This window comes from Myotis brandtii, unplaced genomic scaffold (genome assembly GCF_000412655.1).
Source record: "Myotis brandtii unplaced genomic scaffold, ASM41265v1 scaffold44, whole genome shotgun sequence".
NCBI lineage: Eukaryota > Metazoa > Chordata > Mammalia > Chiroptera > Vespertilionidae > Myotis > Myotis brandtii.
In genome coordinates, this window is record NW_005366833.1 from 2,846,862 (window position 1) to 2,918,950 (window position 72,089).

Sequence of the window (72,089 nt, forward strand, 5' to 3'; positions counted from 1 at the left end):
CACTCTATGAATACCATTCCCACCTTGCCCTGTTGCTAGTGCCAGGTGCCTCAATATCTTTTGTTGGTTCCCTTAACTGTACCCATACCTCTATAAATTACTCTTTCATTAGGAAAGTATTTATAATTCCCACACAAAGATGCCATCCATTTTCTGTTGGACCCCGAGTTACAAAAGTGTGAGAGAAAGAAGAGCTTCCACTAACGTGTACTTCTCACAAACTGCATGAGCTGAGTGGAAGCATATTTGATGTTTAGCAGGTGGCGTAACCTTAGGCAGAGCCACCTTGCACTTCCGAATCCCTGTGAAAGATGGATATTGTAATGGCTGCTCTGTCTGTGCTTAGGGCCTGGATATACCAAATAGTATTACTTTGTCTTTTCCATGATTAAAGTAATGCACATTTAATTATGCATTTTATAAATGTGACATTAATTCCTAATACACTGAGAATCAGAATGTTTTATACTGATCACCACTGTAAAAAATTAAACCAAACATAATAGAATATAATCATACCGTAAGAGCAAAACAAATCAACAAAAACACATGAGAAAAAAATGAGAGCACCCAAATCAGAAAACGTACAGGACAAAGTAGGCAATATAAGGTAAATATCATTTACTTAAATTATCTTACCAAAACACAAAGATAGGAAACATGAAATGGTTATATTTATTTATGAAAATATAAATATCCCCAAACCAAAAGTGTATCATATGTGGAAGACATAAAACAAAATGAGACTAAAAAGTTCTGAATAAAAAGTAGGAGCAAAGATCCATCAGGAAAATGCAAAGTAAAAAGAAAGGAAAATTGATGTTGTTAATATTACAGAAGGTAGAATTTGAGGAAACATTACATGGGATAAATGAGGCCATTTTAAGTTGTCAAAATACACAATGAAATTATGATAGAAACTAACATTGTATGATGAATCAAGCACTTTAGGAAAAGCAGAAACTGGGCGATACCCAGGCAGAAGGTGACAGAAACACGGACCGGAGACTAAACACGGTGGCGCCTGTCTGTGTGAAAAGGGGAGATGTCAGTGCTCGACCGCCACACCTCCCAGGTCCTTCCGCTCCGCCCCAGGAGGCCTGACGTCACCCCAGAGCGCTCCCTGTGACGTAGTACAAACGTGATTTCCGAGGCCCAGGCAGATGGCACACAGGAGAGGCAGGCCCAGCAGAGCCAGCACCCCACCCACCGCACCGGAAGGGCGTGGCCACTGCCAGCTCCAGCCGGTCTTCAACGGGGAAGTTGCACTGCAGTTGGGTTTGGGTTTTTCAAGAGAAACCGGAACCCTGGATTTGTATGTGGTTTCTCAATTTTTTAATGTTAGCTTGATTATAAATAAAATGAAATAAGCCTCCTTTTTATGCTGAATCTAGCCTCAGCGTCCACAGTGCAATTCCTGACGTGCTCTGGGCTGCATCTCATTCTGCAACTACTCCGTGTCTGCCTTTCAGAATAGATGCATTAGTCCCCGAGCTGTGGGGAGGTGTCCCAAGAGCCCCAATGGATGCCGGAAGCAAGATAATACCGAGCCCTGTATATTTTATGTTTTTTTTCCTAGAGTCCATACGTAGCTATGATGAATTTAATTTGTAAGTTAGGCACAGTAAGAGGCTAACAGTAACTAATAATAAAGTAGAAGAATGGTAACACTGTAAGGTAATCCAAGTTATGTAAATGCGGTCTCTCTCAGAGCTTACTGCACTGTACTCACTTCTTGTGCTGATGTGAGATGACAAAACGCCGTAAGTCGAGAAGTTGCAGCTCGTTACCGAAAGGAAGACCTTTGCGGCTTCCCTGTGGCCTGTCCGCATGGCAGGCCTCACCGGGCGTGCGTTGGGGCCATTACGTAACACGAGGGGACGGACACACGGACGCAGGCACTGCCCGAGGACGGCCCCTCGGAGAGCCAAGATGGCGGCTGGCACGTGACTAAGGGGCGGGGCACGTGCAGAGCGGGACGCCCGGCACAGGCTGGGCCACGTCCGGTGGGCCATCAGGAGGTTTTATCGTGCTACTCAGGATGGCGCACGATTTAAAATTGTTTATTTCCGGCACTTTCCATTTAATATTTTCGGATTATGGCTGACAGGGGTTTGGGAGGCGGGGGTCCAGGGGAGCCCGGGGTAGGGGAACTGAACCCCAGGAAGCAACACCACGGGTCGGGGGGTCGGGGGGTGGGGGGGCACTGCCCAGCAAACTCCCTGGAAGGTGAATCTACCTTGAAATACTTGCGGAATGAACGACTGCACGAGTGAATTGAAAGTGTCTCTGCTTTCAAGGATTTTCAGTCTAATCCGGAGGAAAGATAATGATGAAAAGATAGTATGATAAATGCTACAAAAGGACCATACTTAAGGTATCACAAAAGCACAGAGAACGTATTCTTAAATCTACCGTGATATTGTAAATCTTCCCAACATATCCTTTTATAGGGGATTAAATAAATAAAATACAGTAGGATGCTATACAAAAATTATGTTGTGTGAATTAGGTGTATTAACATGGACAGGTATCAAAAAATAGTATCAGCTGAAAAAACAGTAAGTCGTAATGGATTCATAGAGAATAATACCAGTTATGTAAAATTTTAAAGCACACTATATAATGCTATCCATATGTATTTTAAAGAATACATACATGAGTTGCAGAACAAATGCCACTTGTTCTGGGTTGCCCAAACGGTAGCATGGAGTTAAGGGACTGTTATGCAAATACTATGCCAAAGGTAGAAAGAACATCCTAATAACTAAACCAATCTAATGGCGGGAGATGCTCCCTTCTGTAGGAATGAGGACCCTTCTCCTTGGACATATTCAACAAAGAGGTCAGATGACCAGCTCTGTGGGATGCATTTGTGTGGATTTTCATCCCATTAGAAGGCAGTGTTGTATTTAGGGTATCCACATATCCTGGTTTTCCCAGGAAAGTTCTAGTTTGCATCTGTTGTTATAGCATAATTATTAGTTCTGCCTCACTCCACTTTCAAAAATGTTATAGTTTGGAAGATAAGTCATAGCTTCACCCTCCCTACATTAGGTGACTCTAAAATCCCTTTCAACTTGAATAATCTTGCTCAATGTGTTGCCTATGGAGAGGGGCCTTAGAGAAGAAGGGCATATTGCCTCGGTTAGAGAAGGGGATTTTCAACTGAAGGAGACATTCCCTAAGATCCCACTGGATTATCTCTTCTATTCCATGACTGCAACTCTCACTATCTATGAAAAAGCTCTCAAACCCATGTATTTATCTCTGTCCTCCCCGCTAAGTCATGAATTTTCACTGACCTTATGAAGAGCAGCACTTTGTTCAACAGGCACCTCTCAAGCAATAGTTTGCATTGTTGGATGACAAAATATCATAAGAGTTTGTCATAGGAGATTTTCTGATAATATGTATATTTTATAATAAAAATTCATATGGTAATATAGTAATAAAATTAAAAATTAAATACATGTGCCCTGGTCAGCATAATTCAGTGGTTACAGCATCGGCCTGTGCACCAGAGGGTCTCGGGTTCAATTCTTGGTCAAGGGCACCTGTACCTGGGTTGCAGGTTCAATCCTTGACCCTGGTCAGGGCATGTTCGGGAGGCAACCAATTAATGTGTTTCCCTCACATCAATGTTTCTCTCTCCCTGGCCCCCTCCCTCCACTCTTTCTAAAAATCAAAGGCAAAAATATCCTCAGGTAGAGATTAACAAAAAAAATTAAATACATGTATTAATATTACATATTTACAATAATTTATGCAAAGCTTCTTGATCTTATCACAGAACCCTAGGAAATGAATATGGTGAAAATATTCCATGCTATATCTCATATTGTAATGAAAGATTACAGTTCTTATTCTTACACTTTTTGCCTTCTCAATAAATATTTAAATGAGAATGGAGTCTTCAAGTAGGAAAGTGTGAATGTTTGAAATTTATATTTTCCTGTCTCTAAGTAATATTTTTGAATATCAGAGCTGAAGAAGGGCTGCAGACTTTAACACATGCCCAAAGTCTTGTCATAGCCCATGAGTAAACTTGAACATTTCTACAATGAAAATTAAAACAATGCTCATGACTGCAGCCGTACACATTGTTTGGAGAAATCCTAGTGAATTATAAGGTAAAGGAGACAGAAACTAGGCTAACTTGCCTTTGCATGACACATTTAGCATCAAAGGGTGCCATCTGATGTAACTCATCTCTTCTCCCACAGAGTTCAGAGCATGTAAAGTCCTAAATCTGTTGAAACGCCTCAGGTCTGTAATGCAGCACTGAGAGTGCAATCTGAGGAGCTATGGCATTGAGCATCACCTGGGCTCTCAAGAATGCAGAATCTTGGGCCTCACCCAAACCTGCTAAATTAGCATCTGTATTTGCAAGACCTAGGTAAATCCATATGCACTTTGAAAAGTGTGAGAACTTAAGAGTTCTCATCACAGGAAAAAACATTGTAACTATATGATAAATATTAATTCACTGTGATAATCACTTTACAACATATGCATATATCAAATCATTTGGCTGCATACCTTAAACTTATACAATGTTCTATGTCAGTAATCTATATATATAAAAGCCTAGAGACCTGAATGGCAGAATGACTGGAACAACCAGTTGCTATGACTCGCCCTGACCCGGGCTCCCATTGGCCCACCAACCTCCTGCGGTCCCTCCCCACCTGGCTGTGACTCCTCCCCCTGACTGACCCTACCCCTGATCAGACCCCCACCCCATTTGGGAGTGGGGCCGGCTGGCCAGGGAAAGGGGCCCCTCCTCCCCTCCCTCTGGCCGGAACCCACCTGTGCACGTATTCATGCACCAGGCTTCTAGTATCTCAATAAAACTGGTGGGAAAATAGAGTGAGAAACACAAGTGTAGGACACTTATTCACCCAAAGCCTGTACACCCATATTCCGATCAGACTGTTCCATTCACGTAAGTTGCAAGATTCAACCAAACATCACGACTGACACAGAGAAGGGGACCCCCGTGTGTTAATTCCTTGCTCACAATGCACAAACGTGTCCTAGACCTACTCAGCCAGGAATAGGCTCCAATACACATCTCTGCCTCTCCCTTTAACTTGGATGGGTGTCCTCCCTTGTTAGAAAATATCCACAGACCTTGGCCCAGAAAGACCCACTTGGTCCATGACTCATGATCATCTTCCCACCCTCCACCTTCCTTCTGAAGATGTGTAAAAGCTTTCTCCTAGGTGAAAAAAAAATCAGAAAACAGAACCTGGTTCTGTGTTTTCACACAGCCTGTTTGAGGCTTTCGAAGAGCATGAAATGCAATTAACACCAATGTGAAATCCACAGTTGTTCGTTATGAGGTTATTCAATGCGATTGTTACCTGACCTATAAGCAGCTGTTGCCAACTAATGTAAATTGTCACCGGGATCTGGAATTATTATATACGAGTGAAATAAATCTGCCTTTCAGATTGGTACGGTACAAAACCTGTCCCTCCCCCACTCTCGATCCTTACCACAGTCCGGGCATGTAGAGCTATGGTCTCTTTTTTTAAAAAAAAAAATGCAATCTCTCTCTCTCTCTCTCTCTCTCTCTCTCTCTTTAAGTTTTTCCCCTGAGGCTCTGCTCTATTAAACATTTTTTATTCCTGCAACCCAGGATTTTTGGCTGTGGAAGACAGTAAAGAGGTTAATCTGAGCTGAAATAGATCAGATCTGTTACACTCATTCCGATTTATCTGACTCCTTTGCTGGTTCACCAGCTTGAAATCTTTGGCACTAGTTCAGGCCATGTCTCTGGTGGAAAGGGTTCTTTTCTTAAAAAAAAAATTATTTTAAAGGTCGATTTGTTTTCATTACAGATGATATGGTTGAATCTCAAACTGCCACAAAGTAAAAGGCATATACTAAATTTGATAGATATTTTCCCCCTGGGGCCATAAAAATGGAAACAAAGACAATTTCAAACTTCTAGGACACGCACTGGAAAATGTATTAGGTTGGTTGGACTTATTTTTGTTCTTGGGTGCTGGAGACCCGGAGGCAGCAGCTGTTTTCTGCATATGCTGATATTATTCCTACCGTGATAAATACAGATGTACTGCCTGCTGAACAGAGAGCTGTGTGGGTATTCTGCCTGGGCTCTCTGGCTCCTCATCAATGCCAGGATGTCGGAGCTGGCAGGTAGAGGAAGAGCTCAGTGACCCAAAATACCAAGAGATGGTAGAAATCCTGCCTTGAAGGCAAAGAAGGGAGAAGGCAAAAAAAGGGACCCATGCTGGAAAATCCCTTGCTCTTGGCAGGAGTCTGTCATGCTTCCCAGGTGGCCATGCTTGACCAGAATTTTGGAGGTCACTCGGGACTTCTTGATTATCATAAACAACTGATTTGAAGATGATTCAAACTGGGCATTGGTGGGAAGTAAGTGCACAAGTGTTATGAGTCTAACAAATTATAAGAGGTTTTTCCTGATAAGATAAAGCAATCTTTGCCACTGATGAGTTTGGCTTTTGAATTTCAAGCAGGCATAATGTTGGATAATTTAAATTTGAATTGTATTGATTGCAACATGATTGGCATCCTCTGTGCTCAGTGCAGCATCTGCCTCTAGGAAGCCAGGTGTTAGAAGCCTGTGAGAGAGCACTCTACCCAGGGCAATGGGAGGCAACTCAACACCAGATTCTTCTGTCTCAGTCAATCACACAGAGTCTCATCTCTCCCAACCAGAGACAAACAACCCAACATCTTTGGAGCCCCTTATCCTAAGCCTCAGAGGGGAAATAGTTAGAAGGTAACAGAGTACTGACTTCCATGATTCCTTCAAGGTCTCCTGCCTTTGGAGTAAAGTGTGTCTGCAATACCTTCATGCTCTGAATATTTATTTTTTCATGAACCAATACCTTATCATGCTTTGGGCTGTAGAAGCTGAATCTCCGGGTTGAATGCAGAGCAGAATCATGACACCATCTTTCCACAAGAAGAAACCTTAAAACAGACACAAGAAGCATGGACCCCTCAGTTTGCCAACTGGTTTTCCTTATTCCCCTGAGGTCCAGAGATCTAAGACTACTGGTCACAAAGGTCCTACTAAATAAATGTTCCATGCCTGTGGCTCTGCTGTGTCAAAAGTCCTGGCTGTTTCCAAAAAAAGAAGCATGCCCAATTTTACTTACACATACAATTGTTTTGAATCCACTTGTCTGCCTAACTTCAAAGAAAGCATTAGCTTACAAATTAGGCCCCAGTATTTGTTCACTTGGCCTATAAAGTCACTCTGGCTGTGGAGACATGGACAAAGGTGGGGTCAGGGCGCCTTCCATGCTTCTTTCATCTCCACTCAGGGCTCCACTGCAGGGATACACACACTTCTCCTCTGAGTGTCTGGAAGACACAACTGCTGGGGGAAATGACTGATGGATCTCCACTCTGGCTCTGAGAGACCTGCACATGCATCACTGTCTCCTGATTTTTTTTTTTTTAAAGATGAAATCAACTGGGAGGAAGAGCTATTTGTTTGGTTTTATTTTCAAAATGCTCCTGAGATAAAATAAAAAGTTAAAGTCTTTAAAAATACCACTACGACTACTCTCAAGTTTATGGGGTAATCTGGATTCACAACCCATTTGGTTGTTACTTAAATATTAAGCACCACAGATCTGCTTCTCTACCACTTGCATTTTTTTAAATTACAAAGAGAGTTTTCTTTATGAATTCTATAGGTGCGCACAACTGAATTATCAAAGCTTTGTATGAGCATTGTTGGCCCTAAACTGATAAATGGATAATTTGCAAAGATTCATTTATACGTTGATATTTTTTAGAAGTCATTCCACAGAGAAATAAGATTAGAAGTTATGTTCAGCGCTCCTCAAAATTTCCTTAACCCATAATGTATTTATACTATTCTGTGCTTTCAACAAAATATTCTTAATAACAAAAATATAAAATAACTTTTTCCACTCTGAATTTTTTTTTAATGGAAGCATATTTTTAATTAAAAGATGTATAAGCCAGTGGAAACTTTAATAAATAACTGAACACTTTCTAAGGCTTCTATGACAATTGGCAAATTTCTAAACTTGTGGTGTTATTAATCAGATGTGTTAGCTAGTCATGCTTATCAGACCATGTTGGGCTGTTCATTTTCCTATTTCAATTTAATTACAACTGAAAAAAAGAAAAAAAAAGGAGATGAAAAGAAAAAGAAAATTTTTTTTCTGTGATGTCTTAGGTAAAAGTTGGGCAAGACATGTTACAAAAATGCAGTTACATAGGAAAGTGTGTGTTTGTATGCAAAAGAGACTGACGTGGAGTGGAGTGTGACGTTAACTGATCTGTGGTCAGTGAGACTGTTGAAAAGCATAGAGTATAGCCTGTGCCTATGCTCCTTAAAAGAAAGAACATTATGGTAAGGCAGTGGTTTTCAAAGTGAGGTTCCCATGTCAGCAGCTCTGCTTTATTACATTACCGGAGAGCTTGCTGGAAATGAAAATTTTGGAGCCAAACTCTAGGCCTACTGAATCAGCAGCTCTAGGGTTGGGGTGCAGTGATCTGTGTTTTAACAAGTTGTCCAGGAAATCCTGCAGGCTGCAGTTGAGCACTATGACAAAGAACTCTAGATTGGAGAGTTTCCTATAATGATCAGTAGGTGGCTCTGTTGGTGAAGACAGACTGACTAATGAAGGAAGTTTGAAGAACAGAGCACAGAATTAATGCTACTCATAAGTAGCTATGTCAAGGAGGATGACTTACCTGTTGCCTTTAAAAAAATAGTTTTCAAGTCAGTAAAAAGAAATTATAAATAAATCCACTATCCTAACCGACCAACTAAAATTATGGGACATGTCTAGGTTTGGTTTTCATGTCTAGGGTTTGTTTGCAAAAATGGAAAATTCTATTAATATCTACAAAACATAAAATATCTGTTTTCTGTACCAGAATGTCAAATATTGTTACTATTACCTAAAAATATTAATTTCCCTGTGACTTAGACACAAATTATATCAGAGCCATTTCATGATAGAGCTAGCAAAATTAGAAATTAACCCTTAATATGATCTTGGATTCCACATCACTTTTCGCCCATCCTTGCTCCACATTCATACTTCACTCCATAGGTCTACTTTTGGCTTAGTCTCTCTCTTCCAGCCCCTCCAGCCTTTCTAGTTTAGATCCAATCATACTCAATCTCTGACATTTCTCATTTCCTGTTTTTACAACAGCAACTCTACCTTCATTCCCTGGGACCCTACTCAAGGGACAAGTAGTCAAGATTTAGGATGACCTTGGTCTGTTCCACGGGACAGAACAGCAGAGAGGGAAAGCAAGAGGCCCCCCACTGTAGCAGCTCTTGGACTGGGTAGATTTCTGTGTCTATACTGATGAGATACTTTATGTTAAAATATCCTATATAATAAAAGAGAAACATGTAAATTGACCATGCCTCCACTACACTCACCAGCCAATCAGGAGTGAGTATGCAAATCAACCCAACAAAGATGGTGGGTTAATTTGCATACACAGTCGCTGGGCTGAGAGCAGAGTGGGAGAGCCGGAGGCTTGCGGGGACGTGGGACAGAGACAGAGCAGGAAGGGAAAAACAAGAGTGTGGGGAGCACCAGGAATTCTGGGAATAGTTCTGGTGGCAGCCCCAGGACCTGAAGTGAAAGCCCAGAGCGCGGGGAGCACCAGGAATGCTGGGAATCATAGTTCTGGTGGCAGACGGATCTCCTAGATACTAGAGAAGTGATGGCAAACCTATGACACACGTGTCAGAGGTGACATGTGAGCTCATTTTTTTGGTTGATTTTTCTTTGTTAAATGGCATTTAATTATATAAAATAAATATCAAAAATATAAATCTTTGTTTTACTATGGTTGCAAATATCAAAAAATTTCTATATGTGACATGGCACCAGAGTTAAGTTAGGGTTTTTCAAAATGCTGACACGCCGAGCTCAAAAGGTTCGCCATCACTGCACTAGAGCAAAGTGAGCCTGGAGCAAGTTACTGTTGCAGTGGGGGATGGAGGGAAAGCAAAGGTGAGAGACATAAGTAAAATCAGAGTGTCTAGGACAGGGGTGGGCAACCCCTGGCATGCGTGCCAAACATGACACGCCAGTAACTTTTGCTGGCATGCGAAACCCTCTCTTACAATCTTCCATTTACAATTTTTTTCTTAATATTGACTTTTTTATTTTTCAGATAAATTCAGTGTAGGTGCATCTTAGATAAATAAATAATTTTACATAACAAGTTATTTTAAAGACCATAGACATGGATTGACGAAAGAGGGGAAGAGCAATTTCTATGCCTCTGCTTTAACTCTCCCTGCCTTTCTAGATCCGACCAGTGTTTTGGTTTCATCCACATACGCTTGTGAATCTTTGTTCTCAGTAATGAATTTTGTTAAGTCTCCTAATAGGAGTAGCCTGACGGATGAAAGTAGTAGCTCGTGCATATCTCTGAAGGTCACGAAATATAAACCTGATGTAAAATCTCTGTCATCAGTGATGCAGCAGCAAAAGTCCCACTGATAATATCAAACAGAGTCATAAAGTTTTCTGTCGGACTATCAGTGTACATGTATACATTAAAAAATAAATGTATTTTTCATCATTATATACTGTGTTTTTGTCGCTCGAATGAATTTTATTATTTCTTCAAGGTTCTTCACATACGTATACCTTAAGAGATATCAAGTAGGCATAACATGTTCTCAAAAAATTAGGGTTGGCACACAGAAGAATTTCGAGTCAGAGATTTTGCTGGTTTTGACACACACTCACTAAAAGGTTGCCCACCCCTGGTCTAGGAAAAATTAAAGGGAAGATATCCTAAAACTTCCAGAAAATCTCCACCAATGAAGCAAAGAAAAAATAAATGCCTCTATTATTCTGTGAGCAACAAACCAAACTGGGTTGGAGGTCTCAAACAATTCGCTCATATGATTGCAAAGACAGACAGAAACTCTTGGATTGGAGAGGGCTCCCCTGAGGGCTCCCAGATTGGAGAGGGTGCAAGTCGGGCTGAGGGACCCACCCCCAGTGCACAAATCTTCATGCACCGGGCCCCTAGTTTCTAATAAAACTCTGTACATTCTTCAAAAGAAAAGTCTAACAAAGCTCAATATAAACATTTTGAATTTATTTTTTATTATTGTTGTATCATGTCCTTTATCAAAAAGGGGCTCTTAACCTAAAGTCACTGACATAAAAGTCTATTTTTTTAAATATATATATTTTTATTGATTTCAGAGAGGAAGGGAGAGGGAGAAAGAGATCAATGATGAGAGAGAATCATTGATCAGCTGCCTCCTGCATGCCCCACACTGAGGATTGAGCCCACAACCCAGGCATGCGCCCTGACCAGGAATCAAACCATGACCTCCTGGTTCATAAGTCAATGCTCAACCACTGTACCACGCCCAGCCAGACAAAAGTCTATTTCTACATAATTGTTTTCCTTTGTAACTCTATGAATTTAAAAATATTATTCTGAGAAGGGTGTTTTGGTTTCATCAGACTGCCAAAGGAGTCCATGAATGATAAAAATGAAGAAACCCTGAAAAGTACTGGGGGACACTGCCTCTGTGTTAGAGGAGGTCATGCTCATCTCTCTGGGCCTCAACACAGGACAAGAGAAACAATTGCCCAGGGGCAGAAAATAATCTGAATCTCTGGCTAAGGGGACCAAGACTTGTCATGCTCCCAAATTCAGCGTATGTCTCAATCCAGCCAGAGAGAAGTATCCTGCCTATTCATCAAGAACACATCTGGTCTCCCCAGAATCCTAAAGAGTGTGTAAGGCTCATAGTAAGCACTTAATGTAGTTAATACATATTGTTTGATCAAAGTAGAGTGGCCTTAACTATGACAAGTGAGCAATGCATACTAGAGTATAGTCTAAGACTAGAGTTCTTATTAGGCTATGTAAGTTAACAAAATGCACACCCAGTTTCGCAAGGGTCAAGTAAGTACCTGAGTCTTATAGCAATGGTTAGAGGTAATTGTGGCATCACCAATGTATAAAACACATCTTTTAATGTGGAAACAGGAATTGCCCTACCATGGTTGGTTTTGTAGCTAGAAACTAGTTTTAAGCATTTGGCTACTGAGGAGCAAAGTCCACATCTTACTCCTGCCAAAGCTAGGTCCTAACACTCCACTCATCTTAGCTGAGAACAACAGTGAGAATTTCAGGGCAGAGTTAGTAGCTAAAAGGAATCAGATCTTCCATGCCCAACATAAATTAAAATTCTATACCTTTGCAGGACTCAGGAAGAATGTACTGAAACAAGTGCTGCTGTGGAGGAAATAAGCAACAATCTTAAAACCCACTCCTCTCCTTACAAGTCAGTACCAATCATTGTTACTCTCTGTGTTTACAAGATAGCATTTTCCCCTATATTATCTTAATTTGTTTTCTCTAAACCCTTTTTAGGTGAAGAGGGCAGTATTAGTCCCTTTCTGCAGAGGAAGAAGCAAACAACCTCTTTGTTCACATTTGCATGACTAATTAGTCCTAGAATTAGAGGAATCTCTTCACATATAATTGGTGGTCTTTCAATAAGAGCTGAGGACCTACAAGGGCACCTCAAACAGTCCCTTTGACTTCCAGAACTTTTTTTAAATATGTATTTTTTAATTGATTTCAGAGAGGAAGGGAGAGGGAGGGAGAGAGAAACATCAATGAATTGGCTGCCTCCTGCACACCCTCTACCAGGTGAGGATCGAGCCCTGACCCAGAATCAAACCATGGTCAACACTCAACTACTGAGCCACCCCAGCCGGGCACAGACTCTTTTCTTTCTGATTCATTATTAATAGGACCTCTCACCTTTGGCAGGGAAAACACTCAGCCTTTACTTGGGATGGCTATGACAACAGAAGAGGCTACCTCCTACCCTTAAATAAATGAATTGTTTGTGTTTTGTTTGTTTGTTTGCTTTTGGTGCCATTGATTTAGCTACCAGTCAACCAGCCAACAAGTTGGTAAAATTCATCAACTGTAGATTTGAAATTGAGGCCTCTCACTGAAGTTTTCCACGTTTTTTTTTGCCATAGTTTGAAGGCTGACTATAAAGTATGTACTAGAGTGGGAAAAAATCATAGTATATAACTTTTAAATCAATAGGGAATTTAGAAATATACAGTAGAATTTTATACTACCTTTTTCTAGTTTATCAAATGAGGCAAAAATAAGAAATTATGTTCTTTCTCTTTAAAAGGAAAGACTACTTCATTTCTTAGTTCTTGAGGAGACAGACATTTTCTCACCAGTACTGGGCATACCCTGTAAATGTAAGCTATAGTCTGTAGTCCAGTCAATGTTGAGGCTGGAGGGGAAATGCTGGCTGAAAGCTGGTCCCCTGAAGATGGGAGAAGGGTCCCAGAATGGAAGATGGAACTGGATACAGATCACCCTTAGAGTCAAGGCAGAACTGAATGCTTAGGAGTAGGAGGGCATGACTGGTGGGACTTTATTACGATTTAGAAGGCAGAACACTTGCTGCAATTAAACAAGTAAGAACCACAAGTGAGAAGCTGGAGTTGGAAGAAGACTGTGTGATGAGACAGTTGCTTCTCACTGTGGCCAAGGCAGGACACCTTGTGGAACCATAGCAGCCCTAATTCATGAACTTAGGAGTTAGATCAGATTCTGTAAAATATTGGGAGACAAGGGGAGACTAGAACCCCATTTTGCAGGTGGAATTTGGAAGAAAGTTGGGCATTGAGAAAGAAGAGAGGAGCTATAGAAAAAAGCTTACTGAGTACCTGCTATGTGCAGGGCATACTCTTAGCCATTAAAGGATGGGAGAAAACAGGAAAGCTAAAGAAAGGCAAGAAGATCCACAGAGGAAAATGCTTTTGGCTGCATTTAACGCAATGTTTAACTCCTACAAGCACTGTGTAAATGATTGTGCAACAAAATTAAGAGGGGGAGGCGTCCTGCCTATCTTGTGGGAGTATTCCTCTGACTTCACCACTCGCAGCTACTCTCATTCACATTTCAACTTCCTGTGCCCCAAGCGCTTAGACGGCACGTGCTGCCAGTGCTCTTGGGACCTACGAGTGGCATCTTGTGAGCACCTGCAGCTCTGCTTGAGAGGACCTGCTAGACAGACACAGGACAAGCTGCAAGTGCGTGGTTAATGCTCTGGTAAAGGGAGGGCCTCCACGAATGGCAGATAGAAATAGGTGAGTAGCCACCTGCCTTCTCCATGCCTTTGGTGGCACAACTTGGACGACCTAACACGAGTTCTACCTGGCAGCACTGAGCTCCAACCCTACTCTGTTCATGAACACATTCTGTACAACTTCCTACCAGTGCTTCCTGGGCTCAGCACCTAAATAAAATATTCACCCCCACTCTGTGTCCTGGGATGTTTCTGGGGAAATGTAAGACCGTGTGTGTGTGTGTGTGTGTGTGTGTGTGTGTGTGTGTGTGTGTGTGTGTAAAGATTTGATATGTATTTATCAAGTTTGTCCTGGCACTTTGCAGTGTTCCTAAGTTGCCAAGCCAGTGTGTGGGGTGTGAGGTGGGCATGAGTGTCTGGCATGAGTGTCAGGGGCAGCTGGGAAAGGAGAGCTTTCCCCTGCCACTCTCCTGGCTTCAGACTCTGCCCTGGAAAGAGAAAGCAGATCCTTCTCGTCAACAGAGAAAACTGGATTTCTGTGGGGTCTACTTACTAAGTGTTTTATAAGTTCATGAAATAAAGCAAATATGAAATTTCTCTTTTATGTGCAACGTTTTTAATCTTCAATCAATGATATGTTTATTATTTTGGAGATACAGAGAGCAAGAGAGAGGGGGAGAGGGAGGGAGGAAAGGAGGGAGGGAGTGAGGGAGGGAGGGAGGGAGAGAGAGAGAGAGAGAGAGAGAGAGAGACATGGATTGCTTGCCTCCCATTCATGCCCTGACCGGGAATCAAACCTGCAGCCTTTTGGTATACAGGACAATTCTCCAACTGACTGAACCACCCGACCAATGTTATGTACAATATTTAATAAGGACAAATAATAGGATATTTTAAATAAGTGTATCAAAAATGTAAAAACATTCCATGGTCATATAAGCCAATAAATTGACTTTTGGAGGGATTAAAACACCATGTTATTTACTAGTATGTCTGAATATGACTAAACAGAGAGACAAATGCATTTAGTATATTGTAAAGACTTATTTCCCTATTTTCAGAAATCTGCAGTAACATGAGGTGGGGGATGAGGAAAAAGAGAGTAATTCTTACACTCATGTTAAATTTAAGTTTAAACATTTCTCCCAGAAAACATTTTGGCAAGCAATGTACACTTCCCAGCTGCCCTCAGGATAGGAAGTTCCAATCTATTTTATATTATCCTTCTCTCAATTAAATATTTCCTTGGGAAATTAACTGGAAAGCTTACAACATCCAAGAATAAAGTAACTTTTTGGTGAAATAGCCACATCCATGTGCCAAAATGAAACTTCCAGGTGCAGGGTGAGCAGATGTATTACCCAGGCTCTCAGATTTACCAGGTAAATGAATAATTTGTGTGACAGATTATCTCCTGCCAGAGAAGCGGTTGCATGGATTTGAGGATGCAGACTCTCTCCTGTCCCTCTCTCCTCCCCAGATGCCTGTGGTTCTGTGAACCAGGTTGGGTTATTTAAATGCAAGGTGATACTGAAGCTTCTTAGTGAGCCAGTTACTGAGCAAATTATCTCCAAGTAGCACAGGAAGGAATGCTATGCCAGGATTATCAGGAGACTAAGAAATCCTGTGGCTAAAACAATAAATTGCATTGTGCTTGGTTAGAATGAAACAGCTTCAAAAAGTTTCCCAGGTGATGTCGCTCAGTGGTTGAACATTGACCTATGAACCAGGAGGTCACAGTTCGATTCCCCATCAGGGCACATGCCTGGTTAGCGGGTTTGATTCCCAGTGTGGGGCGTGCAGGAGGCAGCTGATCAGTGACTCTCTCTCATCATTGATTTTTCCATCTCTCTCTCCCTCTCCCTTCCTCTCTGAAATCTATATATTGGGCAGGATGAAGAATGCATGAAAAATGACTGGGGGTTAGGGGGAGAGAGTGGGCAGGAAAAAAAGGCAGAATATCCAATTCTCATTTAAACACCTAAATGCCTAAAATATACTGCAGTGAGAAGGTTCCATAGTTTCTCCCCTGTATCCACATTTGGGAATTAAATGTTCTGAATTGACCTGGCATTTCTAGCTAATTTTTACCCTGAATATTCTATGCACCAGCCACTCAGTTTATCTGTTAGTAGTGTCCAACTTGAAATAATCACTAAGTAATGTCACAAGTGAGCTTCCTTTGATTACAAAACAGGATTGCCCAGGAAACTATCTAAGGTCTGATTTCAGGTCAGCTGTCTGCAAGCAAGGGAGGCTAACTCAATGTATGGGTCCCAGGGAGCCAAGGACAAAGGACTAGAATGTGATGGACACTGGCAGCAGCCACATGCTCACCCACCTGGATGCCTATCAAGAAGCAGAAACAGCAAGAGAACGGAGGTGAACAGTTAGTATTTAGTAAGCACCTACTATGTACCAGACATTGGCCAAGGTGCAGTAAATATATTTAATATATACTTAAATTTAATAAATATAATTCATTATGCTAAGAACATTATATATTTACTATATAATTAAGTTATAGCCACATAGAATGTTTTTGGCAATACTAAGAATTAAGTATCAATATTTCTTTCTTCTATGTCATGAAATCTTCTGTAATAGAACAAATGCCAATCTTGTATTTTCCTTACTCCCCCTTGTGCATCAAACAGATCTACCTCACAAAAGTCGCCACAGGAGCATGTAAATATCACAAAGGTATGAGGGGTACTTCCTGAGGGCTTAAATGCATGATGGGGTGTATTTAGGTATCTAAAATGTTAGCACTTGAAGGGATCTTAGAAACCATAGATTTCCATTACTCAGATAAGAGAACTGATAATCAGAAAGGTTCATCTACTTGCCTGAGGCCACAGAGTCTGCTAGTTGGAAAGTGGGAACTAAAATCCAAGAGACTTCATTAACAAATTAGGGTTCTCTGTATTATATAAGGCTCCCTCTATTAAAAGTGTCAGAAGTGTTCATTCAATATTAAACAACACACCAATAAAAAGCCCTCGTTAAAAAAAAATTAGGAGGTTAAAATGTGAAGGAAATTAGTTATTCCACAAGCTCTCCGTATTCTTATCTTTAAGTCATGAACTCTGTCTCAGTCTCAGATTCTGATGAGTTTGGCCAAATTCCAGAGGTCTCAGTACATATGTGTGAAATGCATATGTTCACGTTCTATTGGCAATAACTCAGTTGAATGACTGTCAAGGATACAAAAAGCCACACATTGGTCCAGTCTGGCATACCCTCTGCAGCGATTTATGGGACCGCAGAGGGGAGGTGGTCTGGGGTGCAATTTGGCGCTTGGTAGGGGCTTCCTGGTGGTTCCCTGCAGCCCCTGCAGCATCGCCCTTTAGAAATCCTGCCCCAGGCGGAGTTTACCGTCACCCATACTTGCCCAGGGGAAGAGCAACTCTTTCTTGCTGTCACTTAATCATTGCAATAGGCTTCACAGAGCTTTGCCTGGGGAAGAAAAAAACGAGTCTCTGAATTTGTGAGCTCCCAAGCAGCATGAGAAAGAGCAGAAGTAATTTTTCTGGTGTCAGACTCTTGGCCCTGACCTCAGTTGGTTGTGGGCCACAGGCAAGTTCCTTCTCTTTGGACCTCAGTGAACCCACCTGTGAAATGAGAGTTAGAGGCTGATCTGGAAGCATCCTTCCAGGTAGATGGGTCAGTCACTGTTCACTGAATGTATAGCTGGGTGCTATGTCTTAGGGATACAAAGATGAATAAGGCAAGTCCCTGCCTCAAGGAGCCCACTGCCTTGTGGGAGATATACCAAAGAGCAATATTAATCACAGTGCTCTCAGTACTCCACCTCCTTTAACCTGCTTGATCCTCACAACAACCTGATGAGATAGACAACCATACTGCTATTTTTATCCCCATATTACAGAGAGGAGAGTGAGGGTTAAACAGAATAAGTAATTTGCCCCGGTCACACGTTTAATTGATAAGTACATAAAGTATCTTAAGGATCCTGAAGGGAGAGTCAGAGAAGACTCTAGAGCAGGGGTGGGCAAACTTTTTGACTCGAGGGCCACAATGGGTTCTTAAACTGGACTGGAGGGCCGGAACAAAAGCATGGATGGAGTGTTTGTGTGAACTAATATAAATTCAAAATAAACATCATTACATAAAAGGGTACGGTCTTTTTTTTTTTTTAGTTTTATTCATTTCAAACGGGCCGGATCCGGCCAGCGGGCCGTAGTTTGCCCACGGCTGCTCTAAGGAAGTGAGAGTCACATTTGCTCTGAACTATGAATAGGAGTTTAGCAGGCAGAGAAGGGATGGCCAAGAGAACAAGGCCACTCCAATCAAAAGGAACAGTATAGGCAAAAGTACCAAGGCATCAAGTACACAATGAACAATGAAGAGATTCTTCATTGCTAGTATAGAGAAATACAAATGATTTATTTATATATCTTATATATTTATCTTGTATGCTCTAACTTTGCCAAACTTATTATCTCCAATAATATTTTGTGGATTCTTTAGGGTTTTCAGTATATAAAATCATGTCATCTGTCTAGTATATAAAAATACAAATGATTTGCATATTTATCTTGTATGCCATAACTTTGCTGAAATTGTTTATTACCTCTAATAATATTTAGTGGATACTTTACATGATTTTAATATATATAAAATCACGTCATCTGTGACTAGAGATAGTTTACTCCTTTCTTTCCAATAAGAGTGCCTTTTCTTTTTTCCTTGCCTGATTGTCCTGGTGAGAACTTGCAGTATAATGCTGAGCAGAAGAGGTGAGAGTGGACATCAATATTTTGTTCCCATTTAATGGGGAGTATTAATGTCCCCATTAAATATGTTAGCCAGGTGTTTTCATAAATGCCCTTTATCAGGTTGAGAAAGTTCCCTTTTATTCCTAGTTTGCTTAATTTTTATCATAGAAGGATACTGGATTTTTGGCAAATATTTTTTTCTACATTGATCAAGAGGATCATGTGGGTTTTTTCTTCTTTCTAATTAATATGGTGTATTAAACTGGTTGATTTTCATATATTGAAACATCCTTGAATTCCTTCTTGGTCATGGAGTATAATCTTTTTAATATGTTATTGGATTCCATTTTCCAGCATTTTGCTGAGAATTTTTACATTTATGCTCATTATGGATATCAGTCTGTAATTTTCTCTTCTTATGATAACTTTTTATGGGTTTGGTATTAGGGTAACTCTGGTCTCATAGAATTAGTTAGTAAGTGTTCTATTCTCTTCTATTTTGGAAGCGTTTGGAAAGGATGGGTGTCAACTGTTCTTAAAAACATTTGGTTGAATGCACCAGTGAAGTTTGTAGAAGTTTTTTGATCACTGATTCCATCTTTTTACTTATTATATGTGTTAATATTTTCTATTTCTTTTTGAGTCAGTTTTGATAAATTTTGTGCATAAGTTATCTAATTTGTTGACATATATGATTGTTAATAATATTTTCCTAAAATTCTTTTTATTTCTGAAAGGTGAGTATTAATGTCCCCATTTTCAATTGTTATTATAGCAATTTTAGTCTTCTCTAAAGATTTGTTAAGAGAAGTTGAAAACCAAAAATCCATTAATACTCATCATTACCAGTATATTTATCCATGTAGTTAACCTTACCAGTTTTTTTATTGCTGTGTTTGATTAGAGTTACTATCTACTATCATTTCATATAGACCTAAGTGACTCCCTTTAGTATTTCTTGTAGGACAGGTCTACTAGCCGTGATGAACTCTGAGTTTCCGTTTACCTGGAAAGTTTCAATTTCTCCTTCACTTTTGAATCATATTTTGTCAGATACAGAATTCTTGGTTGATAGTAACTTTTTTCAGCATTTCGAGTATGTCACGCCCATGTCTTCTGTCCTCCATGGTTTTTGAGGAGCCCTTGTCCATGAACCACTTCTCTCTTGATGCTTTCAAGATTCCCTCTTTGTCTTTGGATTTTGTCAATTTGATTACAGTGTGACTTGGAGTGGAATTCTTTGTGTTAGCATTCATGTACTTTGTTGAATTCATTGGATGCACAGATTATGTTTCATCAAATATGGGAAGTTTTGGGCCATTGTTTTTCAAATATATTTTTGCTCCTTTCTATCTCACTGCTCCTTCAAAGATTTCCATTATGAATATATAAGTAGTTGATGGTATCCTACAGGTCTCTTATGCATTATTTATATTTATTTCATTTGGTTTCCTTTAATTATCCTATCTTAAAGTTCATTGATTCTTTCTTCTCTCTACTCAACCTGCTGTTGAATCCATCTAGTGAAATTGTAATTTCAGCTATTGCACTTTTCAACTCCAGAATTTCTGTCTAGTTCTTTTTTTTATAATTTCTATATTTATCTATATATTTATAGATATTCTCTATTTGGTGACATCCTGTCTGATGGTTTCCTTTAGCTTCATAAGCATATTTAAAATAGGAAAATTGAAAATCTGTTTAGAAACACAATTGTATGAACCTTTTCTGGGACATTTTATATATGGGGTACTGTTTAAATTTCTTTGTATGCAAGCCTTATGATTTTGTGTTTAAAGCAGGAAGTTTTGAATATTATAATGCGATAATTCTATAAATCAGATGCTCCTCTCTCCTGAGCATTTATTGTGATGGTTTACTGTAGCTGTTACTGTTTGTTTAATGACTTTTCTGAACTAATTTTGTAAAGTTTTTATTCTTTATCATGTATTACCACTGAAGCTTCTGTTCCATTAACTTAGTGGTCAGTTAGTGATGTAGCAGAGCTTTTTAGCAAATGAATGGAACACACATATATGTGTGCATACACATGCACATACACATCACCCAGTCTTTGTGCACAGACTCTATGCGTTGGGGCATACCTTCAGCACTCATACATAGTTCACAACTCTGCTCTAACCTTCACATCTGCTTGTATAGAGCCTGAAGTTCAGCCAAAGGTAACAGTTTAGGGCTTTCTCAAATCTTTTATACTGATTGATTTGTTGATTGATAGATAGATAGACTGATTGATTTCAAAGAGGAAGGGAGAGGGAGAGACAGAAACATCAATGATGAGAGAAAAGCATTGATTGGCTGCCTCCCGCATGCCCCCTATTAGGGATTGAACCGCAACCCAGGCATGTATTCTGACCGGGAATTAAACCATGATCTCCTGGTTCATCAGTGGACACTCAACCACTGAGCCACACCAGCCAGGCCTTAACCCCCTATTAGGGATTGAACCGCAACCCAGGCATGTACTCTGACCGGGAATTAAACCATGATCTCCTGGTTCATCAGTGGACACTCAACCACTGAGCCACACCAGCCAGGCCTTAAGCCTTTTAAATGTGGACCCAGACTTGGGCATGTGTGTGTTCTTCTAGTTTCCCAGGAATATGTTAGAGCTTTCAAAGACTTTATTTCCTAAAGCATCTCATTCCCCAGTCTTTCTTCCCAGGATTTTTTTGTTTAGCCCAACTGTAAACCCTTGTATGAGTCACAGAGGAAATATCAATAAAAATAAAACACAATATATCAAAATTAGAGATATAGCCAAAGCAATGCTGATCAAAGAAATGCAAATGAAGACCACAATGAGATATAATTTTATACTCAATGATAGGAAAAGGTTAAGTTTTTTAATAGTACAAATGCAGCAAAGTCTGCTATGACTGCTCAAGGCTATCTTTGGAAAATGTTTGTAATGACCTCACTTTTATGACAACTCACTAGCTCTCAAAGAACTGTTCTCCTATTCCTTGTCTTTGCATGGTCTGGTACTGGCTCTAAACTATGTAGATGTAAAATTTCCTGCTTCCTGACTCTCTCATTTGGTCCTCGCAATCCTACCCTCCTTCTACAGCAGAACTAAAAAAATGAGAGTGTTTATTCTTTGTATGCTATTAGACTATTTGGGGAAGTTAAATAATCTTCCTTCTCCATTTAAACCATTTCACTAATTTACTGCTTGGGTGAACTAACTTTGTGTGTGTATATTTGTGTTGAGATTTTGATACCCATTTATTTGAAATAATGAACTTAGGCCCACAGAAATAGCAGTGACAAAACAGAGCATCTTCCCAAATGGTTCACTGCTATCATAATTTCCCTGTTGTCCTTCTGCCACTATTCAGTGACATTCTATTGCCATTCTCTTAATAATGTAACAGGAATACTCAATAAATATTTATGTATGCTTATCATAATGATCATACACTATGAATAGTATGAATGCTACAGGCTACATGTACTCATAGTAAATCAGTTTATACTGTCTTTACTCAATTGCCTTGTTACTGACTGAAAACATTAAGTAAATCCAACATATTTTAAAATTACTCTTGTTTGGGATACTGCAAGCTCAGTGAGGGCAGGATAGTGTGTGTTTTATTCATTGCTCTATCTCCAGTGTCTCCCAATAAAAATAATAACTAAAAATGACTAGTGATTATTTAATGCTTACTGTGTGTATAAAATCATGTTGAAAATTCATATGCATTAATTTTATGACACCCCCATTTGGTAAAGTACATTTAAAATCATAATGACAGGTAAGGAAAGTTTAAAGCAGTCTGGGGTTTGCCCCAAATAATGCTACCAGGATTGAGCCAAACAATCTGTCCCAGGCTTTTAATCTACCCTGCTTCTTTCCCTAGGCCTCAGCTCAACAAGCATTTTCAGTCTCCAAAGTGGAGGTGAGGGCTCGTCTTGCACGGACCATTAGTTTGAGCTCATGACTAGAATACTGACCTTGTTGGCTTCTGCTGTCAGCAGATAATCTGACTCATCCTTCTTCTCATTTTAGGACATCGAACTCCTCGCTGAAATTCCAAAACTTGAAAGAAAGAAAAAACATATTCATGAGCATTTCTGGTCCCCTAATGTCTCCTTTCTTCTATCTCTTTTCACCTTTCCTTAAATGTAAGAGCATTCTAGGGAAATAGTATATTATTTTGATATTGCTGCTGCACCAAGTTACCATATACTTTGTGACTTAAAACAGTACACATTTATTGTATTACAGTTCTGTAGGTTAGAAGTCCACCAAGGACTCATGTGATTAGATTGGTCCCAGCCAGACCATTTAAGATAATATAACTGAATCATATCTGCAAAACCCCTGTTATGCCATTCAAAGCAACATATGTATAGACTCTGAGGATTAGAACATGGACATCTTTGGGGCTATTATTTAGCCTTTATATAACTAGGGACCTCTATATTCCATAGGGGATTTACTCATTGAAAGTTTCCTTTAGTCCATATAAGACTGTTCCATCTATTTAATTCAGTTTATTTCTTTGTTGCATCAGTCCCTCACTGTGTATGGGATACAACAATATATGCAGTAGGGAAAACCAAAACAAAAGAAGCATATATTATGGCTCAGCACTTCAAGATATTTACAACCCTGTTGGGTATATATGACTTAGAATAATTAACTAGATTAAGAGGAGGCTTAAATTGTTTCTAGGATTAAATACGCAATGTTGGACTTTTATCCATTTGATAATTTGGGGAGACATGACATTAAAAGCATTTTAACGTATGGAGTGCATCAAGATGCTAAGAAGGTAAAAATTCAATATTTTCAGTTTTCACCATCACCTTGGCTTGTGAAGTGTTGGCAGATGAGGGAAGTGAGTCACTGAAAAGGAATAAATAACTTAACCAAGGTCATACAGATAGTAAAATGAAAAGCCTGTATTTGAAACCTAGTTGTGTCTGACTCCAAAGTAAATGTGCTTTCCACCTATGCATCTAGACATAACTAAATAGTTCACCCAAAGAAAATTTTTATTCTTTGAATTTTAGTGGGACATCAAGCCATTCTTTATTAAAGAGCACCACATGCTAGGAGAAAGAATAGTCTTATTTATTTTGTTTCTGTGTGAGGTAAGGCTAGGTGATGAGTTTTAAAAAACTGAGCTCTCATCTCTTTGAAAGCAACGTACTTTATTTTATTTAGTGTGTGTTGAACAATGGCTTTCCAGACACAACTGACAAGTTTTGTTCCCAGTTATTCATTTGATACCTACCACTTTCAAACTGAAAAGTGATATGTTGACTTCAGTTCGTTAACAACAGCATCTACAATAAATATATGGTATGCCTGACAGGTATCCTTTTTCAGTACCTGCTATAAAAACAAATCTAATAGACTCAAAATTCTTATGGAAAAATTAATCACAGTGGATTAGAGGAAGCATTTTGTGATTTTCACAGACATTCTTTCCAAAGTACCTGGCCACAGCTTAGTTTTCTTAGTAATGTAAGAAAATATTAACAAAAACTCAACACAGATAAAGCAAAACTTGAGAAGAAAGAAAGAGCATAAAAAAGAAGAAAAAGAAAGCTCACTCATGCCCCAAACAAAGTGAGATATGAAGTAGTTGTTGAGGAATTCCAGAGACTGGACTTGCCCAACTTCTTTGAAATGATGTGGTATAAAGTTGAGAACAGGTAATTATCCACCTGAGAGAATGTGTTCTCCAAGGGCCACACATGTAGAGATGGCTAAACTTCTTCACAGTGGAGAGCATATTTGATAAAAATAATATTAAAGTTGGGGAGAGAGAGGAAAGAGGATATCTTAATGCTTCCACTTGCTCCCTAACTCTTCTCTCCATTTTTCTGTTCTCCATAAAAATTGGATTTTATTTGCTATAGAACTTTGGAAATGCTTTGTGTGCCTCTCCAAAGGGAGGAAAAGAGCCAAACATGAATTCCAAATTGGTTACTTATCAAGTCAACTTGGGTAAGTCTCTTAAATTTCTTTGGGCCTCAGTTCTTATAGTTGTAAATGAAAGAATTGGGCTAGATCAGCTATAGAGCCCATTTCAATGATATATATCTATCTGTATAAATAAATGTGGAAAAATCTCTCAAGACCAGTTGGAGGTAAAAAGTGAAGTGTTCATGGGTTCATATTATCCAGTTTCAAAGTAAGCTTCTTTAGCTGACTGGTGTAATAACATGAGTTTCAGTGATCCAGCCAAATATCCTAGCAGGTAGCATCTGTTATATTATTCCCTCCACCCACTACAAAAAAGTCAAACTTGGAAAGGTAATAATAATTTTCAGGAATAATACCGAATTAAGCACATCCTAAATGTAATGCAGTATCCTGGATTAGATTCTCAACCACAAGAAGGAAAATAATGGAAAAAATGGTGAAACCAGAATAAAGTATGTAATTTGGTAAAGAGCAATAGCAATGTTAATTTCTTAGTTTTGACAAATAAGATATTAACAATAGAAGATACTGGGGGAAGAGTACATGTGGAATCTCTGTTCTATTTGCAACTTTTTAATAATTCTAACATTGTTAAAAAATAAGTTATTTAGACAAATCAAATAAACCTTTGAGAATTATTAATTTCCTTAAGTTGACCTACCCTTGTGGTATTTATTTTAGCAGACTTTTATAAAACTCTTGTCTAGCCCTTAATTGTCTTCCTTTATGTTCACTAGATTGTTTAACTGAATTCTCTTCCACCCTATTCTGTGAAGTCTCCAGGTAGCTCACAGCCTCTAGCATTGTGCCTTGCATAGAATAGTAAGTGCTCAATGATGTTTCCTAGCCACATGAAGCAGGAAGAGCTGTACATCTCTCAACAGTACAAAATAGTGATGCTGAATTCACAAATGGTGTATAAGTGAAGGAAGTCATTATTTATAAGAGAACTTCAGAAATGATTGTCCAATTAAATTGATTCCCTGGGGGTTTAGTATTCTAAGTGCTCAATGGTCTTCTTTGTAATTAAAAATAATCAGGGTATTTGACCATAAATGATGAGAAGGACAAGATCTAGAATCACTTTTTGTATCTGTTGTATTCCTCTATTTTTCCTTCATCCATGTCTCTTTATTATACATCTTCCCTGAAGGTACAGTATAGTTCAATCCTGCAAATTATTTTCAAAACTCAAAAATTCATGTAGCCTGCAAATGGGCAATGGCCCCAGTAGCATTTTCCAGCCTATTCACTGCCCTTGCTTACTTTCCTTTCCTACTCTATACATCACTAACAATGGTGAAAATAACAGAAAACTAATAGGCTTTCTACTTCATATGTTCCAGGAAAAACTCAAAAGGAGGCCACAAGTCTTTCATCTTACAATATTTATTTCATTGAACTACCAGTAACTTTCTGATTCCCTTTAGGTCTGTCTTGATTCTGCTCAAATTAGTGTAGGGACAATGCTCATTTTTATGGTTTGCTTTAGAGGCCCTACAGTGTATAGTAGGGGTGAGGACGATGAAAACATAGGTGGTACACAACAGGGTGCAGTGTAGTAACTTTTGAACTCTGTTTGCCTATGCCTCTCAGTAAGAAAGACATCTTCATGTGTCACATTACAGTTTCATGATAAAACATCCTGAATACAGAGGGTATACCCTGATGATGTTTTCTATTCTACTTAATTCTCTATTTCCTTAAAACAAAATAATAGTTGTAACCAATGAACATGTTGTGAAACTCAGTTTGTAAAACCCAGTGGAGTAGAAATAAGGTTCCAGAATTTGGTCCAAAAAGATTGATTTTCAATCCAGTTTTGACAATTCTCACTGAAAGTTTGAGCTAGAAATTTACTTAACCTCTTTGGTACTTAGCTTTCTCACGGTTAAAACCAGGAAGATAAACTTACTTGGTAGGGCGGCTTTGAGAATCTCGCAACAATGCATATAAAAGTAGCAGGCACACAATAGGATCTTAAATGTTTTCTCTCTCACACAGCCCTAGCCTGCTTTATCATTTTATACAGGTGAATTCCCTGGAGAGACATAATCTCAAAGGTAGACTGAGCTCTTCTCAGCCCCCATATTTATAACTTGACTCAGACCCCAATGTATCACAGAGCAGTCAGCAACCCAAAAGGAACAGAGACAAGTGGCAGGAAGGGATAAGAGGAATAAGTCTCGGATTCCAGAGTCCTATTGGGAGCTTTTTTTTCTTTTTTAGTTAACAGGGTGGCAGGCAAATTCTGGGTGTGGAGTCAAGCTACATTTCTAGTCTAGAGAACAAGGAATATAGAAATGGGGTTTCTCCTCTGCCTGGCCTCCCTGTTTGCACCACCTCTATGTGCTTATCTATAGACATCCCGGGCAATGTGAAGAGGATCTGAAATAAGGTGTTAGCTTCATTCAGCTGCACCTGTGCAGAAGCATTAGTTAATGTCTCATTGAAGTGTTCCACATGTTTCTTTTACCTCAAGCCGGCTTAGTGACGGCATTCTCACACGCTCCCTTAATCCTGGACCCCATAAATCCTTTACAAGTCCCTCCCTCCATTGTCCTTCCCATCCATCAAGAACTTAGTGAAATCCCTTGGCATGTACAGTACATCTTTTCCCTGAGCCCATTCACAAAGAAGCCCTGTCATTGCTGGTATTTTCCACCTCCATTCTCTCTCCCCACCTTTGTGTTTGAATGGTGAGGTTTGTGTATATGGTAGCAGTGGAAGTGGATAGCGAGAAGACAGGAGGGGAGATTGAGATAAAGGTAAGGATGGGTAAGAGAGGTTATCCACTGGAACAAACATAGGTCCTAATAGTGTCTCTGCAATCTTATGTGTCTAAAGACATGAACCAGACTGAATTCAGTTCGTAATAGTGACTAGGATCAGTGTCTCCAAGTAAGATTGTAATCCTGAGAACCTGCCCCCTTCCTTATTTCTGGAACAAGTAAAATTAAAAAAAAAAAGAATTGCTGTCTGGAGAGGCGAAATAATACTAAATTCTCCACCATTCCCTTGGAGGGGGGTGAGCCCTTCTCAATTAATTCATCTTCTTTGTATTTTTCAATCTCTTTACTGTTATTGCCCCCTAAGGAATAAATAGTGTAATATAATTAATTAAAATAATTTACATTTAAATTATACTTAATTTTTTCTTAATGAGGGAAATTAAATACTCAGTAACTAATACTATGTTGAGTAGAACTGAGCTCTGGAGGGCCACAAACCACTATAATATCTAAGATTTTTTTCACCCATTAATTTTTGCTCCTTTGGGGATAATTTCCCCCCTGTGGGAAGATAAATTTACTCTGCTGTATTACAAATTGGAGATGTTATATCTTAAGATTTCTTCCCTCTTCCCTAGAGAGAGTTAAAGATACAGTCACTAAGTGATAATCAATCATTATCTAGGGCCAACCAATGATATGAATCTATTATTTCCAGAAAATGTTCAAATTTCTCTAATTTGGTTTCAAATATATCTTGTATTTAATTCTTAATGTCTTCTTATTTTCATGTGACACTATCTCTAATTTTTATTTTTAAAATTATGCATATTCATTAAAAAATATTGAGACTAAAGATAGTTATAAATAAATTACCAATCATTCATGACCACTTTGTACACTATAACATCAAGCCAGACTTTTATGTACATAATCCCAATATAAACATCCTATATAATAAAAGCATAATATGCAAATTGACCCTAAAGACGGAATGACTGGGAATGACCAGTCACTATTATGCCCACTGATCACCAGGGGGCAGATGTTCAATGCAGGAGCTGCCCCCTGGTGGCCAGTGAGCTCCTACAGGGGGAGCTCCGCTCAGCCACCAGCCGGGCTGACAGCTAGCTGTGAGCACAGGTGCAGTGGCAGGAGGCCTCTCCCACCTTCTCACACTAAGGATATCTAACTGCGGCTTAGGAAGCAGGCCTAAGCCACAGTCGGACATCCCCCGAGGGCTCCCAGGCTGCCTGAGGGATGTCTGACTGCCAGCTTAGGCCTGATCCCCTGAGGAGTAGGCCTTAGCTGGCAGGTGGACATCCCCCCAGGGGTCCTGGACTGAGAGAGGGTAGAGGCTGGGCGGAGGGACCCCTCTCCCAAGTGCATAAATTTTTGTGCACCAGGCCTCTAGTTAAAAAATAAAAATAGATCATATATTTAATTATTTTTCTGCCATTTTACCCTAATTTAACAATATATCACAAATACCCATTCATGACAATAGAACATCTGGATTTTTAACAACAACATAGTTTTCCACTGAATAAATACATTATCAATTATTTACTCAATCACCTATTTGGAAACATTTTAATTGTTCCTAATATTTGCTATAATAAAAATATAATGTGAGCAATATCACTGTATGTATGAATTTGCCTACTTGATATATTATTTTCTAAGAATGGATTCCTAAAATCAGAATTGTTGGCTCAAAAATAAGACCACAAATTAAATGCCAATGCACATTGCTAGATTGCCCTTCACTCTGCTGTGTGACATGGATAACTTATTAAACCTTTCTCCACCTGTAAAATGAAGAAGAGTAAGTCCTATCCTAAGAGAGAAAGTATGACTCTTAGTCCACAAACTTGAGTTTGTAAGAAATATCACTTGTTTTCCTTTTAATCAACTACAGTTTATCAGTGTCACAGTAGGAACTTGGTGGCTCATTCTAAGGGATTTCTCTGAAAGCAACTTAAGTAAAGGACTATTTAGAGCATGTGAGCAGATTTAAGGAAAAGAACAAGGGAGAGTGACATAAGGTTTAACAACAGCAAGAATCTGTGACCTCTTCTGAACCTAACTGGTCAGGGGGCACAAAAATATCACCAGGTCAGTGAGAGAGCTGGAGCCCTCCAAGAAGTGCTGATAATCAAGAGCTGCACCCCCAGAAACACAGCCACCACCAGCAAAGTGGCTGAGAGGAAGGAAGCTAAGACAAGTTTCTGCTCCTCCCGTACTCCCCTGACTGCCTGTCTCCTGTTGGCTGAATCCAAGTGAAATTGAGAAGACCAGAAAAAGTGGTTGGTGGATACAATGGTGGTGCACCTCCCAGGCAGAGCCAGAAAGACAAGAGCAGAGTAGATTTGGCGTGGGGCACTCAGAGAATAATTCACAAACCACTTATTTCTGCTCCCATACCTGTCCTGCCACATTGTCAGTTTTAGTCATTATTTCCCACCTACCTCTATCCAGCCCTTGGGAGATTGGGCCAAGCTCCTCGGATCTTTCTCAAACCAAAAGATTGGTCACTGGTTCATAACTTCTAAGTTCCCATTAGCTCAGCTCCAATGGTCCCTTAAGATCTAGTGGTCCAGGTGAGTTCTCTATGCCAGGACTCAGAACTTTTGAGGAAGCTAGACTTCAAGGGCCTGCATTTAGCCTCCATAGGTCACCATATAATTATTTTCTAGAGGAATTCATGCCACCTCCTCAAGGTCAATTGAGAAACCAAGGGTTCCCCCAACCTCTGGAACTGTTATTCCTCATCTACTTCTCAGTCACTAGGAATCCTATCTATCCATATACCATCTGTTTCTCCCGTCCTCCTCCTCCTCCTCCTCCTCCTCCTCTTCTTCTTCTTCTTCTTCTTCTTCTTCTTCTTCTTCTTCTTCTTCTTCTTCTTCTTCTTCTTCTTCTTCTTCTTCTTCTTCTTCTTCTTCTTCTTCTTCTTCTTCTTCTTCTTCTTCTTCTTCTTCTCTCTCTCTCTCTCTCTCTCTCTCTCTCTCTCTCTCTCTCTCTCTCCCTATCTATCATCTGTCTATGTGTATATGTATCTAACAACCAAGGAGATGCACTTATCCCTCTCCCTTACCCATCTGGCCTTGAATCCTTATCATACTCTATAGCAGTGGTTCTCAACCTTCCTAATGCCACGACCCTTTAATACAGTTCCTCATGTTGTGGTGACCCCCAATTTCATTGTTACAAATTGAACATAATTAAAGCATATTGTTAATCATAAAAACAATATGTAATTATATATGTGTTTTCTGATGGTCTTAGGCAACCCCTGTGAAAGGGTCGTTCGACCCTCAAAGGGGTCGCGACCCACAGGTTGAGAACCGCTGCTCTATAGTAAGCTGAAGCTTTCATAAAATGCCAAGAAACTCTTATTTTTCCAGGATTTTTTTTACAAGATTTCCCTAGGTAAGGTGGTACAGAAAACCTAGATACTTGTTTGGACACCTACAGGGGAAAACTTTTATCCTTTTCCTCTTCCAACCCCCTCATCACTTTTCTAAAGCCACAGTAGCCTCATTTCTGCCCCTGGAACAGCTCCAGCTTCTTCCTGCCTTAGGGCCTTCATGCTTGCTGTTCTCTTTTTTCCAATGCTCCTCTGCCTCAATACACAGCCTGACTCCTTCCTATACTTTAGGTCTCAGCTCAGATACTTTTACTCAGAAAGTTCTTAGGCTATCGTATTTTAAAAAGTCTTTCTACCATCTTGTTTATTTCCGCTGGCATTTCAAACTATCTTCTGTGCTTATTCATTGATTGATTTATTGTTTGTTGTGCCCAAATAGAAAGAAGTCTGTCTTATTTATCTCATTGATATCCTCTATCAAGCCAAATTCCTGGCCCATAGTAGGAGTAAACATATATTCATTGAGTGAATTAAGAAATTAGTGAATGGAATGATAAACTAATTTATTGAAATGAATATGTATAAATTATCTGGCCACATTGCCTACCTCAGAGGGTTATTCTAAGGATCAATTGAGATAATTACATAAAAGAGCTCAAAGCATTAGACAAATGTTAGTGTTCTTATTCTATAACTGCAGCTTCCTACTGGTCTGCTCCTCTGACACCAAGATTTTTGGAACCCCTAAGAATACATTATTTTTTTTCCTTGAAAGAGAGAAGGCATGTCATTCTTCGATAAAGCATGAGGAAAGTCAAAGTGTATGGAAATATTGTACATTCCAGTGCTTTTGAATACTAAGACTCTTAAAGTGTTACTTTATAAGAGACCCACCTGGCCTTTAAAGTACCATGATGTAGACATAGATATAAATAGATAAATGGATATAATCTACACATAGACAGATTATAGATGTAGATACATGTAAATTTGAAAAGTACAAAACAAAATAGAAATAATGAAAAAACAACATCCACCTCTCTTCACCCAAAGACAACCACTACTGATGTTGTTTTGGTATAATTTCCTTCCTCCTTTTTCCCCCCTTCCCATACATAAGTTTGCTTACTTATTTTTATATTTTGTGCTCGTACTGTATTATTTATAATACCAATATCTATAATTCATGGCAACACTACTCTGGTTTATTTTAATGATTTCTGAATGCTCTCATTTACTGCTGCTGCAAAATAGAATATAAACTTGTCTTCTCCTCCTCTTCCTTGTCCTCATCCTCCCTCTTCTCACTACCCAACCGCCCTCCCCCCCGCCCCCCACACACACACTCTGGTCCGTCCCCTAGTGCAGTGGCATGTTCTAGGAAAACAGGTGGTCTGGAAATGTGTTGTCTTACCAGACTGCTATGTTGAGAAACCAGACCCAAAAAAATTAAAAGGACCTAGCCTCACCTGAGTTCTTGCTTAACCAGGCCTCGGGCTCATGAATAATCTTCTCAGAATCCCATCTAGGGCAAAAAGCAGAAGAAGAGGCAGGCAGCTAAGGCTGGGAAGTGACAACCATAAAAGGCTGACACCTACTGAGCACCCCCAATGTCTACAGGTAAATCGATGCTCATGGCCTAACTCAATGCATTCTCTCAAAATTCCTTTGACTTTACTATTATTCCCCCCCATCAATTTATAGATGAGGAAATAGAGACTCAGAGATGGTAAGCAGCTTGCCCATGCTCACTCATGTAGTAAGTGTTGAACTTGAGACTGGAACCCAAGAGTCTAAATTCAGAGCTCAGGTTCATGCCAACCAAAAGGAAAATAATCTTGGGGAGATGAAGATACCAAAACACAGAGAAATATAAACACATATGAAAATTGATATTGTAAGAAAAAAGCCCAAGGAAGAAAAAGACAGCCTCATAAAGTCAATGAAGCCAGGCCATTCCCAGGTTGATTACAGCTAAAACCAAAACCAAACAAAAACCCCACAATTATTCCCATCAGGATTTTGCTTCTCATGGTGCTTAAGGAATTTGGATGGTATGGAAAGACAGACTAGGCTTTTAAAATTCCTTTACCGTTGACACCCCCTTGATGACTGATATACTGCCAAAGTTCCAGCTGCAAGTTGAAACTAACAGATCCCTTCCGAATGTGTTGTAGAAGTCAGCGGATAAGTCAACTCTCCTTTCTACTTAGCACATGGCTTTTCATGTCATCTCAGGATCACTCTCATGGTAAATTTAGGAGAAATTCTAACTAAATGAAGAAAACACAGAGAAAGAATAGCATTTGCTCCAAAGACACCAATGAAAGGTTACTACATACATAGAAACTCTTGAGCTTGCTAGCTCTGTCTCTCTTTTGCTCTCTCTGGCAATCACTGTATTTGTCGCTCTCTTTCTCTCTCCCCGTCTCTCTCTCTCTCTCTCTCTCTCTCTCTCTCTCTCTCTCCTTGTCTCTCTCCCTCTCTTTCTCTCTCTTTCTCACACACAGATTGAGTCTTTAAGTCATCCACTTTGATAAAATTACCCAAATTGTGCTTTTCAAAGATTATTTATTGAAGAAACCATATTCCCCCCTTTAATCAGTTTTCTTTTTCTTCTTTTTAAAAATCTCTTTAATCTAGGTATTTCTTCACTATAGAGTATGAACGCCCTACTATAGAAAAATTTAGAGCAGAGAACTGGGTGTATATGTGTCCACAATCATAACTATACTTTATTTTTACCTAAAAAATATAAAACAATATAAAATGTCCTTGCCATCTCAGGTCAAAATGCCAACTGCCTACTCTGAGGTTTTGTCCAACCTGCAAATAAAAGCAGAAGACTGTTCTCTCTTCTCTGTGTGTATGAATCTTTTCTTGATTCTTGTGCATGTTTTATAATCCATGTCTGTCTTGTAGTATTTATGTCATGTTTTCCCAATAGACCTTGTGCTTCTGGAGAACAAATCCCTCCTCACACTTACTCCTCACACTTACATAGCCTCACCATCCAAAACATCTTTCCCATATGGAAAATGCTGGTGTAAAGCTTCTAGTCTGTAAAGATGCTACCAGTATTGGTCTCCATGATCTAATACCAGCATCACTAAGGAATCAGTCCAGTGAAAAATGTGCCACAGAAATTTCTCAGATGGACTTTGTTCCAACCCAACATCTATACTGAAAATAAAAGTCCTCTAAATATTCCCCAGTGTTTCCTGTGTTAGTCCCATGGTTTGTGACATGCATCCAATCCCAATGAGTTCTGAAAGCTCTATGTTGGGAATAGACATCCCCTCCATTGTGTAGGGATGGTGCTCTGGGTGGGCAAAGGTAGTGACAACTATCAGGGACAATTTCTAATGGTGCTTTGCTGATTGCATTTTGACAATATCTAGCATAGTTTCTATGAGATGCAGTGGCATTTAATTATTTCTATTAGTGCTACTTTTATTGCTTTCTTAAGGTAAAACTTAAAGTATAATTTCCCAATAATAAGTTGCATATATATAAAATTTACACTTTGATTAATTTGATGTGTGTATACACCAGTGAAACCATCACCACAATTAAGATGGCAAACATTTTGATCACACGCATTTTTCAATCCATTGTAACCTCTGCCTCCATCCCCAGGTAACCACTGGTCTGTCTTCTGTCACTATAAGTGAATCTGCACTCTCTAGGATTTTATTTTATTTTATTTTTTAAATATATTTTATTGATTTTTCACAGAGAGGAAGGGAGAGGGACAGAGAGCTAGAAACATCGATGAGAGAGAAACATCGATCAGCTGCCTCCTGCACACTCCCCACCGGGGGCGTGCCCACAATCAAGGCACATGCCCCTGCCCAGAATCAAACTCGGGCCCCTTGAGTCCGCAGGCCGATGCTCTATCCACTGAGCCAAACCGGTTAGGGCACTCTCTAGGATTTTATATAAATGGAATTATATATGGATACTTTATATTTTGTCTGTCTTCTTTTGCTCAGTAAATGATCTTTAATTTTATCCATGTTGTTGTATGTATCTGTAGTCTATTCCTTAAATGTTGAGTAGAATTTAATTGTATGATGTACACTATTTTGTTTATTCATTCACCTGTTGATAGAAATTTGGATAGTTTCTAGTTTAAAGTTACTATAAGCATCATGTACAAGTTTTTGTGTGGACATAGGGTTTCATTTCTCTTGGGAATTACCTAAAATTCCAATGCTGTGTTGTAACACAGGTGTAATTCATGTTTAGCTTTAGAAGGAAATATGCAAACTGGTTTCAAAATTAGTTGTAACAATTTACACTCCCACCAGCAATGTGTAAAGAGTTCAATTTGCTCCACATTCTCACTGAGACTTGGTATTGGCAGGCTTTCACTTTAGCCATTCTCAAGAGCATGAAATGGCATCTCATCATAGTTTTATTTGTATTTCCTGATGACTAATGATATTGACAATTTTTTCATGATTTATTGGTCATTTACAAATCTTCTTTTGTGAAATGTCTATTTAAATCTTTGCCTATTTGGATGTTTGTCTGCTTCTCATTGACTTGTAAGAGTCCTTTATATAATCAAAATACAAGTCCTTGGTCTTATTTATGTGTTATTCACAATAGCATTTAAAATTCATTTAAGTGTGTTTGACTACAATTGCTTAATCGGAAATCTTAATAAGAAGGAGACGTTTTAGAATCATTCATTCCATATCTACTTAGTAAATTCTAAATGCCAAGAACTCTGTAGGCCTTAGTAAAATAAACACCACTGAGAAATATACTTGCCCTCAAGGAGCTCACAGTTAAAGGGGAAACTAAACATTAAAAATAAATTCATTCTGGGGGGTAGGGGAGGCCGAGGGAATGTCAAGGGGCAGGGGGTAAGGAGACATATGTAATACTCTTTGTAAAACTTTAAGCAATAAAACAAAATTTAAAAATAAATAAATTCATTACACAAAGATATTATCAAATGACACAGGAGCAGAGAGAGCAGTGAAGTTATTCTGCCTAAATATAGAGGTCAGTGAAGACTTTGAGAGGAGATGCCATTTGAGCTGAACATTTAAGGATGAATAGAAGTATCCCACATACAGAAACTATGTAGAAAACTACAATCCCATTGAAATAAACTTAGGGCAATAACTAATTTTTTATTTGAGTTGATATATCTTAAAAATAAAAATGGTGCCCTAACCGGTTTGGCTCAGTGGATAGAGCGTCAGCCTGCGGACTGAAGGGTCCCAGGTTCGATTCCGGTCAAGGGCATGTACCTTGGTTGCGGGCACATCCTCAGGGGGAGGTGTGCAGGAGGCAGCTGATCGATGTTTCTCTCCCATCGATGTTTCTAACTCTCTATCCCTCTCTCTTCCTCTCTGTAAAAAATCAATAAAATATATTTTAAAAAATTTAAAAAAAAAAAAATAAATAAAAATGGTGCACATCACTGTGAGACCATTGGATCCTCTGGGTACAGCCCTACAGACATCAGTTGCTACTAGGTTGCATTTCCCTAAAGCAGGGGTACCTTTATCAGAAAGGTATATGCTCCCTGGTCCTTAGTTTATTGCCTTGGGCACAGTAGTGCTCAGAAAATGCACTAAATAAATTTAATACAAATTAAAAACTAACTAACCAAATAAATAAATAAATACATAAATTCTTAGTTCATTGTAAGGATTTCAAAGATAACACAGTACAAGTTTTTTTATGAACTATTACCCCCAATAAGCCATTCCATCCCCTATGCTTATCAGCATAATCGGCATAAATGACAAACACAGAGGTAGGGGTGAAATGTTCCCTTGTTTCTGAAGCTTCCCCAGATCTTCCATTCAGGGAGAAATAATTGTAGCCCCTGCTGTCCTGCCATAGCAGTGGAGTCATAGCCTTGTGATAGGACACATCCCTTTATATAGGACAGTTTTGTTAAACACTGAGAGTTAATGCAGATAGGGACCATATTTTATTCATCTTTGCCTGTCCAACATTTCCTGCAAATAGTCAGATCCTGACATACATTATGTATTCAACAAATGCCTATAGTTTTAGAAGCAAATGGAAAATATCTAAATTCAGGGTGGGGCAAAAGTAGGTTTACAGTTATGAGTATACAAAATACAGAGTTTATTCTTGTATTATTATTTATTAATAATTTATTATTTTCCATACGAGCAACTGTAAACCTACTTTTGCCCCACCCTGTATATTACTACACTTATGTATTCAGAGTCCTATGATATGTGCATATATCCTGTGGGACAGTGGTTCTCAACCTTCCTAATGCCGCGACCCTTTAATACAGTTCCTCATGTTGTGGTGACCCCCAACCATAAAATTATTTTCGTTGCTACTTCATAACTGTAATTTTGCTACTGTTATGAACCGTAATGTAAATATCTGATATGCAGGATGTATTTTCATTGTTCGCGACCCACAGGTTGAGAACCGCTGCGGGAGGTCAAAGAAATAAGAGATTAATTACATCAGGCTTATATGAGGTGGCATTTGAGAGGGCTCTGAATGAAAGGGAAGGATTTAGACAAAGTGCTACATAAAGAGAACTTTAAGTAAAGGAAACCATGTAAGCAGAAGTGGATAAATACTGAGTTTCTAAGTGAAAAGAGCCCAGTTTAATTTGGCTGGTGCCAAGGATTTGTTTGTTAATCAATTCATTGAGCAAATGCATATTTAGCACTAAAAGGAATTGTAAATTATGAAAACGCTTTGGCAAGAAGGAACCTCACTTTCATAGACTAAGCAAGTAAGCATTTTGGCTTGCCAAATACCTATGGTTGCCAAAAGCAGAACATTACTCCATGGATCTGGGCAAGACAGTTCATTACTCACAGCACAGCAAACAGCAGGAGCATCTGCATGGTTGTGCTGCTTCCCCAGTCCCAAAGCCCCCTGTCCCAGAGGATGATGCAATGACTTGGAGTGCCACAAAGGAACCCAGGGCTCAAAGCTCATCACCTTTTATAGCAAGCAGTAAACAAACTGGTCCTCTTCCCCCAGAGAACAAGCAGTTTCTGGGGTCAGGCTGTGGTCACCTTGACCTAACCTAGTTGCCATGTGACTAGGCACAGAACCGACTCAGGGCCAGAGGGTGGCTGGACCTTGTAGTTGGCATTCTCAGGAAGGATGTGCAGCATATGTGAAGTCCAGACTAAGAAGCTTGATTTTCATCTGTAGGTAATAAAGAGTTGCTGGAAATTTTTGAGCAAAAGATGATTTGTGTAGAGGCATCAGAGGAAGAGTAATCTGATGGCAACATGTAGGACAGAATGAAACAGACAGGAACAAGGCAGAGCAATCAGAAGAACATTAGAGAGGAGTTGCTCTCCGGAGCAAAGGGAGAGCAGGAGACTTGAAACTGGGTGTGATGAGTCACTGCTTAGCATCAGCATGTGTGAGGCAGAGGGAGGAGAGATTTCTTCAGACATTGGCTCATTAAAGCGGTTATTGTCAGAGAATTAAGGAACATGAAATGAGCATGAATTGGGAAAAACTGGAGCCTTGTGGAAATATGTGAGGGCTGGAGATGAGAAAAAACAAAAGAGGTGGGAAGGAAGAAGGTGAAGGGAAAAGGTGTGTCTACAAGTTGATAAGACTAACCCCACAAATTACCCCAAATAAGCCACTCCATCCCCTTATGGAAGTTTGGCCCTGATATCACACTGGGAGGATAAGTGACAGCTCAGAGGACCTCAGCTCTGCCTCACCCACACACCCGCTGGTATGTATGTAGTTTCTTCACCTCCACCCACTTTTTTTTTTTTTTTTTCAGTTGGCCTAGCAAGAGCTGGAATGAGCAGAGCCCATGTGAGTTTGAGAAACCAAGGTAGAGTCACCTCACCCACTCTACTGTGGCTGTTTTTACTTTTTTGGCCTTAAAATATTTTATTTTTCCCACTCTTGGCATTATCTGAACCAAAGAAACAAATATTCCTGTTTGTCTTTTGCTTGGTTTGCTCCCATCTCCACCCCCTTGCATTGGTGAATCTGTCTTTTAAATTTCATTTGTGTTACTGAGCAGTGGCTCTGGGAAATGGCTTTCCCTATTCACCTGGAAATTATGGAGCCATTCTCCTGTCTTTCTCCTTCATTTAGGAGCTGACAGGTGGAGCTCAGAGCAGAGATTTGTTCAGAATTATTCTGCAGACAATGAGGGCCTTACCTCCTATTTTCATGTTGTCTTTTTTCCTTATTTTTTAACAAAAAATTCTGGCAATTGGAACTTAAAGTGGGAGATTAAACTATATTTGTCATAATAAACACAGATGGAGAGGACCTTTTCCAGCATTGCTTTGCCTGCAGGAACTTGTACAACTTGCAATGCTTTTGTCTTTTCCTATACAGGAGGGAACTAAGCACATTTAATTTTGACCCTTAACTATTTCAGAACTACCCTTCTTGAACAGTGTTTCAGCAAAACTCTAGTTTAATTTGTCTGAGATGGAGAAATGACTTAAAAGAAATTCCTTTATTCTGAAGGTGCCATAAGAGGATAAAATACATATCACCCCCTTTCCATTATTAACAGTTTATTAAAATTGTGCCTGCTGGGAAATGAGCACAAATAGTCCTGGGTAAAGACCTAGAAAGAGCCCTAACCTGTTTGGCTCAGTGGATAGAGCGTCGGCCTGCGGACTGAAAGGTCCCAGGTTCAATTCTAGTCAAGGGCATGTACCTTGGTTGCAGGCACATCCACAGTGGGGGGTGTGCAAGAGGCAGCTGATCGATGTTTCTAACTCTCTATCCCTTTCCCTTCCTCTCTGTAAAAAATCAATAAAATATATTTTTTAAAAAAGACCTAGAAACACCTCAAAGATCTTAGTTTTAATCTGAGCAACACCACTGACCAGCGCTTGGCAAGTCAGTGAATCTCTGTTCTTCAGTATTTCTCTATCTTCAAAACCACTTGCCCTGTTTGCTTCACAGAAATAGTAAAAGTATCAGAAGAAATAATGTAAGTAAAGTGCTTTGAAGAATTATGAAATGTTATAAAGTAGAAAATATTAGTAGTAGAGTAGAAAATATTATCTAAAGTGAGAAAGAATTTATGTTAGAATGAGCTGACTTTTTAAAAGTTCACCTGATATTTGCAAAACTTAATGCCTATTATTGAGAAATAAACATTATATTCATACAATAAAATTACCTGACTGTATTTCTAAAGACTTCAACCTTCATATAGGTTAATTATGTTTAGTTTTTCACTACTTTCTTTTTGAACTTTGATTTCCATGAACTCTACAAAATGAAGGGGAAAGTGCCAATTTTATATACCTCATTGGGAGAAAAAGGTGTTTCAGGTTTCTTTTGTATTCCTGAAGTGAAATACGTCTGGCTAGTTCTGAACATCAATATTTCCTAAGAGAATGATCTAATAGGTGTCCAAGGAAAAAATTGGTCCTGTTGTTTTTCACCATTATTAATTTCTGATGTGGTGAGTAGATCCAAAAATAACTTAAACGGGAAAAAGGAGGAAAGGCTAATGATGTGTGTGAATAATGCTAGGAGGAAAGACGCATGGGTGGATCAATGGCCAGGCTTGGAAAATGGTGGCAAGAGTACCTTGCTTTCCTGACTAACGCATTTAATAGGCTGTGTTACTATCTGAACAGGATTGGGAAACTCTGAATTATATCTAGATGCACACACTCACAATTGTTGCACTCACAACCATTTGTTTGAAAATAGGGGCGCAGGTTCTTTTTTTCAGTCCCTCTTACTTATCCTCCAGATCCCCCAATGGGTCCACGCTGAGCAGGATTGGAGACTGCCAATCTATAAAGGAGACTGGTTTTAACAAGAGTAGTGTAAGGAGACAATTAAAGGGACAAAAACAATTTAATATCCTGGATTTAAGGGTCCTTGGAATGCCTGCTGCCCTACCTCTCATTCACAATGACAATTCTATAAACATTTGTCTAATCCCACAGGCAGAACTACTGCTTATCTCCTCTGAGGGTATAATTAAAATCATAAAAGCTACTATTTATCAAGTACTTACACACACTGCAGTGGCACTAGGCACTTTACCTGGCTTATTTTACAAATATATGTTGACCACCTACTATGTATGTGCCAGGCACTGCTCTACTTGGTAGGGATATAGCAGTGAACAAAATAAAATGTCTGTCTTCATGAACATTACATTTCAGTGTAAACACCTATGTAATTAGGAAGGTTTATATTAGAGAAGCAACTTACTCAACGTCCTACCACTAGTAGACATTAGAATCAGTATTTGAAACCATGCCCACCTAATTCCAAGGCACCCACTAATAACTGCTGGATAATGTTTCCTCTGGGCTCCATCAGCCCTTTGGAAATAACTCGCCAGTAGGACAAAGTACATAGTTGCAGATGAAGTATTTTGTTATCTTAATGTCTCTCCAGGGATATTGTAAGCTCTTCAAGGGCGGGACCCATGGACAATATTATATTTCATAAATTAATGATGACGTGTCACTAAAGCCCTCAAAGATGATTCAGAGTTTGGGAACTGAGTCTACAAGTTAGCTCCAACTAAAGTATAGATGAGGAGTGAGTTGGGGCATCAATTGCCAAGTGGGAATTCAAGCTGCAGGAGTCCAGGGAAATAAGGCTGGCAGCTAGCAGGCTGTCTTGGACCCAATTGTGCAGAAAACAAATTTATCTTTGAACTTTTTACTATCTTTCATTTCTGTGCTCTTTTCCTTTATCCTGCAGCCCCCTCTTCCCAGGTAGGCTAAACTCTTTAAAAGGGCAACATTAATGGGAACAAAATGGCAGAGAAGAAAATATAAAATGAAGAATTCCAGGCTTTTAGACTGGTGGAAGATTCTTTTGAAGGGAGGAGGGAGGAAGAAGACTTCTTTGCAATCTTATATCACAGGAGAGGGCATCCTCTCTTCCTGGCTGTAGGTGGGCCCAGAGAACAAGCACAGGCTCCATCAAAATAAGATAAAGATGGTGTGTGTGTGTGTGTGTGTGTGTGTGTGTGTGTGTACACAAGTGCACACACTTTCTCTAATGAGTAATATCTTCTTATTGCTGTCACTCCAGAGTGCCAGATGTAACAGCAGCAGTTCCTCTCTAGCGATTGTCGAGTCACCTTCAAACCAAAAACTCTTCTTAGATAATCATTAATAATGCTACTTTGTCCAGATGACTTCTTCCACAAGTTATCTATAAAAGACTCTTTATAAATCTTTCTACAAAAGAAGATTAATAAAGAATCAGAGAAAGAAAACACAAAGACTTCTGACAGGATAGGCCAAACATAATGCTTCTAGGCTACACATAAAGAGTTCTGCAATTCCCAAGTAAGCAGAGGCTGGGTGTTCATACCAGAACTATAATTTTTAATAGCAAACTCACACGTGTGTGTGATTTATAAATTTCTGTGTGTATGTGGTATGTATCCCCCAGTAGATCTACTGTGCATATATTCATCCAATGGTGTGCTGAAGCCAGCCTCTACAGGTTCACATGGGCTAATTGTTCACATCTTGACCTAACTCCACATTCACAGATGTCACCATGTAGCTTGAAATTGGCCATAGTGGAAGTAATTACACCATGGAAATTGCCAAATACTACAAATTCAGGTTTGAGGGAGTGTGTTGTTGTTTTTTTTGGAGAGCCAATTATTACATGTTTACCAGTATGCCACTATATGAATATATTTGTGAATATATCTGAGTTGTATCTATGTATATGTGTATATATATGCATATACATACATATACACAAATATATGTTGTATGCCTGTATATATATATGTGTATGTAGGTACAGACATGGTTTTATTTTTTAATTTTTAAAAAAATATTTTTATTGATTTCAGAGAGAGGATGGGAGAGGGAGTGAGAGATAGAAACATCAATGATGTGAGAGATCAGAAGCTTCCTGCACACTCTCTACTCAGATGGAGCCCATAAGCTGGGCATGTGCCCTGACTGGGAAACAAACCGTGACCTCCTGGTTCATAGGTTGATGCTCAACCACTGAGCCACACTGGTAGGGCTAGAAATTCTCTCTTTTTGTTTCTTTGCTAATCCTCACTCAAGGATATTTTTCCATTGATTTTTAGAGAGAATGGGAGGGAAGGGAAGAGACACAAAGAGAGAAACGTCGATGTGAGAGAGATACAACTGAGGTACATGTCCTTGACCAGAATTGAACAGGAACCCTTCAGTCTGCAGGCTGACACTCTAACCACTGAGCCAAACCAGCTAGGGCTAGAGATTCTCTTAAATGAATGCTTTTCCAACTTAATTTTATAGTATGAGTTCATTTCTCAATCAATCTTTTGTATTGATATTGAAAGGTTTTAACTTAAGAGGACCTCCTTGTATAATGAATAAAGATAAATATATGCATTTTCCAAAAATTTTCTATAATTATAATAAAGTAGACAAAAATCAATAATAGCTATGCATATATATTTGGTTTTAAGTAAACCTCAATTGTCCATTACAATAAGGTCATATGCTCAGAGTAAATAGACAATGTGAGAAAGCCTGTAGCTCTGTAATAAACATATAGTAAGTCCATTTAAAATCTCAAGTTTTAACTTTCTTTACTTTTAATTATTTTTATTTTTTTAATATATTTTTATTGACTTCAGACAGGAAGGGAGAAGGAAAGGTAGATAGAAACATCAATGATGAGAGAGAATCACTGATCAGCTTGCCTCCTGCACACCCCCACACTGGTGATTGAGCCCACACTTGGCATGTGCCCTGACTGGGAATCAAACCATCACCATCTGGTTCATAAGTTGATACTCAACCACCGAGCCACGCTGGTTGAGCTCAACTTTCTTTACTTTTAAATGCAGAATTAATAGTGGCCAGGCTCTACCTCTCCCAGGCCAGGGTAGGTGAAGACAGCTTTTCCAGCACTGCACACAACCATGTAGGCCCTGGAGCTGCTGTTGGATGCCCAGAGTTCAGAGTCAGGTACTTATGACTTTCTCTAATGACTTGTCAACACAAGTAATTGGCCCAAGCTCCAGCGACTCTTGACAATGGAAGAAAACTCTTTGCAAATAGGGGAGTGGGAAGAAATAACTTAAGTCAAACTGGAAGCTTAGAACCTGCCAGATTTAATCCCTTCTTCTCTCCACTGACAGAGCTAATGGGTGCATTGCAAGATTTTACCCCTCACCTCTGATGTTTTCAATACCTCAGATAATAATGGAAATACATTTATAGAGTGCTTTATATGTGTTGGGTCATTTAATCCTCAAGTATTAGCTATGTTTTACAGCTGTGGAAACAGAAGCTTGGAGAGATCAAATGACTTTTCTAAAATCACACAGCTGGTAACCTCAAGTTTGGTGTTTTTTCCTCCACACTTTCTTATGGTGGGTGAGCTGCCTTTTGGCAACAAGTGGAAGTAGTCAGTCGATGATCCAGGTAAACTGAGGCAAATTTAGAAAGCAGTTGCTCCCCAACCCAGGCCTCACTAGACTGTGCTTCTGCCTCTCTTCTTCAGACTGTTCCCCAAATGAGAACCAGCTATCAAAATGTCTTAACTCTGAAATTCACACTAATGCTCATTCACACCTAATGCATATATTAGTTGTAATAACTTAAGTATTAGCCTGTTTATGTTTTCATTTTAGAGGTAACCAAAGCCTTAATAAACAAGAGGAGTAGCATTGGGCAAGTGGAAGACATCGAGGATGTGGCTGCAGTGCTAGGATCCCCACAGTCAGCTGTCTAGCTCCATTTATATGCACAGCTTAATGTCTAACATCATAATCAAGATGTTCTGGAAAGGGATGTTCTAATGGCTTGTCCAGATCCACCCATACCTGCTAGCCCCTTCTGGCATCTTCACCTCACCAAGTTGATGGTCACAGAATTCACAGAACAGAATTAATATTTAGGCTCTTAGTTTGTTCAAAGATGTCATGAAAGTCTTCTTAGTGTCAACAGCTCAGTCTCAGATATTTGGGATTTTTTTCTGTCCCAGCCTTCCTCCCACCCACAATGATTCAAAAGATATATATTAGGAATTACATGTCAGATGGTGACACTTTACACCATTCCCGCCTACCCTGTCCTTTCAACATGGAACACAATTGCTCCCTTTAGTAATAGAGTGAATTGTGGTTGTCATGTAGATAAATGCAATATGGTTTCACACCTTGTCCATTTTGAGTTACTAAATAGGAACTCCCAAGAAGCAGCTCCATTTGAGGAGAATGCAGATGCTTTGATGCCATGCCAAGGACTACATTTTTGAAAAGTAGGGTTTTCATGGCAAATCCTGAAAGCAGAATCTCTTGCCATCATCAAAAATATCTACCATATAGTATAACAAAAGCAATGCATGGTTGACATCAAATGGAGCCCCTTTTCTCCAGTGGCATCTTCAATCACAAATCTAATCAGGCATATAACCTATTCTGAAGGAATCTTAAGTGTTTGTCAACCATAGCATAATTATGTTTCTAACGTTTTGCTGTGGCTGCACTTTTTGGAAGCCTGAGTACAGAGCTACTTTACAGTTTCTTCCCTCCCATACAAAACCCCCTCAATTGCTTCTCAAACCTGTTGATTATACTTAAGCGAGATCTCCTCAAAGATAAAGTGAAAAGAATGACATCCATTTTAAGTATTACATTCCCTCAATAAAAAGAAGTCAAAGAAGATATTTCTAAGCCATGAAGTGTGCATAAAAAGGACACTGATATCAGGAAATCAAAATGGGAAAACGTTATCCATGTCAAATTGATTAGGTCAGGGGAATTGAAAAAATAATATTTGAATTTGGCAAGACTTCCGTAGAAAGTTTGTGACTGCATTTTATTTGAAAATATAATACAGTAAATAAAACATTACTGTAAAGCAAGCTAGCTTTGGAATAATCTCTATATAGTTATCCATTGAAGGTTGATGCATGGTGCTCTTACACATTGACTACTCAAAATTTGCCTGGTGAGTTCAGAATCATCTTTGTTATAAACAAGGTTAAATTTTATTATGTTCAAATTATATTTTCAAAAATATACGAACATCTGAAATAGAATGAGAGTTCATAAGTAAACCTATATATTCACAGCCAATTATATTTCAATAAGGGTGCCAAGACCATTTAATGGAGAAAAAATAGTCTCTTCAACAAATGGTACTGGGATAATTAAATGTCCACATAAAAAAAAATGAAGCTAGGCCCTGGCCAGTGTGGCTCAGTTGGTTGAGTGTTGTCCCATGCACCAAGTTCACCGGTTTGATTTCTGGTCAGGTATATGTCCGGGGTTACAGGCTTGATCATCAGTAGGAGGAGTACAGAAGGCAGCCAATAGATGTTTTCTCCCTCCCTCCCTTCTTCTCTATAGTCAATAAAAACATATTTTTAAAAAATGAAGTGGGAACCCTACCACCACCACATACAAAAATTAACTCAAAATAGATCAACAACCTAATATAAGAGCTAAAATTATAAAACACTTAGAAGAAAGCATAAGGGTAAATCTTGATGACCTTGGCTGTGACAATGGTTTCTTAGTATTACATTGAAAACACAAGCAACAAAAGAAAGAAGTAGAAAAACTGGACTGTATAATAATTAAAAACTTTTACACATAAAAATCCTTATCAAGAAAATGAAAAGACAACCTACAGAATGGCAGAATATATTTGCAAATTATATCTCTAATAAGGAAACAGTATCCAGAATATATAAATAATTCTTATAACTCAATAAAAAGACAACACAATTCAAAATGGCACAAAGAATGTAAACAGAAATTTCTCCAAAGAAATTATACAGATGGCCAATACACACTTGAAAAGATGCACAATATCATTAGTAATTTGGAAAATGCACATTAAAACCACAATGAGATACCACTTCATACCCACTAGGATGGCTAGCATCAAAAAAATAGAAAAGCATTGGTGGGGAAATAGAGAAACTGAAACCTTGTACTTTTTGGTGGGAATGTAAAATAGTACAGCCACTGTGAAAGAGTTTTGTCGGTTCCTCATAAAATTAAAAAAAAAATTATCCCATGGCACAGCAATTACACTCCTATGTATATACCTAAAAGAATTGAAAACAAGTATACAAAATATCACATTTTATATAACTCCATTTATATGAGAGATCCAGAATAGGTGAATACTTAGAAACAGAAAGTAGATTGGTAGTTGTCAGGGTTGGAGGAAGTGAATAGTGAAGAATACTGTTTAATGGGTATTAATGCGTATGAGGTTTTATTTAGGGGTGATGAAAGTGTTTTTAAACAAGGCATAAGTGGTATTATACAACATTGTAACTATACTGAATTCCACTGAGTTATTCAATTTATAATGGTTAATTTTGTGTTGTGTGAATTTAACTTCAACAAAAAAATATATGAACAGTCAGAAAATCTTTGGAATTTCTTTTGAAGAGCCAATGGTCTATTATAAATTTTAATTTCCAATCAAATTATTTTTCTTTACTTTCTCCTTTTACTCTTCCTTTTTGTTCAGGGGTACACGTTTTTGCTTTTCTTGGATTCTGCTATAAGAGTACCAAACATAATCCAGAAGGCCACATCAATGACTACAGACTCTACCTCTCTCAACAGAATCTTCACTGTCTTCCCTCTTATAAATGGAATTTGCTTGTCCTCACTAAAGAAGATATTTAATGTTTTGCTTGTCCAGAATAGCACCATCACTTCTACCCCTATCTATAATAATAAAAGCGTAATATGCTAATTAGACCAGACAGCCAAACAACCTTCTGGATGTCATTATGGACATCCTTCCAGACGAAGCCACGGCAGTGGGGGCCGAGGCAGAGGCAGTTAGGGGCAATCAGGCAGGCAGGCAGAATGGTTAGGGGTGATCAGGCAGGTAGGCAGGTGAGCAGTTAGGAGCCAGTGGTCCTGGATTGTGAGAGGGATCCCGGATTGTGAGAGGGTGCAGGCCAGGCTGAGGGCCTCCCCCCTCCCTGTGCAAGAATTTCGTGCACAGAGCTTCTAATATCTAATAAAGGCTTCTTCAGCCCATGTTGTTCCAGCAGGGGCTGGCAGTCAGAGTATTTAGGTTACCTACCTCTCCACTGCCCCCACCAGCAAGTCACTCACATCACTCAATGTGGGCCAGTCTTGGCCACAGTTCAAGAATAGGCATGTGACTCAAATCATAACAGTAAGATGCCTTTTCTAAGATTTGTTAAACTTGAGTTGGAAGAAGAAAATCCTTTTCCCTTTGGTTAGCAAAATAGAATGGAGTTCAGAGCTGCCTACTCCTCATTACTCGGCACCCTCCACCAACATCCCTTGAGTGAATGGAGCAGAAGCTAGCATTCAGGGAAAAGTAAAGCAAAAGATGCCTAGAAAGAGTCCTGGTGACATTCACACATCTGGTTCCAAGTGACATGAAGGTCAATACCACCAAATGGCCTTTCGAAAATATTCTTATATGAGCCAAACCAAATTTCTCACTTTTGCCAGGCATTTTGGCATTTCTGAAGGACTTAACTCATGTATACAAACATAGCTGATTCTGTAACTATTGGTTTTTCAACTGGTGAGAGAGATCAAGGACCACAGCCACCTCTTAGGTCCTGCTATCTACTTAAACTTCAGATCCTTATCGTTTGGGCAGAAGAAATATCAGCTACTCACATTTCTGAGCATACTCCCACAAATGAGTTGATGTAGAACCTCTGTGACACAAAACTGAAGATTTAAAATCCTTAATGCAAAATCTCTGAAAAACTACCTTAGAATAAATTAAGAGCACATTCTCAGGCAAATCTATCCAGAACTTCATTGCTGGGAAAGTCAATATAATTTTTTATCAATGTAATCTGCAATGTTAGTCACCCAACTCCTCAAAACAAATAATCTGTCTCTTTTATGAGAGTCTTTTGTTGTGGAATGCTTTGTTAGATGCAGTTAAAGGTAGAAATGGAAATGAATTGTTAAGATGCAATTCCCTGGAAATGAACAGAGATGCATTGATCTTATGGGGGGAGGGGGAATAAAAGGTATCATCATGTGCTACATTTCAAGTTTATCTGTTTTCTGTCAAGGGAAAGAACAAGCATTTATTTAAATAGACAATGGATTCCAAACTATACTAGATAATTTCATATGCATAATTTGCTTAATTATGTTAACCAGCATGTGAGGATATTGTTACACACACACACACACACACACACACACACACACACACACACTTTACCCAGGGTTACAGAAAAAGTATGAGATTAAGATATTACTATATCTGGCACCAAAATCTGTCTCTTCAATACAAATCTTTCCTGACATTTTATTTCAATAGCTATTTCATAAGAATTTAACTAAATCAGGGTTGGCAAATATATAGCATATGAGCCTACTATTCCCCCAATGACATCCCTATGGCCATTGTTAAAATCAATTACATCATTCTTTTCTGCTGAGCCATGACTCAGAATCCCTATAAATGAGATGCTCTAGAAATAACTCTCATCATCAATCAGAGGTTGCACTTATAGTAAATGTTCTATTGTATTATGTGTTCTTAAAATGATGCTAAGCCCCTTCTCAGGCCTCCAGATCCAAGTTAAGAATTTCACATGATAGCAAAGCAGACCTAAAAAGGTCATTGTACTTGTCTTCACAATTAAGTCAAACCCTAACATGGGGAACCTCCCACCAGATAGTCTATTGTGCCATTATGTCTCGGGAAAGAAACTCTTAGTCTCAGAAACACCAGAGACTGGCAGTAGTACCAGAGACTGGTCCTACCTTGTACCTAGGCCTCAGTGCAAAGTAGGACCAGAAATTGCAATCTATGTAGAAGCAAACGTTTGTTTCTTGTCTGTGATGGAAGGAAGCTCAACAGGAGGCAACAGGAGTTTGAGTGTCTGGTAATTTGGGCAGCTTAGAAATGTCATCTGATAGGAGCTGAGGAGCAATCGTGGACCCAACATTTCAGCATGTTCAGGTCTCATTTTGTCATTCCTCACCCTTGGCCTAGAAAATATGCTGAGGTGATTGCAAGCAAAGCCTAAAATTCCAGTCTTGATGAAAGAGGCACTACTGATTTTGAATTATGTTTGCAGAAGACTGGGGTGGAATATAAAAGGGCAGGAAAGGTGAAGCACTGTGGTGATGTCATTTGAAGTGGAGGAATTTTGCATAATAGAGTTTTCTCTTATGTAGGGCATTGTGGAAAGTGACATTTCAAAAGAGCACAGCTAAGACAGAGGGCCCTCAAATGAAGTGGAGTTTTCAAACTTGAAATTGCTTTGGACAAAACCCAATAACCTAAATGACAAGTCAGGCTATCCTTTCAGCAATATCTCTGTGCTAGGTGCTCCTTCTTTAGAATTCTACAAGCACAAAGTTGGAAGTGCAATGGCTTTCAAACTTCTATTAGCACTTAAATATTTGATAACATAAAACTCTATATATGAACCTATATCCAATGAAGTTTCCCCGAACCCCCATTCTAGGGGAGACAAATGCACAGAGTTCATTAATAGGACCTATGCCATTTCATAGTATAAAGAAATAGACAAACTGTGTGCTGGCTCTAGTAACAAATGACCTGGTTCAAGACCCCGATCCATCACTCATTAGTGTGACACTGACAATTATGCCCCTCTGAGTCCTGATATTCTTGTTTGTAAAACTTAGAGCTCAATGTGATGTTATAGTGGGGAAATAATATGCAAATAAAGCCTTTATCTCTGAGACCCTCCTTTTTAAAGAGGAGGGAAAGAAAACAAATTAAAACTTTTTTTTTGCTTTTACACCCTCCTGTATTTGTTTTTTTTTAAATTTTTTTATTAATTAAGTTATTACATATGTGTCCTTATCCTCACGTTACCCCTTCCCCCACCACCACCACCACTCATGCCCTCACCCCCCTGTTGTCTGTGTCCATTGTATGCTTGCGTATACGTCCTTTGGCTGCTCTTTCCCCCTTACCCCCACCCTCCCCTATCTTCCCTCTGAGGTTTGACGGTCTGATCAATGCTTCTCTGTATTTGTGATCTTGTCTTTTTAATGGCAATTGACTCAATGATGGTTCTTCCTTGTTATATTAGTTAACATAAGACACACTGGTCACTGTAACAAATTCCAAAACTTCAGCTTAACATACAGTTAATTTGTTTCTTAAACAATGCAATGTGTATGTTCCGAGTCAATGGATGGCCTTCCATATAGCTCCACCATCCCCTAGAGCAGCCGTGGGCAAACTACGGCCCGTGGGCCGGATCCGGCCCGTTTGAAATGAATAAAACTAAAAAAAAAAAAAAAGACCGTACCCTTTTATGTAATGATGTTTACTTTGAATTTATATTAGTTCACACAAACACTCCATCCATGCTTTTGTTCCGGCCCTCCGGGTAAGAACCCATTGTGACCCTCGAGTCAAAAAGTTTGCCCACCCCTGCCCTAGAGCCTCAGAACCTCCTGCAGGATCCTCTGTATTTTTCCAGTAGGTTAAGATGAAGGATTACATGGGAGGTTTCCATGTACTAGGCCTAGAAATGGCATACATGAGTTCTGAGCATATTCCATTGCCAAAACTCAGTTACATGGTTCTATACCAATACAACAAAAACTGGGGAATGCAGAAGTTATAATATGGAAGGAGAGATTGAATGTCAACTTTGTGTGATTCTCTACATGTCAACATTGAGAGCTATTAAGCAAACACATCTTTCTAAAGAGGAAGTTGTTTGCCAATGAAAGAATAAAGATTTTAAAAAGAAACAAGGACTCACTGTTTTCCCATTTATGTACTTTTATACAATAAAAATAAAAAATTTTATTCTGCCCCAGCCAGTGTGCTCAGTGGATTGAGCGTCATCCCATGCACCAGAGGTCACTGGTTCAATTCTAGTCAGGGCATATCTCTAGTAGGGGGATTGCAGGAGGCAGCTGATCAATGTTTCTCTCTTATCAATATTCCCAGCTCTCTCTCCCTCTCTCTCTAAAAATCAATAAAAACATATTTTTAAAGGATATATTCTGGAAATAATACAAAATGCATTTTTTAAAAGCCTGTGTAATCACATGAATGAATCCTTTGGGGAAGAGGGGGAATGTTGCTGCAGAAAGAAGAAAATAGGTGTTTTTTGCTTTCCAAGTTTGATTTTCTTTCTTCATGATCTTTTGAGCATTATTTATGTTCTCTAAATATTCCATTTTTCTTTCCTTTCCTGCTTTTCAAAGGTACTTTTACTTAGCTTATTTTGATATTTATAAACTGTAATATTTATGGACTCCAATTTCTATGAGTATAGGGAAAAATTACAATCTTATGTTGCTCCTGATCCATGAATTCTCTACACATGATTTGTTTAAGTTGGTTAATCAGTAAGCACTGTGCAAACAGGTGTCATCCATGATTTTCAAAAGTGATGTAATATGTAAATGGTTCCAAATGCATGTTACATTCATGGTGCTTATTAATATAAATGTTTCTCTAAACTGATGCTCTCTTTGTTTATATGTAAAGACCAAAAGCAACAGCTGGAACTGCCAGAGGCCAAGGCATCCACTTGCCTGGAATTCTGCCCATGTGGCCTATCATTGACTATGGAACCCTCTTGCCATCTGCCTCTCATAGGGCAGCCCCTGCCCGCTCTCCACAGAATGAATCCCAGCCTCTGCAGCTGCTTACTGAAAGTAGGACGCTTATTCCATGGGCTCTGGTTGCTATCATCTATTCCCCTCCTCCTGTGCTTGGGAAATGTCACCAGAGCACATCATTTTTCCCCCTCATGGAACAGTGCCAATTCCTCAACAAGCACTCTTTTCCTGATTCAAACCTTCTGTGCCTCTAGGGACCTTCCCATCAGTTCCATGGTCAGGCTTGATGGATAAAGCTAGTTCTCACCATCATAATACAGAGGTGATTTGATTTCTTTGGGTCCACAACCATGAGTCCTTTAGCCCAGCACTGTCTTAAGTGTGTTCCAAATTTCTACAGGTTCTTGACAGATGTTACCAACAAGGAGGTAGTGGTGGTAGTTCCCATAATCAAATATGTTCTGGAAACACTGAGAAAAACAAACATGTGTCTTTAATAAAGAACTTCTCAAAGCTTAAAATAGAGGGACCTAGCCATATAGTGCTTCCCAAACCAGTTTGACTTAAGCACCCTTTTCTCAGTTCCTCATGGAACTAATGCACAGGGGAACACACATTGGGGGGAAATGATGATCCAAGCTGTTCTGTCTCAGTTTCATCCACTACAAGAAGATTTTATAACTCGCTCTGGTGATATTACTCTACCCATGAGGAAGCAACCTTGCAAAGATTTTCCTGATACTGTTTCACATGATGGCAACTCCTAAACAATAGCATTTGTGATAGACATGGAGATGTGCTGCCCAGTTCCTCCTTCAGGGAAGGGCTTGCTGCCCTGCTGCCTAGCAGTTTCCAGCTATTAGCTCCTGCAGGGTTTGCCTCAGCTGCAGAGAGCCACCTTGCCCAAGGTCATGCCTTTCCTGAGGCAGCCCCTACCAGTGACCGAGCATGACAGAGGAATAGAGGCCCAGCCATTTCAGCTTAATATGGTACACTCTGCTTTGCAATTTCCATTCCCTGCCAGGCTGAATGAGGCGTTGTTAGGCCTGCATTGTAGCTCATCTTCTTCCCTATCCAATCCTGTTTCCCTGCTCCTTTCCCGTCACAGGTGTTGAGCCATAATAAATGTCTTATGTCCTAAATTCCAAGTCTTGTCAGTATCTGGTTCCAAAGAACCCACATGTGAGTGTTGTAGCCAGGAACAGTCTGAGGAAGCAATGCTAAGATAGGGTTTGGGGGCTGAAGCATGCACCTCTCAGCCAGCATTTAAGGACACCATCACTAGCAGTAGCAGGAATACAGGCAACTCCTGGCACAAGCTGGCAGTCCAACTGCTAAACCCTTCACTGGTGGTAAATTGAGATGGTGAACCAGTGAAAGGGAGGATCTAGGCGGGGCAAGGTATTGGGAATTATTAGAGTCTGGTGCACAGAAAGCTAATGAACACCTGAGAATGAGTAACAAGAAACTGAAAACCACCTCTGAAAGACAGAGGGTCTCTTTGGATACGGAGGAATGGCAAAGTTGAGGACCAGCCCTGATCAGAAAGGCTAAAATTTAAATGTCCAACCAAGCAGATAGGTTAAACCAAGGTCAGGACCCTGCTTGGGAAAAACTAGAGCCCTGGCACATGCAATAGAACATACCAATTGGCGGAGCCTGCAGCATTGCAGGTATCAACTGAGGAGAAAGAGGTCATGTAGAGTTTGTGATAAGCCCCAATGAGATATTTACAATAAAGACATCTGGAGTTCTGGAGCAAAAGCTATGCCATCTGCATGGGAGGAACATATGCCTTCTTAAAAACAAGCCCTGGCATGCCATTGAACCTAGAGAGGGACAGAATGTCTGAGCATGGGACACCAAATGACGGAATTAGAACTTCCCATCAGGACTGGGTCCTATCAAATTCAACAAATCAAAAAATTGAGTGAACTCAGCAACAACTGATGCTAACATGAAAGTAATACATTTGGGGTAAACAAGCCCGCATGCCATTGAACCTAGAGAGGGACAGAATGCCTAAGCATGGGACACCAAATGACAGAATTAGAACTTCCCATCAGGACTGGGTCCTATCAAATTCAACAAATCAAAAAATTGAGTGAACTCAGCAACAACTGATGCTAACATGAAAGTAATACATTTGGGGTTGAGCATAAACATGAAGGTGGCTCAGGCTCCCATGGTGCCCACCACTGTACCAGTGTGCCACTCAGGGCTCACGCCTATGTCTGAATGAGAAATCCCTTATGACCAGCTGGATGAGGAGAAAAAAAGCAAGAGTTCGGTTTGCAGATGAGCTGGCTCTGTATGTGGATGCAGCTGCACTACCTTCAGGGATAGCCTTAAATGATGGCAGTGAGAGAAAGCCCTTCCAATGGAAAGAGCTTCGGACATTGCACCTGGTCATTTGCTTTTTCTGTTGGAAAGAGAAGAGATAGGAGAAAAAAGCAAGAGTTTGGTTTGCAGATGAGCTGCTCTGTATGTGGATGCAGCTGCACTACCTTCAGAGATAGCCTTAAGTGATGGCAGTGAGACAAAGCCCTTCCAATGGAAAGAGCTTCGGGCATTGCACCTGGTCATTTGCTTTTTCTGTTGGAAAGAGAAGAGATATAAGTTGAGAATATATATGGATTCACAGGTAGCATTGAATAGGTGGACAGCTGGTCAGGGATATGGAAGGGAAACGATTGGAAAATCAGGATTAAGGAGGTTGAGATTCAGTCATGTGAGTGAACATATGGCAGTGGGCAAGAAGTGTAAATATATTTTGTGTCTGTTAACACTGATCAGACAAAATTATTTAGTCAGTAAACATGAGCTAGTTTCTGTAATTGGCTACCAGAGTGTTTCCACAATGGGATATGAATTAGCTGGCCAAAATGGCAGAGGTGGAGGCCGTGCATACCACTTACTAAAGCATGCACCCCACTTACCAAAGCTGATTTATCTACTGCTGCAACCAAATATCCAGGGTGCCAGCAACAGAGTCCAAGGATGAGGCTCCAACATGGCACTATTCCTAGAACACCAACCGGCCACTGCATACAATGGTCCCATCTTGAAAGGTCTAGTGGTTCTTTCTCACTGGAATCGACTCTTATTCCATATATATGTTTGCCTTTCCTGTCCATAGAGTCTAAGCCAGTACCATTAAGTACAGAATACTTGATCCACCTGCATGGGAGCCCACAAATATCACCTCAGATCAGGGCACTCACTTTACATCAAAAGAAGTATAGGAGTGGGCCCATGCCTATGGGATCCACTGGTCCTATCATATACCATAGCACCCAGAATGCCCAATAGAGTATTGGAATGGCCTGCTAAGGCACAGTTAAAGTGTCAGCCTGCACACAATAGTATGTGATTATGGAGTGCCATCGTTCAGATGAAATATATGAATTGAATCAGTGTCTCCAATAGACGCATACATGTGCATGGGAACCAAGGGTGGAGGCAGTAGTGGCCCCACTTACCATCATTCTCTGTCACTCACCAGGGGACTTTGTACTTTCCATTCTCACAACTCAGGGCTCTGCATGGTTGAAAATTCTGCTTCCCAAATAGGTTATACTTTCACCACCAGGAGAAATAGTAAGAGTCCTGTTAAATTATTAGCTACAGTTGCCACCTACATTGTTTGGACTTGTGTCCAGGGACTAGCAGGAGAGAAGTCAACATCCTGACAAAAGAACTAATCCTGATTATCTGGAGAAGGTAGAGCTCTTACACACAGAGGCAGGAAGAAATACATGTGTAACCCAGGTGTTCCACTTGGTACCCCCTTGCCTGTAAATCAGCAAGTACAGCAACTCTAGTCTGTGAAGGGCATAGTGACCATGAATTTAGACCCCTTGTGCATGATGGTTGGGTCACATAATAGGTAAGTTACTGAGAAAGAGGTGATAACATATGAGAGTAACCTAGACTGGAGGATGGAAGAGACAGATAAATACCAATTACAGCTTTGAGGCCAACTGCAGGAGCGTGGACAAGACAGTTGACCCTTGAACAACATAGGAGTTAAGGGCGCTGTCCCCCTGCACAATCAAAAATCCACATATAATTTTAACTTCCCCAACACTTAGTTGTCCTTTCAGTATCCATAAGGAATTGATTCCAGGACCCCCAGAGATACCAAAATCTGCAAATGCTCATGTCCCCTATATAAAAATGGTGTAGATCAATGCATACAGTTAGCCCTCTGTATCTGTGTACTCCCAACTGCAGATCAAAAACAATACAAGAACATATTGAAAAAAATCGGCATATAAGTGGACCTCTCCAGTTCAAACCCATGTTTGTTTAAGGGTCAACATCTGACTTTGACTACTCAGGATTCATTCCTCCTCTATCTGGAGACAGAAACTGGAACACTTTCCCATCCTTGAGTCAGTCTCTGTGCTCAGAGGGAGTGTTATGGGCTGAACTATATCCTCCTTTGGGAAATGGCTCTTTCTTAGTCATAAAGGTGAAAGAGGTTTACATCCCCATTTCTAAGACTAGATCCTGATGGGCTCATACCAGTGTATCCTGTCTCCTTACATTAGTTTGCTAGGGCTTCCATAACAAAATGCCACAAACTGTGTGGCTTAACCAACAGAAGTGTATTTCCCCACAGTTCTAGAGGCTAGAAGTCCAAGATTAAGGTGTTAGCAAGCATGGTTTCTTCTGAAATTTTGGGGCCTCTCTCCTGAGCATGCAGGTGGTCTTCTTCCTGCGTCTTCACATGGTCTTTCCTCTGTGTGCACACAGGTATCTATTCTAACCTGCTCTTCTTATAAGGACACCAGTCATATTGGATTATGGCCTACCCATATGACCCCTTTTCATCTTAATTACTTCTTTAAAGTCCCTATCTCCAAATACAGTCACATTCTGAGGTACTAGGGTTAAGATTTCAAAACACAAATTTGGGAGGATATATATCAGCCCATAACACTCCCTCTGAGCACAGAGACTGACTCAAGGATGGGAAAGTGTTTCAGTCAGAATCTATGAGACTAGGAAATGTATGTCCAGTTTTCTGGGAAAAGAAGTTTTCTCTCTTCCACTGGACTTGACCATGTTAAGATGATCAGCTGTTTTTATACCATGAGGAAAGCCAGTTCAAGATGAAGCCTTCACATACAGGGAAGCAGAATTGAGATTCCAGGAAGCTGCATCTGAGAATATAATTTGAGCCTTTAGACCACCCCTAGATTTATAAGATACTCAAGCCAATAAATTTCATTTGGATTTTAGCCTATTTGAGTTGGATTTCTTTTAATGGAACATCAATATTCCTAACTGACCTAATAGTATATCTGTTGTGCATAGTCACACAGCTAATGCTAGAATACAGTCCATCTCTGACAGATGCTAATGTTCTGTCACAACACCAAGTTTACTGTTTTCTTTCTTTGAAGAGCCATAAGGCTGCAGGCCAATTATAACTATGGCCTCAACCCCATTGTGTCTCTAACATAGGAATGCAGCAAGTTACCTATTCTTCCAGAACCCACACATTTCCCATAACATCCCCCACATCCAGTGTGTGAATAGGCTGCACTAGGGTGATGTTCCAAATTCTAGAGGAAATCTTGGGTTTCAGAATTATCACTCATCTTTGAAAAACCTCTAAAGATACTGGGCTTTAAATTCCCACAGCCATAGCTATTTTAAAAGGGCAAAGACTTTGCTGCCCTCCTTCAACTCAATGAAATCCAACACAAGTTTACTGTGCAAGGCATTCTGCCCTGTGTTGTAGGGGGTCTATGGGTGGATATGCCATGGCTCCTACCCTGGAGACAATCACATTTATCACAGAAAAGGGAACGTGCAAATGGCTAACAAAATACAAACAGAAATAACCAGAAACAGAGTCTTCCATCGCTTTTAAATAAATATTTTTGCTCAGAAAAGCTAAAGAGAGCATACTGCCTCAGTTATGTGATTGCTAGCATCTTTGGTTGGGAGGCCAGATCATTAAATCATACCTATTGAACGTTGAAATCTATTAAAAATACACAGAATTTTTCATTTGCCCACTACTGACTTTAAAATACTTTTACCACGGTTTACAATGGAAAAGGTATAGAAAAACATAGAACTGCATGGAAATCCGACACCTCATCATACTCTATCCCCTTCAGAGAAGAATAAAGCTGTAACATACTAACTATATTTTACAATGAAAACAATACAGAAAATCATGGAACCAAGAGCATCTAAAGAGATTATTGATTATTTTTAGGACAGTAATTTCCTCACTTGGAACATGGTTTTCTTCTTGAATTCATCTGAATTATGTGGTATATAAATTCAAAAACTTGTTTGGCTTTCCCGCTTTGAATTTTGAAATGATGTCCTTATTATCTGTATATATAAAAGGCTAATGTGCAAAGTGTCCCCTTGGGAGTTCGACCAAGAGACTGGGAGTTCGATCGCTTACTATGACATGCACTGACCACCGGGGCGGGGGGCACGGAATGAAGGAAGGCCCCAGCCAGCAGCCGGAAGGCCCTGATTGGCCCTGATAGCAGGCCAGGCCTAGGGACTCTACCCATACATGAATCTTGTGCACCGGGCCTCTAGTATAAAATAAAAACTGAGGACTCATAACCAAAAACAAAAAAGAACACCATGTTTATGGACTCTGGAGACACGCTACTTAAAATCTAACGTTTCTGAAAACTTTAGAATGGTAATGTCTAATAGCATAATTTAATTACCTTTTCCTCACTTTTTATTATAATCATCAAATAGTTAATTGAGTAGTCTTCTGAACTGATTATTAAATGCTAATAGAATTATAAAATTTACTTTGAATAGCTTCCTCTATTGTGAAGCTTACAGTTCAGAGAAATCTTTACTACTGAGTCATTGGGGGAAAAATATTTTCCCACTTTCTTTACAACAAATGTAACAAATAGTCCACCCAAACAGAAGTATGTCCTTCGGATCTCTGTGTGTAGTGGGAAGTGTCTGTGCTGTAAAAACCATCATTGTATTTGTGCCAAGGCCATGCTTCCCACGGGCAGCTCCCAACCAATGACAGAGTTCCACAGGCAAACTAAGGTAGGCCCAGTCCTGGAAGGTGTGGAACTTCTCTAATGGGCACCTTTGGGTGCCTTTGGCTCCTGTTGAGGCTACGAAAAGTTTTATAAGAGTATACTACAATCTACGAGTTTTGTCCTTTTCTCATCTCTCCTCTCTCTGGGGTCAGATCTGTAATTAAGGTCTGATGGCATTCCCAGTTTTTCCCACTCGCTCCCAATTTTTCCTCACAATAAGATTCTTATATGTCTAATCTCATCACGGCATTATGCTTCATGAGCACTTGGACTAACACTCCTTTATCCCAGGCTGTTCTGGAAATGTGGGAGAGAGTGTTCGGTTATGACAATGATTGTGAGGTTACAGAGTGTGGACCAGTGCAGGTATTAGAGGTTGTGGTCAAAGATGCAAATTCCTATACAATGTATGGAACAGTCCCTCCCTATGAAAATTTTTTACATCTCTCACAATTCCTAAATGTCTTGCCAGATATCCATATAGATGAAACATCTCTTTAGAATTAGCCAAGCCTAGATCCTAACTTCATTTTAAATCTAGACAAAAATGTATTTTTTGCTTGGTTTTAATGTATGCTAAAGTTTCTAGGAGTGCAACTATGTTGAGTATTTACCAAGAGGTGATCACCTTTTCAGAAAAATCACATCACTAATAACAATACCAACTTGTGATATTTGATTAGCCAAAACAAACACCCAGATCAATCTGCATTTGTGCTTGATATTAATTATTGATAAAGGAAGAATTGTATCTTACTTGCAATTATCTCTCACTTGCATCCAGAATGTACATGTTCAAATACATGTTGTTTTATTATTAATTACTTCTCTTACATTTTTCTTTTATTTTACATTTAGTCATAGGGATTACACTGTCTTTTATAAATGTAGGTACAGATATATAATTTAACACACTTTCATTTCAGGATACCACAGGGGGCATTATAAATATGAGCTATGAAAAAAAGGGAAGGGGGCATTTTGCCTGATAGAGTTTAGAGCCTCTGATTCAGATTAAGTGAAGAACAAGATGATTTTTTAAAGAAGGGTCATTAAGATACCTTGGCAGGGATAAATACTTTTTCCTATGTCATTGGTTCTTAAAGTTTTCAACCATCCCCCTCTCGTGGCCTGACCTTGATGAATGGATACTTTCTTGAAGGATCTCTGGTGCAGTTTGGTGACTATTATTCCATTACAGAATCTGAGTTTTGGAAACCAAAGGCAAATGGTCCATAGGACACCTGGGACACTGAGTTAAGCACACTGCTCTTTCAGCTAAATGGCCCATAGCTGTCAAGCTCATTCCAGGACTCCAGGCAGCTGTGTGCATGCATGCTGTGTGGAACTTGCAGTAGGACTCCAATAGCCCAGAGATGCATAGTAAGAACAGAAGGCCTGGAATCAATCAACTTTCCACAGCCCAATACCAGGTCTCACTTTCTTTGAACCAGATGGCCACCATTCCCAGATGTCACCTTGGTCTCATTTACAGCTAATACTTTGAGCTGCCAGTTTCTGGAGTCCACACCATGCTAGCAAAGCTAAGTTACACCTTGGGCTAAAGGCTGTTACTAGATCAGAATAATTTCCTACAAGATAAGCAGAAGGCTTTATGTGTAATTCAATCTCTCAGGTTCCAATAAACATTTATAAAGTGCTGGGAGAGAGTGTTCGGTTGTGACAATGATTGTGAGGTTACAGAGTGTGGACCAGTGCAGGTATTAGAGGTTGTGGTCAAAGATGCAAATTCCTATACAATGTATGGAACAGTCCCTCCCTATGAAAATTTTTTACATCTCTCACAATTCCTAAATGTCTTGCCAGATATCCATATAGATGAAACATCTCTTTAGAATTAGCCAAGCCTAGATCCTAACTTCATTTTAAATCTAGACAAAAATGTATTTTTTGCTTGGTTTTAATGTATGCTGAAGTTTCTAGGAGTGCAACTACCTTGAGTATTTACCAAGAGGTGATCACCTTTTCGGAAAAATCACATCACTAATAACAATACCAACTTGTGATATTTGATTAGCCAAAACAAACACCCAGATCAATCTGCATTTGTGCTTGATATTAATTATTGATAAAGGAAGAATTGTATCTTACTTGCAATTATATCTCACTTGCACCCAGAATGTACATGTTCAAATACATGTTGTTTTATTATTAATTACTTCTCTTACATTTTTCTTTTATTTTACATTTAGTCATAGGGATTACACTGTCTTTTATAAATGTAGGTACAGATATATAATTTAACACACTTTCATTTCAGGATACCACAGGGGGCATTATAAATATGAGCTATGAAAAAAAGGGAAGGGGGCATTTTGCCTGATAGAGTTTAGAGCCTCTGATTCAGATTAAGTGAAGAACAAGATGATTTTTTAAAGAAGGGTCATTAAGATACCTTGGCAGGGATAAATACTTTTTCCTATGTCATTGGTTCTTAAAGTTTTCAACCATCCCCCTCTCGTGGCCTGACCTTGATGAATGGATACTTTCTTGAAGGATCTCTGGTGCAGTTTGGTGACTATTATTCCATTACAGAATCTGAGTTTTGGAAACCAAAGGCAAATGGTCCATAGGAGACCTGGGACACTGAGTTAAGCACACTGCTCTTTCAGCTAAATGGCCCATAGCTGTCAAGCTCATTCCAGGACTCCAGGCAGCTGTGTGCATGCATGCTGTGTGGAACTTGCAGTAGGACTCCAATAGCCCAGAGATGCATAGTAAGAACAGAAGGCCTGGAATCAATCAACTTTCCACAGCCCAATACCAGGTCTCACTTTCTTTGAACCAGATGGCCACCATTCCCAGATGTCACCTTGGTCTCATTTACAGCTAATACTTTGAGCTGCCAGTTTCTGGAGTCCACACCATGCTAGCAAAGCTAAGTTACACCTTGGGCTAAAGGCTGTTACTAGATCAGAATAATTTCCTACAAGATAAGCAGAAGGCTTTATGTGTAATTCAATCTCTCAGGTTCCAATAAACATTTATAAAGTGCCCAAAGGATGCTGTACAGTTCTAGGCATTTTATAATAAGGGAATAGAATGTAGGAAAGATTTGGTTTCTGGACTTTGGGAATGCAGCTTAGTAAGAACAAACCAAGTGAGTACAAAGAACAATAAACCTTTACCCAGAGAGGTCTTCTATCATTAGAAGCAAAATTAGTATCTCCCTGTCCTCCTGGGATTTGTAATTACGTTTTTCTTCATAGAAATAACCTCCAGTGCTGATTCTTCAAAATGACATTTGAGGAGCAAGCTTTGACTTAATGTAGAGGAAGGCAGCTGTAGCCTCCCGTTTTACCCTCAAGATCCTTTATCAATGTCCCAGAAACTTGCTCAAATCTCTGTTGCAACATTTTTTACAAAAATTAGGTCCCTAGGTTTTAAGTCATCCCCCCCTCCCTACACCCACACACAATCATTTAAGTTAGTTGATTATTTATATTTATAGTAATTTGTCTACTTTATTTGCAATACCATTTTAATTTTATGAAATATTATGGTATTCAGTTTCAAATGCAATTTACATCAACATATCAATGAACAAATATTATAATTCTCTAACTGTCCTTTGCTTTGAGGAATAATATGTCTTCTGATTTAGTGTTTGCTATTCCCTTCCTGGAATTATAAAGATCAAATGTAGAAGCTTATTTGACCTCTGATTAGACTTTATAGATCCTCTCTATAAGGCAACATCCCTCTTCTCTTTCTCCTCTTATCTCCTGGCCCCTATAGGTGTCTTCATCTGGTTGGGAGTTTACATGGCAGTGGATTACTTTAAGTGGGCTCTGAACTCTTTATAAAAACAGACTGTGTCTCTGATCTCTTGTATATTCCCATTTCCTACAGTGTTTTACAAAGACGTCAACGAAGCAGTGGCAAATTTTTAAATTCTTGGCCCAAAAGTAAAAATTCCAGGGTTGGCTATGTTACCTTTCCTTAACTGCTCATCTGCCCCTCCCCCATATCTCTCTTGCTAGCAGGAGCAAAGCAAAGATTTGGAGCTCTTATATTCATTAAATCTTTTTCTTAGCTAGAAGCCTTCACTATTACCCATTCTTTTTAGAGAATATGGAAAGAGATTCTCTTCCCCAAAACAGGATCATATGAATTATTTCTTTGTCTTATGAAGTCTATAAAACAAACAGGAGGGAAGAAGAAAACTAACATTCATTGAACATTATTGTTGTTGATGTGAACATCTTATGAAAAAGGAAACTGAAGCAGTTGGTGGGAATAACTTGACGAAAGTCCTGATCCAGTAAGTGAAAAACCAAACCTCTGACTCCGTTGCCCCTGCTTTTCCCACTACTGCCTCAAAAGAAGCGGGAAGGGAGATTCAGACTTTGAAGAAGACAATAGTTATAGTAACAAATAGCTTTTTAAACACTTATTATGTACCAGGTATGGCATGACTTTTTTATGTAAATTAATTCAATTCTAATAACCACCCTCCCTGAATTGTTTCTCCATCTCTAAGACAGAATGAGGAAGATAATAAGCTGTACTGTACTATACTATTCCTCATACCCCTCTTACAAGTGAAGGAACAGAGAGGCAGGATAACTCACCTCTCTAGGGTCATATTGCTAAGAGGTGGAAGAGTCAGAATTACAATGTCGCTCATCTATTGGTAGTTCCAGGACCCATGTGCTCAACACTATGCTCTACTTAACATCAGGGGGAAAGGGGAAGTAGTGAGTAACGATGAATGTTGTGGGTACCTTAAAAGAGGCACACACCATGAGTTGTACCTTGTTGCATGTAAAATTCATTAATAATTGGTGTCAGTTGTGTATAGAGTAGTGATGCATTGGAATTCTATCATAATGTTAGTATCTGGGGATGAGGAGTTATCATCCCATGTTATAGATTCTACTTGTTGTAGGAAAATTATTCACTCCTTGATAAGTCTGCAGGGGCAAAATTTAACCCCAATATTCCTGGGTCTATGGATGCCCCAACTGCTCTATCACATGGGAACCTGCTGTACTACTAACTTAGGCATAAGCAGCATCTTACAGTTTGACTGAAAGGCTGTGCCCTGTGGTTGCAGGTGACTGGTGAAAGGGATCACTGAACTTGGAGTAGCCTTGAATTCTCATTCCAAACCACAAAGGGCTCCTTTTCAGAAATACTGGTCACCAATTCTACTCTTATGCCTGTACCATTTTGTCCCTTAAGTTGTCTTCCTGCTATCTCCCATCTGATTCTGACTATAGTTAAGAAAACCAGAAAATCTACTCAAGGAATTATACACAGCTCTAATAAAATATTTTAAAAATGACCATCATTATTATTACTTTCAATGTTAAACTTATTCTTGCCTTAGCATAAAACATTCTATAAGCCTCTCAGCCTTTATTGTTAGAATACAACCGATCAATTATAAGCTAAGTATGCCTATGTAAATTCAATGTGCCTAAATACAGTTTCAGAAATGACATCTTTCATTCAATGTGCCTAAATACAGTTTCAGAAATGACCCTCAGTCTTCACATTTAGTTCAATCAATAACATGTATGTTTTTACTAAACAATCTCAGCCAGGCCTATGGTTTCTCTTCTATTTTAACCTTGTTAATTCCTAGATAGTATCTTTAAGATACCCTGAAAACACAGTCCCCAATAATTGAATAACTTGTACACATTGCCTCTTCCAGTACCCAGGACCTGTGGCTTCATCTGCCTGACTCAGGATCCACTTCATAACTGATTCAAGTTGAGACTTAAAATCCTCCATTCAGTATTGAACCCTGATATGGAGCCAATGCATAAGTAGTAGGATAAATCAAATGAATGAAGGTTTGCTTGTCTCCAATATGCTCCATAAAGTGTGAGAGTGGTTGCTTGTTACCAGGGAATATCTTTTCTCCCTGAGTTAGTGAGGTGGTGTCAGTGACACAGGTCATCCCAAGAAAGATTGGAAAGTATACATTTTCAGAGTTTGATCATCTCAGAACTCACTTGGCAAGTAATTCAGCAATGTTTGGAACAGGAGGAGCATCCTTCTTGCTGCAGAGTTCTAGACACAGTGCTTTCCAGAAATACATTTACTTACATTATCTACCTCTTAGGAACATTTGCCTGCATAAATATTTACTGTCTGTGTGGAATGAAGCTCCAAATGCTATCATAATTAGGTTGGTTTTACACATAGGCCAAGGAGGTGACTGTCTATAAGTATATGTTGAGGTCCTACAGTGAGTGCCCTGTTCAAATCTTGCATTAAAATAAGACTTTCCAGGTATATATGCCTAGGAAGGGTAGGACATGAGTTGCCCCTAAAGCAATCTGTGTTTCTTGAGAGGAAGGTTTTGACAGAACAGAGAATGGGTAGGAGCATTTAGCACCCAAAGGAAGGAAGAGAGAGAGGTGTTATGAAAAGGATGGCAGGGTGCTGCTGAAACTAAAGACAATGTTTTTTTTATGGATAAAGTCCATCTGTGAAGTGGAATAATGAATAATGGAGCAAGGATAGGGATGTCTTGAGTACATGAGTTTCTTGTTAAGTAATTTTGTGACTCTGGGCATATTGTCTGACTTCTCTGTGCCTCAATTTCCTCATCTGTTAAATAACTGGTTGATAAGATGGAAATGTTCACTATATTCTCCTCTGATCTGACCTCACAGTTTTGCCTTGGGCAGCCCAAACATGAAAATCTTAATCATATTAATATCTTGGCTTCATCTCTGGTTTTCTTGTCCTGGTGGAAGCTTGTCAGAACTTGGGCTTGGAGTGCCATTACTGGCATTGAATTAAAGGATCCGAGAAAGACACAGAGAGAAAAAAAATTAGTCAATATTCTTTTGCTCACAAGACAGTAAGTTGGCCCTCCCTGTCCTGAAAAGTGAAATAGGAAATTTGGGATTTAATTCATGGCTTTATAATAGCCTTACAAAAACCCAAGAAATATTTGATTCATTGAGCCAATGCAAACTTCAGCTGAATCACTCCTTATTTCTGTTCTAATCTCTTTTATTGTTGCTAAAATACATGGAATAAATACAGAGGGTGGATGCTGTAAGACTGTGGAAGTGGGAGGTGAGACAAAGAAAATAATGACCTAATTTCTACCTATTTGTTGGGTTCCTCTTGCCCAGACTTGCTGGTGTCAGATGATATTAGATGTAGGAAGCAGAGTGACTTTTGTTCAATAGCACTGAAGTTGAATGAGTGCATCCATATGCTAACCACAGAACACCCAGAGTGACACATCTTGATGGGAGGGTTTAAGTCATGAGTCTCTGTTATGGCTCCATGTCTGTTCATCCATGGCTTTGGCAAACATGGGAAGAAGAAGCTCCTCCTTACTATGTGAAATCTACTGAAAGGGAAAATAAGACACTTGGGGGGCTCGCTATCTGCATCTGTGCCAGTAGCCTGCATTCTGACCAACACTCTTGCTTGCGGATAAACTCCATTCTTGTCTGTGATGCTTGTCCTGCCTTGCAGAACCTATTTCCCCAAATACTCCCATTTTACAGAGGCCATAAGCCATGAACCATAGCAACCCCCTGAGGGGTCTGGCAGCACAGGCCTCTGAGTGTAATCTCACTTCCCCCATCCCAACTCAAGGGGGAGGGTATGGGGGCGAGGGGGGGAGGCTGCAAAGCCGGCAAAAAGTCCAGAAGCCTGATTAATATTTGGGGAACAAAGAAACTAAGGGTATAAAGGGGAAGCTTCGTCCATATTCATCATTCAGGATTTGGAGACTGACTCCCCTGACTCACAGCACTAGTGCATCAGTAAATAAAGCCTACTTTTCTGAATATCCTCTGAGTGCCTAGCTGATTAATTCTCCCACACCACCTGGCAGCTTATCTGCAACACTACCAATGACCTCATTTGGGGCAACTGCCTATTTGATGTCTGTTTGACACAACAGCTTTGTGGAAATACATACTATATCACATGCTTGTTTCTAGGATTTAACTTACGGCTGCTGAAATCTTAGCCCAAAATGCAACTTAAAAGCTTCTCATGCCCAGATAAGAATTATGGAGCAGGGGTGATGGGCCAACTTTTGCCAAGATACTTGGGTTATGGATGTATACAGCCAAGGCTGAAATCCCAGGACTGACTGGCTATGGGTTATGCTGCACCTCATGAAAAAATGTGATATCAGTGGCTGGGAAGTCATAGCTCAAAAAGATGTGGGTATTTGGGAAGACTCTCCTTCTTGCCACATTGATGCCTCATGTCCTTGACCTATGCTAAGCAGTACTTAATGTCTGTGCATTTATAGAAGCACATCTGGAGGGTGTTGGGGACTCTAACCACTGGCTATTTCTGGTGACTGTGCCCTCTTTCCCCAATGTTCTATCTGCAATCTTGAACTGCGCAAGTAGCTCTAGCATCAAAATGTCTGTCTTCAATCACATTTGTTTCACAAGGTTGTTCCTTAACACACACTATTCTTGCGACCTGACCTAGCCTACCTGCCCTTGTCCAACTGAGAAAATCATCTTCATGATTCAAGATTCAACTCGAGGTCACCTGTTCTCTGAAGTCCTTACTAAACTCCCCAGAATGGGGACGATCCATGTATTATAGAACCCAAAGGATAAATAACTGCAGGGAGGGAGACTCTTTAAAAACAAAATAATACAAAACAGAGATTCACTAATTGTAATTAAAATACCTTACTTTTGCAACATTTATGGAAACACAATGAATGGGGGAAGGGTTCTGTGTAAGTGAAAAACCCTGACTCTTAAGCATCATTAATTTCACAGTAAGCCACCCTTGATAGACTGGGCCACTTCCTTATTTTGTTTGTAGTAGTCTTTATGTTTATTTAAGTTATAACATTTAGAAATGTAAGTAGAATTAACTAATTACTTTATAATTTTTCTAGCCTAAAAATATTCACAGGGACCATAAATTGTCAACCTGTAGAAACCAAGACCCAATGAGTGGGATTTTTTTCTTTCCCATTTTTTCCCCACTGACACCTTCTAGCTCCCAGCAATTCCACCCATTATCTATACACCCAATGGCAATGTGTATACCTGCTCGCCAAAAGACCTGGACTATAATGATCACAGAATTCTAGTGGTACCAACCCCAAAAGGAAAAACTAACCAAACACCCATCAAATGTTGATAGACAAATTGTGATATAATCATACAATGAAATGCTAGACAGCAAATGAAATGAGTATTCAACAAGTATGAATAGCAATATGGATGAATCTCACATATATAATACTGAGTTAAGGAAGCCAGACACAAAAGAATGCAGACTGTATGATTCCATTTATATAAAGAACAAAAACAGGCAAAACTGATCTACGGTGCTAAGTCATGATAGGGTTTAGCTATGGGTATGAATATTGATTGGAAATGAACATGAGGAAATTTCTGGGGTACAGGTAAACACTGTATTTCTTGATCTGGATACTGGTTGCAAGGTTTTGTTCAGCTTATAAAAATCAGTTGACCCACCAATGTCCACATATATGTATGTATATTCTAATAGAATGAAAGATTTAAATTTTTTTGATTTAAGCAATCATTTCTCTACAAAGTAGAACTAAATGATAACAATTGGGCCCTCTAGTCCAGAACTGGGGAAATTTTCATTTCACCAAGGGCCACTAATCCAAAATATAAGAATCATGAGCCTCATAAGTAAAGAGCAAATTAATTGGAGGATATCTGTCTTAAAAAAAGGAAACATCTATATAATGGATAAAGCATTGTACTTATATTCACAAGATCTGGGTTTATTTCCAATTCTACCCGCCACTAACTATATCACAATAGTTAAGCTAATTCCACTCACTACACAGATGAAGAGCAATGGGTCTAGAGAGAGATTAGTGATGACTTCTCCACGGCATTAGAGAAATACTCTAAAAGCCATATCAAATAAGCAGTGCAGACAAATCTGCTTATAAATCACACAGTACCTGGGACCTATAACATATCAGCTTTTAGAATGAAAAAGAAACAAAATAATACAATGGGAAAAATAATTTTTAATGAAAAACAAAACCCCAGGGACTGGTTTTAAGCCAAGGAATCCTGACTCAGTTCTAGAGCATAGTATGTTTTATTAAACCAGCAAATAATTTTCCAGAGATTCATAATGTCCAGGGTTTAAAATCAAATCCAATCCTATGAATCATGAACAAACGTAAACATTTAAAATTTCTTTTTCAGGAATTGGTAAGAAGTTCAACTAGGCATTCATCCTAAATAAAATTTCCAAACAATCAAAACATTGGGCTGTTGGTGTAAAAACTTCAAAATTTAGTCAGTTTTTATAGAAATTTATTTAGAGTAAATATTTTTTTGAGAAATATACACTATCAAGAAAGTGCATGCAATATTAATATATATCTTGATGGGTTGTTATAAAGCAAACACTGATGTACCCACCACTGGGGTCAATAAATAGAACACAGCAGACATCCCTGATAATCAATCACTCCTGCTATCTCTCCCCAAAAAGGCAGTCACTCATAAAGCTGGCTTAGTAACCACTTCCCTTTCTCTAAAGTTTCCAAATATAAGCGGGTATTTCCCATTTAATATGTTATGGCCTTCTTTCCATGCTAATAAATTCATCACTCCTTGTAATGCCTCTATTTTTAAAAGAGAGGCACTTGAATATATTTTAACTGCTCAGATATTAAATGTCTTATCCTCTACATTAATGTGAATCATTTTACTGTGCATTGCCATGCAATGCTCCCTGTGCCAGTCATTTAGATAAGTATGGCCAATGTCTCCGGTTAAATGGCCTTTAACCTCTGAGTTACTTCTGATTTGTTCCTTTGTGTCCTTTGTTTGTAGAAATCTGTCAACTGATGATATTTTTGCAATACTACTTCTCACTTCCAGCACCTCTCCCTACATCAACAACTTTTCCCCTAGGGCTGATTTCTCCTTGTTAATATTCCTGACAAAAGAACACACACACAAAAAGTCTTCCTTCCAGCCTGTAGAAAAGAATGACCAGAATTGGTTGTTAAGAATATAAATTCTTAAACCCATCAAATTTTGTAATCTGGAGGTGAGATGGGGCCCAAGAATCTACAAATGCATCAGGTTATTCTGTTGTTTCTGGTACATAGAGTTGCTCAGCCCAGCTCCCAGGCACGAGTCTCACTCTGCATCCTATAAACTCATACACATAGCATTTACCACATGACACCCAAAAACATGCTCAAGCATACACTCATTCACTAAGGAAAAGAGCTCTTTAGGGATCTATGAACAGTATCTCTATTCTAATTCAGTGTTTACACATGTAAAAATTTACTTTGGCTAAAAAATATATACAGTGAAGGCCAGAGGACTATTATCATAGAAATATATGGATGAAATTTCAATTCACATATTCTCATGAGTTCACTAGTTTATAATCTTTAAGTCTCTAAAGAGCAGGAGGAAATCTATGTAATCTAGGGGAAAGCTGAAAAAATGAAACAATGAAGTCTAATGGTGTACAAGATTTAATTTTGAAGTTTTATAATTGTGTTTTGGAATATCTTGACTGGCAACTCTTTGATGGAGCTCCTCTTTTAATTGCATGACTTTATAGTCTATGTCATACTGGAACAAAATAGAGAAAGCCTACATTTTTCAATATCTAATTTTGGCAAAATAATTACAATAATCATAAATATAGAAAATTTAGTTGATTATATTTTAAATAAAATTATTTATGAAAGAAACGTGCAGAATGAAGGCAATAAAATAGTACCTGTGAAAATATTTTATGCATTCACTACAAAATAATTACAACTGGAAGTTTTTACTTAGTAAAATTTGCTGAGCTTCCCTGTAGAAAACTTTATTTTTAAAAATTAGTAATATTATCGATCCACAGAGTAGAGTCAATGGAAGTATCAACAATTTTTGTGCTATCTTAAGAAGAGGTCAAACTATTTAAAAATAATAATATGGTGATATTAAAAAATACATTATTTATGGAAAATATTAGTGGTGATATTACTGTAGAAATATATTTGGTTAATAAACTGATTAAAGTGTGTGAATAAATGCCAAGAATAATTATTTTGCATATGTTATTTTTAGTATTCCTATAATCAATATATATATTTTAAAAGTTTTTGCTTTATATTGTTTTATATTAACTGATATGTGTTATTTTTCCTTTCAAGAGGAATCTTTCTTTTTCTCTATTGTTTTCTTTTTTGAGTTGTAAATGACATATTATATTAGTTTCAGGTGTACAACATAATGATTTGACATTTGTCTATATTGCAAAATGATCACTATAATAATTCTAGTCAATATTTATGATGACAGATGAAAATTATTTTTAATAGAACTGTGTACAGCTAATTATTCAATTAATAAATATTTCTAAATCATACTTTCATTATTTTTATTGCTAATCATAATCTCAAAAGTATCCCAATTTGGATAATAAATTGTATGGTCACCCTAATGAAAGTGTTCTTTTTGGGACAAATTAACTTCAGTTTATGAACTTAGAGTTCTCACATACCAAATTAAATGAAAAATTTGTTGAGGCTTGAAGA